Source organism: Dipodomys merriami, unplaced genomic scaffold (assembly GCF_024711535.1).
Source record: "Dipodomys merriami isolate MVZ:Mamm:240054 unplaced genomic scaffold, mDipMer1.0.p SCAF_139, whole genome shotgun sequence".
In the NCBI taxonomy this organism is placed as follows: Eukaryota; Metazoa; Chordata; class Mammalia; order Rodentia; family Heteromyidae; genus Dipodomys; species Dipodomys merriami.
The window spans coordinates 1,284,366-1,356,454 of NW_027202704.1; the positions used below are offsets into that span (position 1 = coordinate 1,284,366).

The 72,089-nt window shown below is 38.8% G+C and overlaps 1 pseudogene; it reads right to left on the reverse strand.

The window, feature by feature from the left end:
* Positions 1-11,082: 11,082 nt before the first annotated feature.
* Positions 11,083-16,820, reverse strand: LOC138825640 (tubulin beta-2 chain-like; annotated as a pseudogene).
* Positions 16,821-72,089: the final 55,269 nt, after the last annotated feature.

Here is a 72,089-nt window from a genome sequence, read left to right on the forward strand (position 1 = left end):
GTAAGAGATCATGATGGACCTCAAGAGGAAAATGTGTACAACTTTGTTAAGTATATATAGGGTTTTGTTTGCTATCCATGGGTCTTGAACATAGGGACTGGCCACTGTCTCTGAGCTTCTTTTTTATTGTGAAAATACCATACAGAGGGGTTACAATTACATGGGCAAGATAATGAGTACATTTCTTATCAAGCATTGTTGCCTCCTCCTTTGTTTCCCCATACTATCCCTTCCCCTCTCTACCCCCCACACCCTCCTACCACCACCACCCCACCCACCCCAGTCCCTCACCCGACCAAAGTTGTAAAGTTTGTTTTTCAACATAACGTCTTGTACATCTCATTGTTGTAATGAGTCCAACTCTAACCCAATTTAAACGATTTGTTTTTTTCCCTTCCCCTCCACAAATTATATCAACATCAAATACAGTGAAAGCAGGGCTTATACCATGGTGGAGGTACATACAAAGCAATAAAGAAATCATCTTTTAAGTATGTTGGAAACAATCACAAGAAAGAAAAAAAGACATTTGAATCCTTATCTTGGAGTTCATTTCAACTAACATCAACTTGTCTGACAGTTTCTGTTTGTCTTAGACATATAATAGTTATTGCAAGTAAGGGAAACTATGGGACCTATATTTCTTTGGGCTTGCCTTACTTCACTTAATATAATTTTTTCCAAGTCTTTCCATTTCCTAACACATGGGACAATGTCATTCTTTCTGATGGAGAAATAGAATTCCAAGGCTAGTCTTCTACCGAGTTCTAACAACACTTCCAGTTTTTCTGAGTAGTTTATTGGAGATAAGAGTCTTATAGACTTTTTTTTTCTGGGCTGGCTTCAAACTGCAATCCTCAGATTTCAGCCCCCTGAGTAGCTATGATTACAGGCATGAACTAACAGGCTCCTGGTATATATATATATATATATATATATATATATATATATATATATATATATATATATATATATATATATATATATCTTTAAAAACTTACAATTAAAACCCACAAAGATTAAAAGGTGCACAATGCAGCATACTCAATTTTTATTTTTTCCCACTGGATCTTTGGTGAACTGAGTGAAAGATTTGCCGCAAAATTAGTTTATGAAGACAGAATTCCTTCTGCAAAGACCCTTGACATGGTCAGATAATAAGTCAGACCCTCATAGAAGGGAGTAGGAATTGTCTCGGAAAACCAGGCAACAAGATCTGAATTAGGAAGTAGTGTGCTGCCTTCCTCAGCTTACTCAGCTTTATTATCTGAAGAAGGAAGGATTGAGTGGGAAGAGGTCAAGTTCTAGGGGCAGTTTTGGGGTTTATTTTGCTCTCTCTCCAAATCCTCTAGTATCGGACTGCTGAGTAATAGCCTCTTCCTTTGAAAACTCCCCACGTTATCTCACTCTATCATGAGAGGAGATCTCACTTCTGTGGAGAGGAGCTTGCTTTTGCATCCTTCAGACACATAGTCTGCAGACATCAAAAGACCAATGCTACAAATGGAACCCAAGCTACTCAGTTTTATAAATGATGTAAGGGCCATTTTATGACAATGAATCTGCAAACTGACCATCATCAATCCAATAGTTGAAATAGCAGCCCTAGACAGTGGATGATGTAAGATGTTATTTGATCTGCATTCTCACTTCCCTTCCTTTCCATTTTGGATATTTGCCACAATTTGGATCTTAGCATCAAAAAGTTTAAGAAAGTGAGACATGACCCCAGAGAAATAAGCAAAAAAAAAATATACAGAAAGATTGTTTTGTGTAATGTCCTCTTAGGCAAATAAAGTTTTTTTTAAATAAAATGAGTAAGAAAGAAAAAGGTTAAGTGAAATTGCTTTAAATAAGTATTTTTTCTGATTCTCCCATATTCCATTAAGAAAAATTCTCGTGACAAAAATAGATTCACTCAAAGCAGCAATAACGCAGGTTTTGCAGAAGCACAATGTTTCTGTTTCCTATAATATCAGCTGAACCTTCTGTGGGAGCCAGGAGAAGAACATGGCAGTGTGATGCTGGTAGAAAAAGTAGTAGTGAGGATCTGATGAAAACATGCATCGAAACTCACCTAAAAGTGCAGGAGATGTGGTTTCTGCTTAACTATCTGTATCTATCATTTTTCTTTTTCTAATCCCAGTTCTACAAGCCTCAGCCACTGTCAAGATCAGATGTACAAAGTCACCACAGAAGACAATGGTGTGTGTGTGTGTGTTTGTGTGTGTGTGTGTGTGTGTGTGTGCGTGTGTGTGTGTAAAAAGTGAGGCTTAAAGTCATGCAACATATCCTAAACTATGGTTTAACAATAAGCAGTGTCCACACATTGATATGAGGTTTTGAAAGTCTAGAGCAGAATTATATCCACTGATTAAGGTTTATAATTTCAAGTCAAGTAATAAGGCAGTGCCTTCTAGTACTACATCACAAAACTCCAACTAAAGAACCCAGAATAATAATGGGATTATAGCATTTCAAACCACAGGCATGTTATTCTGGGGAATAATAGAGATGAGGAAGACTGAGGTCCCAGGCTAGTCTAGGCAAAGTGTTAACAAAAAGACCTTATCTCAAGAAATACTTCTGGCTAGGTGGTTCATGCCTGCAATCCCAGCTCTGAGGGAGGTGTATGGACTCAATGCCCCAAAATTACTTTAAATACTGAAAACAAGAAGGGGGCTGGTGGTTTGGTAGAGTGCATGCCTAGCATGTATAAGGCTTTGAGTCCAATCAAACAACAATACTATAAAAAAAGCAAACAAATGTAAGATGTGCTCATTAGATGGATTCAAATACCTATGCAAGAAGCCATAAAAGTACGGCTTCTTTCCACTCTATAAGAAATATTTAGAATTTGGTGAAGTTATGAGAAGTGTGCAGCACAAGTACTATGCAGCTGTACATTATCTATACAGCACTCTTAATCACCATGCCTGAGCACTTGCTGGATTTCACTTAGACTTAAAATCAGTTATTGGCCTCTGGTAAGCAGACATTTATGTCAGACCCATAGAAAGAGCAGATAAGTTAATTGAGTCAATTGAGTTAAATGATAGACATCTGGAAACAACCTGCTTAAACTGTATACAAAGGAAAACCACCAACACTAGAACTTAATATTTGGTTATTCCCAGTGCAAATTGAGATGTTTGCAGTTGTAGAGCTTTCCTGGCCTTTGCATGCTGGCTTTTCAGATACTAGTCAATGTGTATGCATAGAAAGCTCCATTGCTGTGTGCTCTGCCACAACACTAAGACCATTAGTGTTGTAGGATGATAGGGAAACTCCTCACAGAACACAACATAGCCATTGTTATCTTGCACGAATAAGAAAGCTGTCAAGCTGGGCACCAGTGGCCCATGACTGTGAACCTAGCTACTCAGGAGGCAGAGATCTAAGTATGGCAGTTAAAAACCAGCCTGGACAGGAAAGCCCTTGAGATACTTATCTCCAATAAACCACCAGAAAACTAGCAGTGGCACTATGGCTCAAGCGATAGAGAACTAGCCTTGAGCCGAAGAGCTAAGAGACAGTTCCTAGGCCTAGAGTTCAAGACCAATGACCAACAAAACAACAAAAAAAGAAAGAAAGGAACAAAGAATAAAGAAAGAAAGAGAAAGAGAGAGGAAAGAAAGAAAAGAGAGAGAGAGAAAGAGAAAGAAAGAAAGAAAGAAAGAAAGAAAGAAAGAAAGAAAGAAAGAAAGAAAGAAAGAAAGAAAGAAAGAAAGGAAGGAAGGAAGGAAGGAAGAAAGAAAGGAAGGAAGGAAGGAAGGAAGGAAGGAAGGAAGGAAGGAAGGAAGGAAGGAAGGAAGGAAGGAAGGGAAAATTGAAAAACAGAAAGACACCTGTCAAGATGAGAGCTATGGCAAAGCTTCAGCCTCTGCAGATAAAGATATCCTGACCTGGGAGATGGCTCAAGGACAGAGGAATTGCTCTTAGTAAGAGAAAAATTTTCCACTGAGCACATACCACTAGAATGCAGCAGATGCCCAGCACTTGCCTACTGCCCCAAGTCCGTGTGGCCAGAGTCATTAGCAGCCTAGCTGCCAAGTCCCCTCTGCTTCCCACCTCCTGGGAACATTGTGGACCAGCTCAGAAGGAGGTTTCAGAAGAGCATAAAGAGCCATGCAGCAAAGCAGTGGTGCAAAAGCACAAAGCACATGTCTCTCACCTCTGGGTTTACAGTTATTCTCAGATGATTTGTGGATAACAAGACTTGGGGGAAGCTTCCTGAAATTACTCTGTATCCATAGGCACTCTTTGTCTGCCTCACACTGAAAGGCAACAACTTGTCTAAAGGCTGGTCTCCTCTATCGCCAATAAATTCCTTTTCCCAGTCATCACTCCTGTAACAGACATATGTATGTTGGCTGATAGCACATCCTTGAATAGAGATGTACCTGCCAAGGTTTTGAAATCACAGTGGTCTGTGAAGTCCTATCACCAGTTGTCTTCCACTATCATCTCAGAATTAGACCCAAAGCGGGTCGCAATTCTAGGACTAATCAACAAAACACTGTCCATATGAGAACCTTGTCAAAGTCTACCTAAAGATACCTTTTAGTTTAATTCTATGTCTGACAGAATAACCACCCCCTACTTTTTTGGTCTAGGATATGTACAGCTCTAAACTGGGAGACTTTTAGAGAATGAGATTAGAGAGAATGGGTCTTCTGGACAGGATCTGCTATAGGTATGACAAGGTGGAAGGAAAAAGGAAACAGCGTAAGGAAATATGATTAACAAGGCCGAAGTGGTCAAAAGAAATCTCTCCAATGCAAGAAGGTCCTTCTGACAAACCTGTTCTTGTTGGGCCACGGCCTGGTATGGTGGTGCCACTTTAGACTCTGGTCCCATTAGAGCAACATACATGTCAGGGCTTCTTCCTTCCATGGCCTAGGATGACTACGAGAAGTTCATTCCCTGTTCCTATCTCTGCTTTCTAAAAGGGTACATACATCAAGCGGCTCTCTTCTTTCCCGCTACAAACATTCTACCAGTGTTCCCTCATGACACAACTCTTCAGTGCCAATCTGGGTGTTTTTCCATGAGTCCTAATATTTTGTCTTCTGAGCCTAACATTTGTTTTTTGTTTTTGTTTTTTGTTGATATTTTACTTTTTTACATTTTATTTTTATTTTATGTTTTTTCTTGCTGAAAAAATTAATTTTATTTAATGTGCAAATACTATACAGAGTTGTTACAATTACATAGGCAAGATAGTGAGTACATTTCTTATCAAGCATTGTAGCCTCCTCCTTTGTTTACCCTTCCCATCCTCCCTGCCCCCGACCCAATCCCCCTCCCGCAAGTTGTAAAGTTCGTTTTTGACATGACAAATTGTACTTCCTCATTGTTACAATAGGTCAACCTGTATCCTTATTTGAATGACTTCTTTTTCCCCTTCCCCTCCACAAATTATACCGACATCAAATATAGTGAAAGCAGGGGTTATACTGTGGGGGAGGGACATACAAAGCAACAAAGAAATAATCTTATAATTGGGTAAGAAACAAATGCATGAAAGAAAAAAAAACATATAAAATACATATCTTAGGGTTCATTTTCCAAACATCTCCTTATCTGACCTTTTCTGCTTGACGCATATATATATATATACTAGATATTGCAAATAAGGGAAATCATGGGACCTATGTTTCTTTGGCCTTGGCTTACTTCACTTAATATAATTTTTTTGAGTCTTTCCATTTCCTAACAGATGAGGTAATGTCATTCTTTCTGATGGAGGCATAGAATTCCATTGTGTATATATACCACATTTTCTTGATCCATTCATCTACTGAGGGGCATCTGGGTTGGTTCTAGATCTTAGCTATGGTAAATAATGCTGAAATAAACATAGTTATGCTGGTAGCTATAGTGTGGTCTTGTTTGTAAACATTTGGGTAAATGCCCAAAAGTGGGATTGCTGGGTCATAGGGGAGTTCTATGTGGTGTCTTTTGAGGAACCTCCATACTACTTTCCAAAGTGGTTGAACAACTTTACACTCCCACAAACAATGAAGTAAGGTTCCCTTCTGTCCACATCCCCTCTAGCAACTATTGTTATTAGAGTTCTTGATTTTTGCCATTCTAACTGGTGTGAGTTGGTATCTAAATGTTGTTTTGATTTGCATTTCTTTTTATGGCTAGGGAGGTTGAGCATTTCTTCCTGTGTCTATTGGCCATCCTTCTTTCTTCTTCAAAGAAGTTTCTCTTTAAATCTTTAGTCCACTTATTTATTGGGCAGTTGTTTCTTTGAGGATTTGTTGTTGGGGGATTTAATTTGTTGAGTTCGAAGTATATTTTAGATATGAGACCCTTGTCCGTTGTATGACTAGTGAAGATCTTCTCCCAATCCGTGGGCTTTCTATTGATCTTGCTAGCTATGTCCTTTGTCATGCAGAAGCTCTGCAACTTTATGCAATCCCATTTTTCCAACATTTCTTTGATTTGTTGTGTTTCTGGGTCTCTATTAAGAAAATTTCGGGCAGCGCCAAGGAGACCTAGGGTTTCTCTTATTCCATCCTGTAATGTTTTCAGTGTCTGCTTTGACTCCGAGGTCTTTGATCCATTTGGAATTGATTCTGTTACATGGTGATATATAAGTATCTAGCTTTAGTTTTCTACAAGTAGTTAACCAGTTTTGCCAGCACCATTTACTGAAGAGGCTGTCTTTCTTTCATTCTATTTTTTTATCTCCCTTATCGAAGATTAGATGGCTATAGGTCTGTAGGTTCATTTCTGGGATTTCAATTCAATTCCATTGGTCCTGAGGTCTGTTCTTGTGCCAGTAACTAGCTGTTTTGATTACTATGGCTTTATAGTAGAGTTTGAAATTTGGTATTGATATTCCTCCAGCAGTGTTCTTTCCGTTGAGGAGCGTTTTTCCTATTCGGGGTCTTTTATTGTTTCAGATGAATTTTTGGATTGCCTCTTCTATTTCCTTGAAGAATGAGGTTGGAATGTTGATAAGTATCACATTGAATTTGTAGATATCCTTGGGAAGTATTGCCATTTTCACGATGTTAATCTTTCCAATCCAGGAGCATGGGAGTTTTTCCCATTTTCTAAGTACCGTTTTTATTTCATTTTTCGTTTTTGAAGTTTTCATCATAGAGGTCCTTCACTTCTTTGGTTAAGTTAATTCCTAGGTATTTTATTTTTTGTGGGGCTACTACAAATGGAGTTGCTTTCCTAATTTCAGCCCCACTTTTCTAACATTTGTTACCTTTTCCTCCTTTTGGTGCTGGGGACTGAACAGAGAGTCTTGTGCATGCCAGGGATGTACTCTACCATTGAGTTGCATCTTCACCCAGAGCTTTGCTTATCATACTAGTCAAGGACTCTATTAAGTATTTGATACAATTACCAAGGTACATGAAAATAAGGGAGATGCTGCACTTAGCATTTGGACAAAATAATCACCCTGTCTATAGGAGTCACCTCAATGTTGGCTTGTGTGGCAATGAGTGCAGACCTCTGGCTAGGAGGAAACAAAAGCCATGCCTGAGAAATATATGGTGATCTACTGATATAATTATCAAGAAGAGTTTTCTGAGGGGTGAGGCAAGAGTTATTAATTGTGAAACAAGAACTACTTCGTCAAGAGTGTAAAGTAATAATCCAAAGCCACCAGAAAAGGCTCATAAATGAGTATTTAAGAGAAAACAAAAAAATATTCTTAGTCATTTGTTGTTGGGGGATTTAATTTTTTGAGTTCCAAGTATATTTTAGATATGAGACCCTTGTCCGTTGTATGGCTAGTAAAGATCTTCTCCCAATCTGTGGGCTTTCTATTGATCTTGGTAGCTATGCCGTTTGCCATGCAGAAGCTCTGCAACTTTATGCAATCCCATTTGTCCAATCTTTCTTTGATTTGTTGTGTTTCCTGGTCTCTATTCAGAAAATTTCGGCCTGAGCCAAGGAGACCTAGGGTTTCTCCTATTCCATCCTGTAATGTTTTCAGAGTGTCTGCTTTGACTTCGAGGTCTTTGATCCATTTGGAGTTGATTCTGGTGCAGGGTGATATATAAGGATATAGCTTTAGTTTTCTACATGTAGTTAAAAAATTTTGCCAGCACCATTTACTGAAGAGGCTGTCTTTCTTCCATTCTATTGTATCAAATCCTCAAAGAAACAACTGCCCAATAAATAAGTGGGCTAAAGACTTAAAGAAAAACTTCTCTGAAGTAGAAAGAAGGATGGCCAATAGACACATCCCTAGCCATAAAAGAAATGCAAATCAAAGCAACATTGAGATACCACCTCACAACAGTTAGAATGGCAAAAATCAAGAACTCTAACAACAACAGATGCTGGAGGGGATGTGGACAGAAGGGAACCTTACTTCATTGTTGGTGGGAATGTAAACTTGTTCAACCACTTTGGAAAGAAGTATGGAGGTTCCTCAAAAGACTTCACATAGACCTCCCCTATGACCCAGCAATCCCACTTTTGGGCATTTACCCAAATGTTTACAAACAAGATCACACTAAAGCTTCCAGCACAACTATGATTATTTCAGCATTATTTACCATAGCTAAGATATGGAACCAACCCAGATGCCCTTCAGTAGATGAATGGATCAAGAAAATGTGGTATATATACACAATGGAATTCTATGCCTCCATCAAAAAGAATGACATTGCCCCCTTTGTTAGGAAATGGAATAACTTGGAAAAAAATATATTAAGTGAAGTAAGCCAGGCACAAAGAAACACAGGTCCCATGGTTTCCCTTATTTGTAATATCTAGTATATGTATGAGTCAAGTGGAAAAAGTAAGATAATGTTATGTTAGGAAAATGAATCCTTAGATAGGTATCTTAATGTTTTTTTTTCTTTCATGCATGTGTTTCTAATGCATTTATAAGATTATTTCTTTGTTGCTTTGTATGTCCCTCCCCCACAGTATAACCCCCGCTTTCAATATATTTGATGTCAGTATAACTTGTGGAGGAGATGGGGAAAAACAAGTCGTTTAAGGATTCAGATGGACCTGTTGCAACAATGAAAAGTACAAATTGTCATGTCAAAAACGAGCTTTACAATGTCGGTGGGGGGGAGATGGGGAAGGATTGGGTGGGCGGGGAGGGGGGAGGCTGGGAAGGGAGGTGAAGGGTAAACAAAGGAGGAGGCTGCAATGCTTGGTAAGAAATGTATTCATTATCTTGCCCATGTAATTGTAACCCCTCTGTACAGTATGTTCACAAATAAAATAAAATTTAAAAAATATTCTTAGTCAAATACTGGTAGATACGCTAGGTGGGACCTCCATCACAGCTTGGCCTCAATCCTTAACCCACTGAGGAGTGAGAGTGCTTTGGCCAGACCTGCCTTCAGTTCTGACCCAGCAGCCTTATTGGGTTTGGGGATCATCCAACCTGATCAGTTCCAGTACTAGAGACCCAGGAATGTCAATTTGCTGGCCAACACCTACTCCCTAGGACTCCCACATTAGAAGCTAATTGCACTTTGATATACCTTGGGGCAAGGACAGAAAACATCTTGCTTCTAGTCACAGATCACCCCCTGGGGAAGTTTACTTTCTAATGAGTGAGATCAGCTTGGCTTAAAGATCTATACCTCACTCATCTCCACCCTACTCCAACCTCAGGCCTGGTAGAGGAAAGCTTAGGGAAATTACTATTTCCCAACTTTACTAGCAGCAAGGAACTTGCACCTCACCCAGTTGTATCTTTTCCTTAGAGCTTTCTAAAAGTTGCTAAATTCCCATAGGTCCTGTTTCTGAATAAAAAGGGGCTTACAGGTTATTGGTGGCCATGGAGGAATGCCTGGCACAGACAACCTACCTGAAGCCTCACTGCAAGAAGAGTGAAAGATTCTGGCAAAAAGAACCCTTGACTGATGTGGCCTCCTGTGAAAACAGAAGTGTTCGACCTCTTCCTGGCCATTGTAGGTTCTAAGCAATTGAGATTTCCATCTTACTCATGTAAAGTAACCATACCCAACAGGCTAGCTCCATGCATCCCTTTTGTCCTTACAACTCCCCCTGGGCCTCAGATAGCTTTGAATGCTGGAAAAGTGAGTATGAGAATGGGTCATTGGGCCATGTCTCCCCTTCTCTCCTTCACTTGGAAGGAATCAAGCAGTTCTTGATACACTATGGGGCTGGTCAGCTTTTCACTCCCTCAAAGAGCTAGACTCACTTCTGTCCTTAATGTTGCCAGATGCCTTGAGAAACTACCCTGGCAACCAAGATCTTGCACTCATCCTGTGAGTTCTGCTTCACTGTAAACTGAACTGTAAGCACAGGGATCGGGGTTCCTGCTACAGTTTCTGGAGAATGTGTCTGCAATCCCTCTGATGGGGCATGAGACAAGAACCTATCATTCTGTGAAGGAGAAGTAGATCTGTAATGGCCAGTATTCATAACTGCCTTTTGTGGTTCCATTCCCAAAGAGGAATGTGTAATGGGTGGCAGGTATAGCCAGTCCTGTGTCAGAATAAAGGAGGAAGAGGCCCTGCTACCTCAGTGCCCAGACAAGCCTTGAATGTCAATCCTGTCAGTACTCCAAACATCAAATTGGTACTAGGAAAATTGTAACATCTAGTTTTAGTTTTCTTTCTCTTCAAACTGCATTTTTGCTACTGGCATGCTATTGAGAGATTGCTAACTTTAAAACTGGGCCAGGGAAAATAAAAAATATTGGCATTTGCCATACTCCTCTTCAAAATAGCGGGAATACCATGAATTTGAAACTCCTCTTGAGCACCAGTCCTACATTGCTAAGATTAAATCCTGCTGGCCACCTTTATATTTCAAATACGTTGAAAGAATAAAAGGGATTCTTAAGAAGAATAAGGGCTAAGAGTATAAAATGTATACTTCTTTATTTATATAAATAAGGCTTTCATACAATTATATTTAAAAGAAATCTGTATTTTTACATTCACCACCAGTGAGTTTCTGACAGGAAAGGCTGTGCATAATGATACACAGCAAGGATCCCACTCCAGGACAACAGGAGCTCAGGAAAGCACCATTAATTTGAGAAGTAGGCAGGCTCTGACACTCCTGTTGCACTGCTAGCAATGGGAAGTCTTAAACTAGTTCCTACACCAAGTCTTCTTCAAATTCCCCCTGTTCATCAGCAGTGTCATCTTGGCACTGCTGGTACTTGGACACCAGGTCATTGATATTGCTCTCAGCTTCAGTGAACTCCATCTCATCTATGCCCTCACCTATGTACCAGTGCAAGAATGCATTGCACTGGAACATGGCACTGAACTGCTCTGAGATGCACTTGAAGGGATCCTAGATGGCTATGTTGTTGCAGATGAAGGTGGCCGACATCGTGAGTCTATGTGGGGGTGGGGTGGGGGGGAAGGGAAGGGGGGATGTCACACACAGCCGTCTTCACATTGTTGGGGATCCAGTCTCCAACGTAGCTGCTGTTCTTGTTCTGCATGTTGAGCATCTGTTCATTCACCTCTTCATGGACATGCAGCCTTGGAAGATGGCAGCCGCTGTCAGGTAGCAGCCATGGCGGAGATCACAGGTGACCATCAAGTTCTTAGGGTCAAATATCTGCTGGGTGAAGCTCGCGCACTGAGAGAGCATGGTACTGCTGACTGGCACGGCTGGCCAGGGGCACAAAGCCAGGCATAAAGAAGTGCAGGCGGGAAAGAGCACCATATTCAAGGCCAGCTTGTGCAGGTCTGCATTCAGCTGGCCAGGGAAGCACAGGCAGATGGTAACCCCGCTGTTGGTGCCTGACACCAAGTGGTTCAGGTCGCCATAGTTGGGCGTGGGCAGCTTCAAGTTACAGAAGCAGATGTTGTACAGGGCCTTGTTGTCGATACAAAAAGTTTTATCTGCATTTTCCACCAGCTGGTGGACAGAGAAGATCGCGTTGTAGGGTTCCAGCACTGTGTTTGACACCTTTGGGGAGGGCATGACACTGAAGGTGTTCATGGTGTGGTTTGGGTACCCCTGTTGAATATTGTTGAGAATCAGGGTGCCCATGCTTGACCCGGTGCCACCTCCCAAAGAGTGGGCCAGCTAGAAACCCTGTAGACAGTCACACCTTTCTGACTTCCGCCTCACCACATCCAGTACCGGCTCCACCAGCTCAGCTTCCTCTGTGTAGTAGCCCTTGGTCCAGTTATTGGTTGCCCCGCTCTGGCCTATCAGACACAAGCCATGATGGGACACACACTCCAAGAATATTTACTGTGCCATTTGCATTGTGAAGACAATAGGACTCTTCTGAGCCAACCTTTGCTTTTAATTTAGATAACTTTGGTGAAATAAAGGAAATGTTTTCATTGTATCTGGGACCCTACAAATCACCCAGGTTCTAAAGAAATAAAGACAATGTGGAGGAAGATACATTTTAACCCAAATCAACTACTTGTAGAAATGAAGAACAGAGCCTGCCTCAATACTGGAAATGTAATTAGTTTCACAGGAGGGACAGGAGCACATTGTGATCATAGGAAAGCTAAGCTGCAAGCACTTGTCTGCACCTTGCTCACACATAGCTATGCTTTGATTTCTGGTGTCCTGAAGTAGTTCTCTGTTATTGCCGGGCCTTTGAAATGACCAGCAGTGCTGAAACCTTGTTGGAGGCTTTCCCTGATTGCTGATCTTTCCCTTCAGAGGCTTCTTTGTCATGGAGGGCTTGCAGAGTTGCACTGATCTGAGCTGTCTGAGTGGCCAGGGGCATGACTCCAGTGGACTGGAATAGGTGGGTTAGGTGAGGACAATATCTAGGTGTATAAAGGCTCAGCCCAGCACTGGAGTGCCTGGATGTTAGGACCCATAGACCATGATGACATACCAAATATGAAGTTGTCTGGCCTGAAGCTCTGGCCAAATGGTCCTGATCTCACTGAGTCTAAGGTTCCCGGCTCTAGGTCCACCATGATGGCCCGAGGAACATATTTTTTGCCTGTGGAGACAAGAGTTGACTTAGGCCTATAATTGACAAGAAACTTAGGGGCAGAGCTTATGATTCTGAGTGACTCTCAGCATTCATTACAGAAATTACAGCATTTGAGACATGGAAACAGAAAAGATTGGTTCAGCCATTGAGGGATTTTTTGAAGAGGAGATTAGCAGTGGTTCTCTCACTTCAGCCCTCCCTTCTTTTCAGGCCTCCTGGTCACTTCCGCCTTTTGCACACCATCCCATCCCTGCCAATCCTCCAGGGCTAGTCAGTCTTTACTGATGCAGTCAATATAAGCTAGCTTATGTGGATTCAGAACAGGCAGAAGAAAGTAGAAATGCATTTGGAAGGTGGATGGAAAATGCCTCTCAACTGTGACTACCCTTTTTGCCCCTTGGCCAATGAGACAGTCATGAGACAATCAAATTGCTTCAGCTTTCTTGTCATCAAGAGGTGATTCAAACTTATGCATTCTCTTTCTTGACACTGTCTCTCAAATTACAGAGGAACAATATGGTAATCTTGCTTCACAAAAAAAAATGGAAAAGACAACATTGAAGGAAAAGCTCATTGCTTCATGATGAGTGTTGGGCTGTTAAGAGCCAGTTGTCATTGTTGGAGTTTTTTAAAGTTACTCACCCATAAATCCTTACAGGTGTCTTCCTTGCCAAGGTAATTCAAGTCATTGATTGATATTACCCTTTAAAACTTCCATGGAGATGTTGAATATTTTTGTGATTACCATCTTGTTGTGAGATGAAATCCATTTCTGACTTAGTAATGAATGGACTTGAGAATTCTGATAATTCTCTTAGAACTTCAATTCTGAAGGAAGCTAAATAAATCTTGATAGGATAAGAACAAATATATGTGAACTAATCCTTCCTCTTCATCCCTTTTCCTTCCCCAGTACTGTTAATTGGGCCACTGGCTCTTCTTCTCCAGTTCCAAATGCCTCAGGCCTTAACCCATTCTTTCTCCACCTCCTCGCATTTTTCTCGTCTCCATTCCTGCCAGTTTTCATCTTCAGGTTCACCTTTAATTCACCTGCTATTGTCTCTGCACATTCCAACACTGTAGATTCCACCAAATGTGGCTTGTCAAGGGAAATAATTATACACTATTTTCTTCTCATATACTTGTACTGTACTCTATAGTAAATCCACTGGCTACATAGCATGTACCTGTTATTAAGTATGATGTCATGTAGAGACACTTGAATGTGTGTGGCAGATTATTTGTAGGTTCTATACAAATACTATTTTATATAAAGAACTTGAGTGTGTGAAGATGTTGTTATTGGTGGGGGTCCTCGAGCCCATTCCATGAGGATACTGAGGGGTGATTGAATTTTAAGTAATGGTGCTGTTTTCATACTTCTTTAAATGAACTTATGAACTTATTAAAAGACTATTTTTTCAGCCCTTTGTTTATGGATCAAATCTATAATCCTAGCTAATCAGGAGGCTGAGATCTGAGGATCATGCTTCAGTGTTGGCTCAGAAGGGAAGGAATGTACTTGGAACTCTTATTTCCAATTAACCACACACACGCACACACACACACACACAAACACACACACACACACACACACGCACGCACCACAACACAACACAAAGCTAGAAGAGAAGCTCTATCAATTGAGCCACTAGTAGACTTCCATGTGAACAGTGACCTGATTGAGCCTCACAGGTGTCTGCTGGACCAGACATCCATTAAAAGGGCTAAAGGATGCAGATATCTCATACAAGCTGTGTGACATCTCTGATTGGGTCTGGGATGGATATGGCCACAGACTGTCCTATGACCTTGAGAGTCATATAGCTCTCTCCTACAGACAATTAAACCCTGTACAAAGCATCCCAGTAAGTACCTTCCCTTAGGACCCCTCCTGTCTAGCAAGACATTTGATATTCTCTTCTTCAATAAATCATTGCTGTTTTATTCTTCCCTCTGCATCCATGAACTCATTCTTTGAGATCATAGAGACAAAAGATGTGATTCAGTTATTAGGTTTTCAGTATCAACATGATGGCCTGCTTCAAAACAGAACTTTTTTCTGCTTCCTGGGCACCAAAGCTGGTGGATCCTGAATGCTTTTATCTTGAGCCCTTTTTGTGTTGCCACCAAACCTGTGCTAGAGTATCATCAGTGCCCAAGGGACACACCGGGAATGCGTTTGTTCCAATCATACATGGTATACCTAGGTGTTGAGTCTGCAAACATGATGGGTACTCACAGATGTGTGACTTAGTGATGTCAGCCACTCAGCACAAGGTTTCCCTGGACCAGAGTCTCATCTCCATGCATTGAGTGGATGATAGGTGAAACCTTTGTTTCTCATACACAGATTATATCCTGATTGTTCCTAGCAAATGAATTCCATAGACCACAGGGGAAACAAGCTGAATCCTTCTTTTAGTCATTTCTTCCCTAACACTGACACATCTGCTCCTTGAAGACACCATGGCCACATACCTCTCAGTAGAGGCTTTCCAAGACCCTACTCCATCATGTCACCCACCCACTTCAGATCTTTTAGCAGCCACTTTCCTCTAATAAACACTTCCCTCACGTCCAGCCTCCCCTATGAAAGTCTTCACTGTTGGGTTTTTATCCTAATGTAGGGGTCACATGCTTAACTATCAAGGTCATGGTTATTTGATATCTTTGGGGTCTACACACAGGACTGCTCAGGGCCATATTGATCCAATGTCTATGGCTCTGTTCACAAGACTGCTCAGTGCCATGGTGATGGGATGTATAGTGTCTGCATATGGGACTGCTCAGTACTATAGTGAATGATGCAGAATATCCATAGAAGGGCACCATTTTCCCATTGAGATTTTCAGCTTTCATTACTTGTGTATAGCTGGTATTCCACACAGCACTCTAAAATCTATGGGAATTTAGGAGAGAGCCTCTTTATCATGAGTTAGCAGAGAATGGAATAAAATAGAATATTCAGCTGTAGTGATGGTGGCTCTAGCTGGTATTTCTTGATACTCAGCAGACTAAGATCTGAGGATCTAAGTTCAAGGCCAGTCCAGGCAAGAAAATTCAGTGAGATTCTTATCCCTAATTAACCACCAAAAATCCCGAAGTAGAACTATGACTGAAGTGGTAGAGCACTAATCTTCAGCAAAAAAAAAATCCAAATCAATGTTTATGCATTAATTTAAGCCTTACGACCAACACACACACACACACACACACACACACACACACACACACACACACACACACACACACACACACACACACACACACACACACACAACCATTTGTCCAGCACTGGTGGCTCACACACCTGTAATCCTAGCTATTTAGGACGCTGAGGTCTGAACTTCAGAGTTTCAATCCAGCCTAGGCAGAAAAGTTTGAGACTTATCTCCAATTAACCACCAGAAAACCAGAAGTGGTCCTGTGGCTCAAAGTGCAAAAGCACTAGCCTTGAGGGACAGTGTCTAGGTCCTGAGTTCAAGCCTTTCGACTGACAAGAAAAATAAAATGTAACACCTGGATCAGGTCCTTTGTCTCCTTTGTTTGAGGAAAGAGTCTACAGACAAAAAGGAAGAGGTAAGACAGCATAACTTTATTGAAGGAAAAGACCATCAGAACCCTTGCTAGACAGGAAAGGCCCATGGGAGGGAAGGCACTAGTTGGTGTGGGTTATGTAGGTATTAATGAGGTGTCTTTAGGAATGAACTATATGTCTCTCAAGACCATTGGACAGTCTGCAGGTCATATCACTCCCCAGGCCTAGTCAGAAGCTCCACAAAGCCAACCCAAGATCTTTATGCATTCTTTAGTCCTTCTGAGTAAGTTATAATTTTGGTACCTACCTCTGGGGTATAGTCACCTCATCACAGTGTTCATTGTTCCAGGGGCGATGGGCCATGATATGATGTCAAGGAGCCTGCACACAGGACTGCTCAAGGCCAAAGTAAAAGAGAACTTCTATGGGAGAGAGACTTTGCCTCCATTGCACAGACATGCTCTTTTTATGCTCTGATAACTCTGGGCGGTTTTTCCATGTTTTCTCATTTTTTTCTCCAATGCTTTAGATGGAAACCAGGACATCATGCATGTAAGGCACGCACTTTCCCATTGCACTTATATTTCTTTCCTTGGATTTGTTTTTAAATGAGCAGTAGATTTCATCTTTGTGTATAGGAAAATAGTTATCAAATATCTCCATTTTAAAGGTTTCAGCTAATGAAGTAGCACAGTATTTTTTATAATCTAAAATAGAGATATTCTGCCTTGGATATGTCCAGAGGCCTCAGACATAAAAAGGCTTGGGATAACTGCTGTGCAATTGGAAAGGCCAGGCTGAAGCCTTTTCCTTTTGCCCCAGCTTGCTGTTGCACCAGTGCTCCTTTCACCAGAAATGCTCATTTTCTCCATTTCTGCTCTTTGACACTTAGCTAGAGGAGTCAGCTCCAGCCCTCTGAGAACTCTCTATGGGGGTGCAGAGTGGGGATTCCAGTATGGGAGAGGGCTTCTCTTCCCCCTCCATCTTTTGTGCTGGTCTTGGGCTTGATCTCAGGGACTGGCTCAGTCAGTTTTTCTGTTTGTTTATTTTTTCTTGTTTGTTTGATTTTTAGTCAAGAGCAGACCTTAGGCAACAGTTTCACTTCCAGATATTTGGGCTCCTAATTAGTGATGAGCCTCATGAACTTCCCTACACAGGCTGGCTTTGAACCTCATTCCTCAGATGTTTGCCTCATGAATAACGTGGATTATAAGCATGAGTCACAATCACCTGGCAGAGAGAGGGGTCTTCTTTCAGACATACCGACTACACAGTGACAAAGATCAAGAGGGGTAGCCTCTTTGTTTCAGCTGACCCCATCTTTTTCCATCACATCCAGCGTCAGTCCTGTACCAGCTATGGAGAAGAGCTTGGTGCTTCTTCAGGCCTGATCTGAATTAATTCATTGATCATACTAATAATAAATAAAATATTTCATGAGTATGTTTGTCTTCTCACCAACAGGAACGGATCTAGAAATCAAGAATCATTTATACCTTAGCTTTCCAACTCCAGAATGTAGAAAATTACTCACGTTGCATATGCCTTTCTTTACTAAGTGAATTAGATCAGAGCAGCCTTCACATGTGCTTCTCACCCAGTGGAGATGATAAGAAGGTAGCAAGATGTTGGGCAGTCTTGTATAGAAATTGGGCAAGGACCATAAAAACAAACACATTTTGACTTTGAAAGGCTGGAACAAAATCTACAAAGCAACGGTCCCCATAAACAGGCAGGAGTAGCAATACTAATATCAGATAAAATAGACTTCAAATTAAAATTAGTTAGAAGAGATAAAGAAGGTCGCTACATACTAATGAAGGGATCTCTCCTTCAGGAGGATAGTAAAATTGTAAATAGTTATTCGCCAAACAACGGAACACCCAAATTTATCCGAGAAACACTCCTTTCTCTCAAATCTCATATAGATCTAAAAACATTAATTGTTGGGGACTTTAACACACCACTATCGCCACTAGATAGATCAACTCAGCAAAAACTCAACATAGAAACCGCAGACCTAAACAGCTGCATAGATCAACTAGATTTAACAGACATCTACTGAATATTTCACCTAGCAGCATCAGAATACATGTTTTTCTCAGCAGCACATGGAACATTTTCCAAAATAGACCACATTTTAGGTCACAAAGCAAATTTGTCCAAATTCAGAAACATTGAAGTTATACCTTGCATTCTCTGAGACCACAAGGGAATAAAATTAGAACTCAACACCAAAAGCCACCGAAGAAAGTCCTGTAACATATGGAGGCTGAACAACACACTGTTGAACCACCAGTGGGTCATGGAAGAGATTAGAAACAAAATTCAATTGTTCATGATATTCAAAAAAAATGAGCACACAAACTACCAGCTTCTCTGGGACACAGCAAAGACAGTACTCAGAGGCAAGTTTATAGATCTGAGTTCCTACATCAACAAATTGGAGAGAGCTGAAACCAACAATTTAATGAGACAGCTGAGCTTCCTTGAAAAAGAGCAGCAAGATAAACCCAATCCAGTAGATGGAAAGAAATAAAGAAAGTTAAATCAGAAATAAATGAATTAGAATCCAAAAAATCATAGAAATAATCAACAAAACAAAGAGTTGGTTCTTTGAAAAACTTAACAAAATTGAGAGACCCTTAGCAAATCTTATCAGAAAAAGAAGAGAACACACCTAAATAAATAAACTCAGAGATGAGAATGGTAACATCACCACCGAAACGACCAAGATTCAGAATATTATAAGGGAATATTTCTCAAAACTTTATGCTTATAAGTTTGAGAACTTGCCAAAAATGGACCTTTTCCTAGCAAATATCGATATGCAGAGACTAAACCAAGATGAGTTAAACCATCTTAACAGGCCCATATCAAGAATTGAAATAGTAATAGCAATCAGAGACCTCCTTTCTGCTGTTTTACAGCGGAATTCTACAAGGCCTTCAAAGCAGAAATCACACGAGTACTCATTCAACACTTCAATGAAATTAAAGAGAAAGTTCACTACCGAATTCATTCTATGAAGCTATAATAACCATCTTCCCAAATCCAGGCAGGGACTCATCAAAGAAAGAACTATAGACCCATATCTTTGATGAACACTGATGCCAAACTTCTCAACAAAATTTTGGCAAATCAGCTTCAACAATTCATCCAAAAACATCATACAGCACAATCAAACAGGATTCATTTCAGGGATGCAGTGCTGGTTCAATATACGCAAATCAATAAACATAATTCATCACATCAACAAGGGTAAGGACAAGAACCACATGATTATCTCAATAGATGCAGAAAAACATTTGACAAGATCCACCACCCCTTTTGAAGGTTCTGGAAAAATTAGGAATCCATGGAACATTCCTCAATACAATAAAGGCTGTATAAGACAAACCTACAGCCAGTATTATACTCAATTGTGAAAAACTAAAGCCATTTACTCTAAACTCAGGAAAGAAACAAGGATGCTCACTCTCTCCTCTACTCTTCAATCTAGTATTAGAATGCTTAGTTACAGCAATAAGACAAGACCCAAACATAAAGTGGATCCAAATAGGGAAAATGAAGTAAAACTCTCCCTCTTTGAAGATGAGGTGATCTTGTATTTTAAGAATTCCATGGACTCTGCTCCCAAATTACTCATGGTGATTAAAAACTTTGGCAAAGTAGCAAGGTATAAAATTAATCTCCCAATATCAATGGCTTTTCTATATGCCAACAAGGGGAAAAGTGTGGCTAAAATCAGGAAAACAACTCCATTCAGAATAGCCCTACAAAAAATAAAATAACTAGGAATTAACTTAACCAAACAAGTGAAGGACCTCTATGATGAAAACTTTAAAAACCTGAAAATGGAAATCGAAACAGAACTTAGAAAGTGACAAAAAACTCCCATGCTCCTGGATTGGAAAGATCAACATCGTCAAAATGGCAATACTTCCCAAGGCTATCTACAAATTCAATGCGATATCTATCAACATTCCAACCTCATTCTTCAAGGAAATAGAAGAGGCAATCTAAAAATTCATATGGAACAATAAAAGACCCAGAATAGCAAAAACGATCCTTAACAGAAAGAACACTGCTGGAGGAATATCAATACCAAATTTCAAACTCTACTATAAAGCCATAGTAATCAAAACAGCTTGGTATTGGCACAAGAACAGACCTCAGGACCAATGGAATAGAATTGAAAACCCAGAAATGAACCTACAGACCTATAGCCATCTAATCTTTGATAAGGGAGCTAAAAAAAAAATAGAATGAAAGAAAGACAGCCTCTTCAGTAAATGGTGCTGGCAAAAATGGTTAACTAGTTGTAGAAAATTAAGCTAGATTGTTATCTATCTCCCTGCACCAGAATCAACTCCAAATGGATCAAATATCTCAGAGTCAAAGCAGACACTCTGAAAACTTTACAGGATGGAGTAGGAGAAACCGTAGGTCTGCTTGGCACAGGCCAAAATTTTCTTAATAGATACCCAGAAACACAAGAAATCAAAGAAAAGTTGGACAAATAGGATTGCATGAAAGTGCATAGCTTCTGTATGGCAAAGGACATAGTTCGCAAGATTAATAGAAAGCCCACGGATTGGGAGAAGATCTTCACTATCCTTACAACAGACAAGGGTCTTATATCTGAAATATACCTGGAACTCAATAAATTAAATCCCCCAACAACAAATCTTCAAAGAAACAACTCCCCAATAAATAAGTGGGCTAAAGACGTAAAGGAAAAATTCTCTGAATAGGAAAGAAGAATGGCCAATAGACACATGCTCCCCCAAGTATAAACAAAAGGGGTTGTGGACATAACTCAAATACTATAGCACCTACGTAGCATGCACAGGCTTTGATTCAATCTTCAGGGGAAACAAAAGTGAAAAGGAAGAGAAAAAATCCTGAATTATCAAAGTTGATACTGTGCAGATATTTCTAGATAACCATTTAGCCATCAAAACTATACAGGAATTTTTAGAAAGAGATAAGAATTTCAACAAATTGCAATTGCAGCAAACATGGCTTATTTATCTTATTTATATTATGGTGGGAATAATAGGCAATTAGAATGAATATGAGAGCTTCAGAAGAAATTGGCAATTTATCGAGGAAGAATGTCAAGCATTGCTTTGAGACACTAAAAATGGAAGCAGCAGGTCAGATTTCAGACATATTTGCAGCTGAACTGGGATGTAGACCAGCCCTGCCCTTACTACAGTCCCCTGAAAAAATTTTTGCCAACCTCTGCTATCCTTCTGGGCTGTAAAGCCATTCTCCTAACCTGCTCAGAGACAGGGGCTTCACCCCAACCAACGTCTTACAAAACAGTTCACCTTTTGCCAGCCCCAATCAAAAGTCCTGACAAATAAGCAATGGAATTCCCATCTCTCCTTCGTGTTTTTGAGCTAAAATTCTGCAGCCATATTTTAAGAATGTATTTTCAAGATTGTTTGAATTCGTGTTTCCTGGATGGGAAACTGGAATAGCCCCAAATGCATCTATTTTTATTTGTTTCCCACTCTGCTGATGTTGTACTCACTTGACACCATGGAAATCATTGTGGGTAACCCTTGAAGTTGAGCTAATTTTTCAAGGCCCCTGGGCAGTGGGATAGATCACCCTCTCAGATTAGCTATTACAACCAGTGATTAAAGTGTAACCTGGTCTTTCAGAAATAACAGAAATTCTGCCACGTTTTTCAGTTCTGTTAAATGTGGTGGACAGAGCTAACCCTGAATGCTGGCTGCATGTTGGGTTGCCATAGAAGCAAGCAGCATCCTTGGCCACTTGTTCCACAGAGAAGCTCCTCCCTGTGCCAGCTTAATAAAGCAGAAAGTACCTTTCTTTGTTGCTGGCATAGCTATCTCTGCCCTCCCCAAGATAGCTGAACAATAGAAGGGGTATCTCACTAATATGTGGCATGGAAAATACAGGCAACAAAGTGATGGACTTAGCTGTGTCCATCGCTGGCCTTAATGACCCTAGGGGATAGGTGAGATTTTACATTAGACAAGATCATCAGTAATGCCAGTGGGAGATTCTTGTCTAAGCATTGGGAATAGCTCTCAGTGTTTCTTTTGCCTACATTAAAGGCTGCTTAATGCACTAGAGCTTGTCTTGGAAAAGACACTGAAAGGAAAAACATAGGGGATCGAAAGGGCCACAGAGACACAGAGTTGTCCTAGCCCCTTGTTAGGGATCTTAGAAGAGGAGGTGCACACATGTGGAAGCCCTCAATTTAAGCCTCACTTGATTTGTGAAATAAAATCATTCACTGAGTTGATGTGCCTCCTGAATTCTGCCTACCTGCATGTTTCCCTTTACAATTCACCCAAATGCCAAGGATGATACAGTACACTGTACTCAACACTCTTTAAATAAACTGAGGCTCAGGGATATGAGCCTGAGTTCCTTGGTAAGCAGCAATGCTGGCACTTGGATCTATGACTCCAGCTGTGAACCTACACTTCATTTGTCTTTTCTGACCTTGAAATAAGAAAATTCTCTTTTCCTGCCTGCCAGCTAACTAGCTCCATGCTCAGTGCCCACTTCCCTATACTCCAGTTCTATCTAGAGAATAAAATACTCGAAGTCAACTATCTTCCACACTGATGTGTCTCTGCTTACCAGGAATCAATGCCTGGGGTGCTGGTAGGGCAGCAGAGGACAGCCTCCTTCTGACTTCCTTATTTCATGCAAGTTTCTTTGTATATACTATCTCTCTTGTAACGCAAGGCTCTGGTGGAGCAGTGTTGCTAATGGGGCAAGATAGAAATCCTAGGAGGTGGAGTTCTCTTTTAATTTTAAATTCCTTAATTCTCAGTTGTCTTACTTTCTGAGGTATAACATATAAGCAAGGGGACAAAGAAATATGCTTTTAGCAAATATCAGAAGAGTTCTCTGTGTCTATTAGAATTGTTGTTTTTGTTGATCATAGAGTTTGAACTTAGGGTCCAGGCACTGTCCCTGGGCTTTTTTGCTCAAGACTAGAGCCCTACCACATTGAGCCAAATTTCCACTTCCAGTTTTCTGGTGGTTAATTGGAGATAAGAGTCTCACAGACTTTCCTGCCAGGGCTGGATTTGAACCACAATTCTCAGATTTCAGCCTCCTGAGTAACAAGTATTACAGTCGTGGGCCACCAGCACCTGGCAGAAATTTTTTCTTTTTTCTTTTTTTAAATACTGTGAGATTTGCAGAGAAAGCAAGAAATTAGAATCTATTGTTGGGAGAGCAAATTAATTAAATGTTTTGTGGACAGCTTGACAAAGTACATTAAGTAATGAAATATGCCTCATCTTTGACCCAGCTAAATACATCTGAATATTCCTCAAAATAAGTCACAGAGAGAGGAAGATATTCTGGGCAAGCATGCCTCAGCACCATATGTCCGTCCTAGGCAAGGTCTGGAAAAATAACCTAGGTGATAAAATTATTACTGCATGTATTCAACTAACTGGAAAGCAATTCTTAAAATACTACATGCCTATTGAAAGGAAAAGGTATTCTTGACACAGGAAGCAAAACAAAAGCAAAGTGTTAAAAATAATAGAGTTATCTTGGGGTTCATTTCGCCTAGCATCATCTTTTCTGACCATCTCTGCTTGTCTCATATGTCTATAGTTCTAGCTATTCTGGAACCTAAAGCCAGAAGCTCACTTGAACTCTAGTTCAGGGCTCACCTAAGCAACATATTGAGATACTGTCTAAACACAAATAGCTGTCTTCATCTAACCAGACCATGCTCAAGAAATTATGTAGTCCCAAATGTTTGTATAAAGTACACTTAGGAAGAAGAGGTTCAGGTGTACCTTCACATACAAGGGTGACAGATAGGTAATGACAAATATTTAAGGCTTGAAGACAGAATTTTTATTGTGTTCACTATAAATGATGTATTTGAACAGATCAGACAGACAGATAGAATTGTGTCCATTCATTGAGCCTAAATCAGAATAAAACATACTTAATCGAATCCATTACATGTTACCACAAATTATAAGGCAGCTATCCAACCTGGGTCCTTGCATCCAGCATAAGGAGAATTCAGGTAAGAAGAAAACATATGTAAAGATGATCGAAGGGTTTAGTAGAAGAGAAAAATAACAAAGAGCACATATTATAGACACACCACAGAGAAAAGGGCAATTCGGCCCAGGTCAGCCATCTTGGCCATCTTCCTCATTACAGAGATTGGTCTTGGGTTAAATAGGGAGAATTGTAGACCTTGAAGATGGCTTTCCGATTGGTGGCTATCCTTTCTGTTTCTTGTAATGTTATGACTTCAAAGATTTATTGCCCCATCCTTATGTACTCAACATTTTGAGCATACTCTTTATTCTTCTGTAGCCCTCTTCGCCCATATCCATGTCAGCTAGCTTTGGTTTAGCAGCTGATCATGCCATCTGCCAGTTCTATAGACCACATGTTCTGATTGACTACTTTGCACTAACTCACACTAGAATTACTCTGATTTAAAAAATATGCCATGTTATACATGTATCTGAACAACATGTGGTAGCACATAGTACATTATGTATCAGGTAAAAATAGGGAATAAACATTTTCAGAACAAATACTGTAGTATATTCCCTAAAGTATTAAGTACTACAATTGTTTTATTGAAATGTATAATCATACATACCTGGTATTTTTGTCAATAAACCTGCTTTTATTTAGGAGGTAGTATGTACAGAAATAGCTCTTAGACATAATATTAAGTTATCGTAAAAAGAACTCCACTTCCATTTCTATTCAAGATGGGTAATTTAGGTATCAATTCCCTCACTTTCTAGAGCAATGAGTTCTCTTCTTCATAGGCAGAACACAGATTCTGATAGCCTTCTTGCTTTAGAGCTGGCCCTGACATCACCCTGACACACTGGCATGGCTTTTTCTTCCCACCAGGTTTCTATCAGATAGGGAAGCTTTATGGTTGCACACTGAAGACTGACCACCCCAATCTCCAGTCCATGTCTCCCAACTTGAGATAGGGTATTCCTTACAGTACCTGAAGTCCATTAGTCCATTAGTCCATTATCTATCTATCTATCTATCTATCTATCTATCTATCTATCTATCTATCTATCTATCTATCTATCTATCTATCTATCTATCTATCTATCTATCTATCTATCTATCTATCTATCTATCTATCTATCTATCTATCTATCTATCTATCTATCTATCTATCTATCTATCTATCTATCTGTCTGTCTGTCTGTCTGTCTATCTACCTACCTATCTATCTATCTATCTATCTATCTATCTATCTATCTATCTATCTATCTATCTATCTATCTATCTATCTATCTATCTATCTATCTATCTATCTATCTATCTATCTATCTATCTATCTATCTTTCTGTCTGTCTGTCTGTCTATCTATGCTCTATTTTGTGTGCCAGTACTGGAGTTTGAACAGAAAGCCTCATGCTCTTCCTTAGCTGTTTTTGTTCAAGGTTGTCAGCCTCCCATTTTAGCCACACTTCTGCTTCCAATTTTTTGCTGGTTAATTAAATATAAGAGGCTATAGACTTTCCTGCCCAGGGTGGCTTTGAAACACAATCCTCAGATCTCATCCTTCCAAGTAGCTAGGATTACAAATGTGAGCCACCCCTGGGTGACTTCTTATCTTCATACACCTCCTATGGTTTGTGTCATCACCCAAAGGGCTTCTAGCCATAGAAAGCTTACCCATTCTGTCCATGGTTTCAAGATGGAGGCAGCCAAAACTGACAGTCTCAAAGCCTGTGATTTCATCCCACTAGACCCTACCGAAGCCTTCACCACATGAGGCATCTCCCTGCCATGTTCTAGCTCCAATCTTTTTATATCCTTTCTCCCTTTTCTCACCTTCTACCCAGACATGCATAATCTCATCATTACCTTGGAACTAGTCATCTATCCATCCCATTCCTGGCATTTAAAGAACCCCTGGATTCCAATAGCTCAAGCCTGTATTCCTAGCAACTCAGGAGTCTGAGATCTGAGGATTGTGGGTCAAAGTCAGCTTAGTAAGAGTGAAGCCCACGAGAACCTTACCTTCACTTAACTACTAGAAGTTGAGCTGTGGTTCAAGTGACAGAACACGCTAGCATTAAGTAATAAAGTTCAGGGACCATGTACAGGCCCAGGTCTCTTGTGCATGTACACAAATACGCATGAAAACACATAATGTAATCTGGTTTTATTGTTTGGTGTTTGAATAAGGCTACTTGTTTACAACCTTAGGAAAGAGCACATTTCAGTTGCTTTTTCTACAGTGAACTTGGATGTAAGTCCTGTGTTGTCCTCAAACCCCTGAGTTTCAACAACTGAATATTACAAGTACTGGGATGTTATGCCTGAATGAAATCAACTGATGGTTGAGTCTGCCTTTGCCAGCTGACACTGTCCACAGGGTACTTCTAGTCTTTAGACACTTCCTATGGAAGTGACTGTCCCTTGTAATGTAAAGACTTTTCAGCGGGGGGGGGGGGGGGGAGGGTGTTGGGCTGGTAGGGATGGTAAGGGGAAAAAAAGGAGGCAACAATGCTTAATAAGAAATGTACTCATTACCTTGTTCATGTAATTGTAACCCCTCTGTACAATGTTTTCACAATAAAACTTACTAATAATAAAACAAACAAACAAAAAAGACTTTTCTGCCCCCTGGCTCCTGAAACCTCCTCTGAAGTTTTCTTCCTCCTGTTGTCAGGATTCAGCTCATGTGTGCTCCTCTCCAAAAGGCTGAGCAAGCTTTCTTGGAAGATGCATTCTGTCTCCAGGGAGAATGAGACATAATACCTCTTTGGGCAGTAACTCAGGTTTCTGCCCAATCCCATCTGCCAGGATTTTGACTCTGCACTCAGAGCTGCAGCTAATATGGAATGAATGAAAAAGACAACAGTGAAAAAGAAGACCTCCCAAAAGAGCTTAGAGAAAGAGTCATAGATTGGAAATTGCTTGGAATATGGTCTTCCGTCCATGAGGCCTCTCCATTTACTAGCTAGCATTCCTGGGCTGGAGTGCCTCTTTGTGGCTCCACCCTTGGTCATGTATACAATTCCTATATTGCCAATGTAACATCAAAAGCTGATGTTCCCAGGGACATTGGAGGGGACAGCAAGAGGTAGCTACCTATTACTTACACACAAACTACTTAGGCTGTCTAAAGAAATGAAGTCTGGTCATTTGTAGCATTGTGTTGGCAAATTCACCATCTATGGATGGGAGTGCACCTTAATCCTAGTGGAGCTAGAAGAGTCATACAAACGGATTACCCTGAAGCTTTGAGCAGAGCTAGCTGTTGCTGCTGGCTTCTCGACTATTTTGTCTTTGAAGTACCAAGAAACTGATGAAAACATCAGCACATCAAAGCAATTCTCAGTGTTCTTTTGTCACAAGAGTTCCAAAATAAGTTTCCAGCAATAGTTTTGCAAAAGCTTTGGCTGCTCTGTCCCCAGGAGAGACGTCACCTGCCCAAAGTGCCTATTGGACCTGGACATCATCTTAGAAACCAGCTCATCTGGGCTTGTTTGAGGGCTCTCGAGGTAGAGGCGGGGGTGGGAAGTTGATATCCCCAGACCTTATGTCTTTTATCGAGGCATTATCTCTTATTATAATGGTCTCTTTTCTTTTCAGTGAATATCAAGTGTTGTCCTGAATACTGGGTACAAAGCTGTGAACAGAATGAGGTACTTTCATCATGGGGCTTATTTATTGCTGCAAAGCCTAATGCATCATAAATAAGTGGAGATTATGCAGAATATTATGAGAAAAAGGCATGGTAAGGAAAGCCAAACTGTATGATTTCACAATTGAGGGATGTGTAGCTTATACACAAAGCCCAAAAAACAAACAGCTTTAATGTTGTTTCTCTTTTTTTTTTTTTTTTGGTGGTAGTAGGGCTTGAACTTTGGGATTGGGCGTTGTCCTTGTGCTCTTCAGCTGAGGTTGAGAACTCTATTTGGTTTTCTGGTGATTATTTGGAGATAAGAATCACAGGGAGGGCTGGGAAGGTGGCTCAGTGGTAGAGAGCTCTCCTTGCATGCTTGAGGCCCTGTGTTCGATTCTTCAGCACCACATAAGCAGAAAAAAAAAAGCCAGAAGTGGCGCTGTGGCTCAAGTGGTAGAGTGCTAGCCTTGAGCTGAAGAGCTGAGGGACAGCACCCAGGCCCAGAGTTCAGGCCCCACCACCCGACCCCCACGCCAAAATAAAAAAGAATTGCAGGGAGTTTCCTGCCCATGTTGGTTTTGAATCGTGATCCTCAGATCAGCCTCCTCAGTAGCTAGGTTTACAGGTGTGAACCACTGGTGCCTGGCTAATGTTGCTTCTTACTTGCTCACCTTTGGTGCCAACGACCTCCATGAGTCAAATCTCGAAGTGTCAAATTGAGAACTATCTTGTACTTTGAGAAGTTATAGGGAAATAAAAAATTCAGAGATATATGCCACAGGTTAGGGAGTCAAAGTTGGATTTGAATGTTTTGTCTCCCTTTGGGTGAATGCTTCCTCTTTAAAGATTTAACACTTTTCTCAAAAACAAAACCAAAAAATATGGGATGGATATACTTAAGCCATATCTTGTCTTGAAAGCCTTCTTGTTTTGAAATTATTTTAAACTCAAAGAAGAGTTGCAAAGAGTAGTGAGAGTTCCCACATACTTCTTCACTGCTTTTTTATTATGAACATACTATTAACATCTTATATAACCACTCTCATTTACTGATTCTAAGACATTCACATTTGCACAATATTTTCAAGCTCCAGATGTTATTTGAATTGTATCATATCCCTCTCTAATGTCTTTGTGTATGTGTTCTTGTATTAAAGTACTGATGGCCACAAAAAGGGGTCAGAAATCATTTTTTCCTTACCTGAAAAGGAAGAGGCATGGGACATAGTTCTAACAGTGTGTAAGTGTGGAGACTGCACATTTTGGAAATGGTTACAAGCCTTATTAAAAGAACTATCTAGTTAATAAAAGTTGTCACCCTGGTCAATTGTCCTGGGCCACTGCCTCAAATGTTGCCTTAAAAACCAGCTGGACACCCGCCTATCAAGCCTATGCCACATATCCTTAACCAGTCTTAGTAGAAATTTGCAGCCCAGAAAAATGTGTGATAACCCTTTTGAGTCAGTGTGGGACCCTGCTGCTGCTTCTACCCTCCCTTCTGGATAAAGTTCAAGGACGGCCTTATAGTCATCTGGAAGGAAATCTATGTTGTCATCCTGACCATGTTGACCATAGTGACAGTGGACTGGACTCCTGCCTGACTCCATCACCTCTGACTGCTTCCCAGTGGAAAGCTGCTTTGGATCTGCTGAAACTGAGTCTGTGGTATATTATTTCAGTGATATCCAGTAACTCTCTCTATTCCCACAGTAGATATTGAGGGCAAGGATGATATCACTGGCTTGCCTCAGGCACTTCAAGGATTAGGAAACTAGAAATCCACTCTACAATCAAATCCTTGCTTGGTTTGGGTGTGGTAAAAGGCCGCTTCCAACAATAGCTATAAAGGAGAGATCTTTATCAATGGAGGTAGTAGGAGGAATGAAACTCACCCCTGCTATTAGAATTAAAAATTTAACAAAATTCTCCACCCAAGGGATGCCTTGAGGCAGTTCTGATAACCTGGTTCCTCAAGCCAAAGAAGCAAAATGGGCCCAAAAGCCACAAAGAAACTCAGGGAAAGAAAGAGTGTAGTAAAGAAAGCCTTAGAAAGGAATTGAAAAAAAAATCTCATCTGGATTAAAAAAAAATATATATATAAAAATAAGGATTGTCTTAAAATGTTTGTCACAGTGAAAAGGGGAGGAAGACAAACCCCAGAAAGTTTAAGTATGTAACAAATGGTAGGAGTATGTCTTAAAAATGAAGCTTATGAGTAAGTTGGTATGAAATTAAACTAGCTTTCATATACATAGAGTCAGGATGGGTGAATTGATGTGGAACTATTCTTTATGTTTATCTGTATGGTAGGGAGGAAGGATATGCCCACTTCAATCTAGATGCTGGTTTAGCTAATTAGAGCAGCCAGGTAGACTCGTTGTGAGAGGGGATTCTCTTAAATTTACCATGACTGAATGACTCCTTCCCTTTGCCCTTTTGCGCTCCCATTGCATTGTCTATTCCAAAGGGTTTATGCCCTGTGAAATGATGTTTGGCAGACCATCCTTCTTGTATCCTCGCTTAAAAACTGCAATGTTGACATAGATGACTGCTCCAGTCTTTACAGGCACTGCAGACTGTTCAACAGGAACTCCATTCCCAATTTCAGGCACTCCTGCAGGCAGCCCCTGTAGTTGGCCCTAATTACTGATCATGAGACACTGTGTAGGTCATATGACATAAAAAAAACTAACTATCCTCAGTGGAAAGGACCTTATACTGCTATCCTAACAGCTCCAACCACTGTCAAGGTGAATGGGATCTGGTCCTGGATCCACGCTTCACCACTTAAGGTGGCCCTGCTACCAGAAGAGACAAATGGATGGACCCTGAAAAGCCTCTCAAGCTAAGACTCATCTCATCATAATTTTTCATTTATGATTCTGTGCTCTAAATGATGTTAACTACCACTGGCAGTTTAAAATCAGAGACAAGGGGACAGTTTTCTTACTTCTGCTATTGTAATGTCCCTGATTGTAGCAATTTAATTTTACCAACCAACTCAACTTGTGGAATATGACAAACTGCTTCAGGTATCTTGATGTCACACCCCTTCTCCTACTATGTTCTGGTGCAATGGAAGCCTATGGTCATACATTAATCCAACCTTGGCCTCTTGGATTTTGATAACAGCAGTTCCCCAATTAAATCTTTATACCAAAAGTGAAAATTTTCAGAGATTGTTATGCCACCTCTTAACCAAGAGGACAGATTTTATTCCTATAATGTTAGGGATGAGTCTGGTTACCTCTGTTGGAGGAGCAGCTTTTGCTGGAGGTGCTGTAAGACATAGTTTAAAACTTGCTCAAGAATTTGAGGAGAGGGTAGATGAGGATACTCATGCCTCTTCAGTGTCTCTGGCATGCATACAAAGACAACTGAACTCTCTAGCGGGGGTGGCCTTGCAGAATCATACGGCACTAGACCTTCTCACAGCTTCCAAAGAGGGAACCTATGTTTTTCTAAGGGAAGAGTGCTGATACTGTGTAAATGAATCACGGCTGGAGAAGAAAACATAAAGGTTGTAGGTAAACTGTGTGAAGGACTCCACCAGCATCCATCTGCTAAACTAGATCTAGTATGGGTTCAAAGCCTTTTGGCCTGGTGGCTAGTATCCCTAGCCACCAGCAATTATACTATTTCTTCTACTTGTTATTACTGGTTCCTGTGTGGTTAAGTCTTTGATATCACTTATAGAAAAAATAATTGGGACTGTCAAGCTGATGGCCCTTCAGGCCCAGTACAGCCTCCTGAGTCAGGAAAAAGAGTCAAGAATTTGACTCAGTTACAAAAAGAAAGGGGAATGTAAGGATCTCTTAGGATTAAAGACCCCAAGACCAAGCAAGGACACTGAGTCAGAATATTAACCTCTTATGGGGAACTGAGGAATGCAATAATCTCTTGCTTGAAACTGAGGAATGAAATAACAGGAAATTGCCATTGTAAAAGTCCCTTGTTTGGAAAAAAAAGTTGATGTTATCATACTAATAGAACTTTGCAGCTTGTACCTGCTTGTGTTTTTTGCCTTCATTAGCCTAGGCTGTGTTCATGTTTAGGGTCATAGTGTTAGCTCCCAAGTCTACACTGTGTCCCTGGCAGGACAACTTCTGTAACACCTAACAAACTTCTTTAATCTCTAAGCCCGCTTTGATGGACTCATTCTCAGACCCTGTAAGAATTGAAATAACAGTGATTAAGTTGTCTTAGATACTAATGAGGGGAATTTGTTTTAAGGATATCTCAGGTAACCTCAAAGTAAGAATAGAGTAGGATCAGACCTAAAATCTAGAAGTAGCCATGAACATCCATTGGCAACCTGGGAATGATTGTCTCCTGAACCCACATACCTGTTTCAGCATTCTCACTGTTAAGAAAATGGAGGAAAACAGAAAAGGAATAGGCCAGACTCAATGATCAACAGGTGGGGACTGTTTATTGCCAGCAAGGTGCATAGACCTTTCAGGTTTGGAGGTTGTTTGAGGGACTATATTTTGGATGGACTTATATAGGGCTTGTTTTCACAAAGAAGCAGAAAATAAAAAGTGGCTTATGCTCTCTTAGGCCACAAGGAGACTTCCTTGACCAGGCCCACAAGTTGAATGTTCTACACTGGATGAAGGGCTATTGTCCCCTGGGGACCAAGTGTTATATCCTTGGCCAGGCACTGATTGGAACCTGCCTGCTGACAGGCATGTGGCCACGCTTGTTTTCTTGTACCTGGTGTCTTGCTTGAGCTGGAGGAATTAGGCAGGAATCAATCTTTCACTCACTGTAACAAATTTTTCAAGCCAAATTGCACAGATTCCAGCCTGTTACCTTTCCTGCAGCAGAATGTGGGGACATCAGGTTATACAGTGCTGTGGCGTTTTAGTGAGAGCAATGAAAAGAGTCCCCAGTATGTGACTTCTGTTAGAGTCATAGGAACTCTTGAACAGAAAAGTGTTGGTAGCTAGTTGTGATTCAGCTAGCTGCAGAAGGTCTCTGGCATCTCTAAAGGAGAACTGGGTCTCTCTGTTGACTGCCACTGGCAGGTAAGAATGTTACTGTAACAGAATAGAGTTCTAATGCCTGCTCCCAGAGCTAGGGCTGGCTCTGATTAGTAGAACCAAAGGACGAGGCTTGGGAGTGGTAGAGGCTGGTGGTCAAATGAATCTAGCTGCTCAGCAGAAAATGGAATATGAATTTTACTAAGAAATACTGGAGCATCTCTTACTCATGAGATACCCTCAAATCAGGCTTTCACTGAGCTGGATGCAGAGCAAAACAAGCACAAAGCCACTGGTAACAACCAAAAACCAGCCCTGCTTCTATTCCCTGCAAACATTCTCCAGGAAATATTGCCACACCATGCAGAACAATTCCTACCAGATCTGCTGAGTTTCTGCTAGGCCCAAAAGTCGGGTTCCCTTTCCATTTTACTTTTCATTTTCAGTCTTTTTCTCTTGTTTGTTTTTCTATGAGATCTTCTTTTATTTGTATTTATACACACACACACACACACACACACACACACACACACACACACACACACACACACACACGCATTTGTGAAAATACCTTACAGAGAAGTTACAATTACATGAGTACATGAGCAAGGTAATGAGTACATTTCTTATTAGGGATGGTAAGAGGAAACAAAGTGGGAGGCAACAATGCTTGATAAGAAATGTACCCATTACCTTTTATTTGTATTCTGTGACAAGTGATCTGAATTTTCCCTGTTACTGCTTCCAGCACATGCTGCCCTAGGTCCAATTGAACACTCTACCACAATGCCTGGACCTCTGCTGTAACAGCTTCACCTAGTCCTATAATTGAATCCCAGGAGGCTGGGAATATGGCTCAGTGATAGAATGCTTCCCTAGCATGCATGAATTCATGGGTTCGATTCCTCAGCAACACATAAGCAGAAAACACCAGAAGTGGTGCTGTGGCTCAAGTGGTACAGTGCTAGCCTTGAGTAAAAGAAGTTCAGGGGCAGTGCAAAGGCCCTGAGTTCAAGCCCCAGGACTGGCACAAAAAAGGAAAAAGAATTGAACCCCAGGGCTTCCGATGTCACATTTAGAAGGCATGTTTTCTTCCTACATTGTCTGTCATGTGTATCTACAGCTTTCTCTAACAAAGGTTTTTCATTGAAACTACAGTTGCTTACATCTTAGCCTTAGGATCTGATATAGGGATTGATCTCTGGGCAACAGGGCTGGTTGAAATGCAAGACATTTCCTTAGCACAATTCAAGGGCCTACTCTACTTGTTTTAATGTTCTGGGAAAGTTTTCTCATTTTTTTTTTTTTGGGTCCAGTCGTGGGGCCTGAACTCTGGGCCTGGGCACTGTCCCTCAGCTCTTCAGCTCAAGGCTAGCACTCTACCACTTAAGCCACAGCGCCCCTTCCGGGGTTTTCTTTTTGTTTATGTGGTGCTGAGGAATCAAACCCAGGCCCTCGAGCATGCAAGGCAAGCGCTCTACCACTGAGCCACCTTCCCAGCCCCTGGGAAAGTTTTGTAAAGCAGTTTTGAAAGTTTGAAACAAGAAAGCACCAAGCTCATGGCTGGTCTCATTAACTATTGGGTGAAAACTCCAGAAAAGTGGTGGGAGGTGGGGATGTCTTCCTGCTTGGCCCATAGTAGCATGGCATGCAGCTCTTCTGCAATCAAGCATATTTCTACTGATCATATGTGGACATGGCCAGCTCATCCTGGTACTCTCCAGGTAGTATTTCTTAGGCACCAGGAACTCCATGTAATGAAGTTCAGGGAGTTTACACAGTGCAGAGAAGAGGCGCTTGAGGGTGCAGGCTCACAGCAGGTTAGCAAGGAACTTGAGCTCCTAGAGATAGAGGCAGGAACACAGGCCCAGGATCATCATGACCACATAGCTATGGGTAATAGCACACTCCACTGGGGTCCACACCCGCACTATCTGGGCAACCTGTTGCCGGAGCTTGAGGAAAGTAGAGGGATATAAATGAAGCAGATTGTGTCTACTGAGGTGCAACACATCCAGCTGGGCAGCATGGATACAGTCTGCCAAGAAGTTCATGTCCACATGGTTCAGAGCACAATTGGCCAGGTCCAGCATTCTCAATCATGTCCTGAACGGGCTGTAGAACATGGAATAATCAGCACTAATCAGGGGAGTTCCATGTGAGCAACAATGGATGTGAGCAATCCATCTGCTTGTCTGTCACAGAGAACAAAGACTACACCTTGCAGGGCAAGTCTTGTTCTTACCTGACTGCATGCAGTCTATGAAAATAGTTTGTGACACATGATGCTACATGAAATGCAAATGTCTGTGTCCATAAATATGGTTCACTGGGATGCAGGCTGGCTCCCTTGCTTTCAGACAGTCTACAGCTGCTGGGCTTGCTGTGTGGTTCAGAATTAACCTGAACCAACGAAACCTTTGTCTTCATCTCACCTAAATGGCAGATTTTATCAACAACCATTTTCATATGAAAGGAGTTATGTACATGATCCTGGAGAGAACATCCACTCTGAGAGCTTGCTACAGAGGAAATGAGGCATTAGTAAGAAAAAAGAGCCATTACTCTAACAATAGAAGAATCCATTACTATAGAGCCAGGAAGGGAAAGCCAGACATCCCCAACTGAGGCACCATATCCACAATCCAATAATTCTGATTTAGATAGTGTTGGCAGCAAGCATCAGCAAAGGGGCAGCTGGGCCCTGTCTCTGACTGAGTCCCTCACTGTCTGTGCATGCCCCTCTTGATATCATAACTGCAAATGGGTGAAACTATTAGCTAAGACCTTATGATAATCCTGCTTATGGAGGAGGCCAGGCATTCCCCCAATTCCCATGAATGATCTTGGGTTAATATCTGCTCAGAAAGGCCAGGGTGACACTGCAGTCCCACAGTCAGCTGACAACAACCTCATGTCACCCAGCTGAGCCAGATTTCTATACCTGACCTGAGATAATGCCAGTCACACAGTGTTGGGAACTTTTTTGCACCACAATAGACAGCTACAGGAGTCACTATAGTTAGCTTTGCCTTATAAAGCAACATTCTAGACCCATTAGTTAGCATGTTCTTTTCACAGAGACCTCTCCCTCTCCCTTCCCCCTCCCCCTTTCCCTCTCTGTCCTGCTCTTCTTGCTTTCCCCCACTCTTCCTCCTATCTATGCTAGGGATTACAGCCAGGGTTTTTCATGTGCTAGTCAAACACTGTAGCATCAAGGCACATTTTAGCCCTCATTTTTCTTTCTTTCTTTTTTCTTTCTTTTTTTTCTATCTTTCTTTCTTTCTTTCTTTCTTTCTTTCTTTCTTTCTTTCTTTCTTTCTTTCTTTCTTTCTTTCTTTCTTTCTTTCTTTCTTTCTTTCTTCCTCTCTCTCTCTCTCTCTCTCTCTCTCTCTCTCTCTCTCTCTCTCTCTCTCTCTCTCTTTGTCTGTCTCTTTCTCTCTTTCTTTTCTTATTTTGAAGACCAAGACACCATTCAAACTCAGTATCTGATGCTTTTGCTCACTGGCTGGTACTCTAATATTTGAGCTACACCTCCAGACCTTGTTTTTTGAGGCAGTCTCCCCATGTTATCCATGCTGGACTTGAACTCACTTTCCTTCTTCCTCAGGCTTCTGAGTGTTGGGATTGCAAGCCTGGTTTTGATGCCTACCTTACACATTGTCTCTTTCTAACTAGAAGCAGTCCCCTGAGGTCCCTCACTATTCTGGATCACTCCTGGTCCTCCAACTTCTTTATTTCTCTTTTGTGCTCTCTTATGTGCAGCTCCAGAGAGCATTGAGCTTGGGGCTTTGTGAATAAGCTGTTCTTCTACCTATCACTCAGTGCCCCTACAGCCTGTGAAGCCAATGACCAGAGTGCTTGACCCATCCCTCCTCCTTTCAGTATCTGAGATTCACCCTAGGAGAATCTGGATCTTCCCTGTCAGCATGGAGAGGGCCACACTCAGCTCTGTCAGGTAAGTCATGTGACTGAGCTCTCAGGAGATGGAGCCAAGGAGGCAGTCTTCATGCTTAGAAGTTGGGACAGAAGTGAAGGGTGTGTCAAAGGCCTTAATGGGGAGGATGAGTGAAGTCAGACGAGGGAATCCCACCTGGGCTAACAACTGCTGCACATGCCAGCATGTAGCCGCACATTGTGGGCAACTTCCAGCTTGCACAGCTAACCTGTCCTGGCTAGGCCTAACACCTGCAGAAGCTACCCAGGGCTCAAGCTGTCTTCCCTGAATGAGGGGCAGTGCATTTGCAGAGCAGCCATACCTGCTGATTCCAGGGCCTGCACCACTATCTCAAAGTTGCCTTCAATGGGCTGGGAAGGTGGCTCGGTGGTAGAGCGCTTGCCTTGCATGCCTGAGGCCCTGAGTTCGATTCCTCAGCACCACATAAGCAAAAGGAAAAAAGCCGAAAGTGGCGCTGTGGCTCAAGTGGTAGAGCGCTAGCCTTGAGCTGAAGAGCTGAGGGACAGTGCCCAGGCCCAGAAGGGCCCCACGACCGGACGCCCCCCCCCCCAAAAAAAAAGTTGCCTTCAATGACAAAAAAATAAATGAGGACTTCAATAGGTCACCTAACTGCACAGGGCTCTGCCTGTAGTTGGCAGCATATTCTAGCCAGGAGCTCAGTGTGGCTCCATATTCCCAGAGCCCTTCCACAAAGGCATTGCTGTACCTGCACATCCCGGATACCCATAAGGTCAGATCTCTGCAGCTGATGAATCCTTTTAAAGAATTATTTAAGAAAGATTTTTCCTTTGTTTTATTTAGAAAAGAATATTTTAAAGGTTCATTCCCTGGAAAACACTTCCCCAGTTTTAAATGCCAAGACAAATAGTTGGGTTCCACATGAGAGTGCCATTAAGATACTAGAACTCTATGTACTTTTCAGGGATACAATGAATTTTGGGATGACTCAATGTTTTAGGTATCCATGATTCTAACACTAGATACATTTCTACTTTCTCAATACACTGAGAAGAGATTTTGATTCCAAGAGACTTTGAAAAATAGTATGAAGTCTTTCATAACTCCGCATCAACTCTTCATTTTATGAACTTATTTTCCTAATATAATTTATGAAGCTTTATAGTTAATTATTTTCTCCAAAGTCACAAAATCATTTTTTGAAGATTTTCTAATAGGGATAAAGCTTTGAGACTGAAAGGTCAATATAATCCTTTTTGTCTACTATAATCAAGAATCTCTTAAAATTATTGTTGAATGTTAAATTCCTCCAAAGCCTATACTTGAATGGAATCGCTTCTATCTTGAGGGTATGAATTGTGTGTGCTTGGGAAAAATTCCATTTATCCCATTAATATGTGGAGGATATTTCACAGTAAGGAGATCCAGGTAGTACTTACCCACTTTGGTCTCATCTCTGTACTCTGTGCGTTTGGGCAAACTTCAACTTTGTTCACGACTCATTTAACTTCTGTAGATTCTATGATGAAGATACTCTTTTTTTGTGGGGGGGGGGTCTGGTTGTGGGGCCTGAACTCGGCCTGGGCACTGTCCCTCAGCTCTTCAGCTCAAGGCTAGCGTTCTACTACTTGAGCCACAATGCCACTTCTGGCTTTTTTCTTTTTGCTTATGTGATGCTGAGGAATTGAACCTAGGGCCTCAGGCATGCCAGGCAAGCACTCTACCCCTGAGCCAACTTCCCAGCCTGATGAAGATTCTCTTAAATTTAATTTTTTTCTAAAATATATCAGAAGCCTGTAAGTATTCCTCAATACATCATGTATTCCCACAACTTATGCAATCCCTTCCTTTGATAAAAAGTCCTTCCTCTAATTAATATTAGCTAACTCCAATAGTATAGTATAAATAATTACTCAGGTTGAGGAGAGAAAGTTGTTCTATAAGTGAAATAAATACTTAGTTTTATCAAATTTTATCATTTTTAACCTCTGAAAAACTCTAGAGGTCCTAACTAAAAGCAGCTTTCATTTACACACACAAGAAAAGAGGTTAATTAATCTATTATACACTAAGAACAATGAACCTCTGAGAGAAAAACCCATGGCATTTTTAATTATGGCTGTTATTATTATTTTAAGAACTTTTGTATCCCTTTTTATCCAAAGAAAAAAATTAGATACTATTCTTAAACAGACCAAGTTTCATTACCAAGAAAGTTAAAAAAAAACCTAAATAATGTGAGAAAATAACTATATATTATAGATTTTAACCTCAGAGAATATATGAAGAACTCCTCAATCAAGTAACACAAAAGGAAATTCACTTTAAAATAGTTGTGGAACTTCAACAAACATTTCTTCAAAGCAGAGAGATAAAGCACCACTAAGCAACCCCAAAGTTGCTAGGAAAATGCCATCAAATCACAGGAAGATACTGCTTCATGCCTTCTACAATGACTGTGACTTAAAAAAAATACAGAAAATGGTCTGGGAATGTGGCTTAGTTGTAGAGTGCTTGCCTAGCATGCATGAAGCCCTGGGTTCAATTCCTCAGTACCACATAAACTGAGAGAGCTGGAACTGATGGTGTTGCTCAAGTGGTAGAGAAAAAGAAGCTCAGGAAGAGTGCCCAGACCCTGAGTTCAAGCCCTAGGACTAGGAAAAAAAGAGGAGGAGTTGAACTCTTTTGGCACAGCTAAGGTAATGAGAATGTAGAATGTTACAACCACATAGAAAAAAAGTTGGTGAATCTTCAAAGAGTCTAACATAGAATTACAATATGACTCAACAATTCTATTTGTAAAGATACAAACAAACAATGGACAATAGAACTTACATGGATGCCAGTGTTCATTGTAGCCTTATTTATAAATACTGGAGAGAAACCTTCCGAATGTTCATTTATAGATGAATGAATAAACAAAATATGGCATCTCATAGTATGGAAATTAATGTGCCACAAGAAATAAATGACACTCTGTCCATGCTGTAACATGGACTGCACCAACCTTGAAAAACATTATAAAACTAAGTATTTCAAACCAGACACAAAAGCATAGCTCATGTATGATTGTACTTATAAGAAATATCTAGAATAGACAACAGAAACTGATAGCAGATTAGAGATTGTCCACAGTTAGATGGAGGAAGAGATGAGTGACAATTTATTGATTAATGATGATACAGTTTCTGTCGGGTCTTTGTCCGTCCCACGAAAGACGGACGGGGTCTGAGGAAAGGTAAGTGCGGCGCTCGCCCGTTCCCCAGCCTCCCTCAGCCCGGGAGACAATCAGACACAGGAGGGAGCCAAATCCAGCAGGTAGAAAACTCATTTATTAAAAGAGAGCAGCCCTTTTTAAAGACAAAAAGGCAAGGGAGGAAGAGGAACCAATCACTGTCAAGGTCATACCCTATCATGCACCTAAGCCTTCACGGACTGGTTAGGAACTGATCAGAAGGTCAATTGGGCTCTGCCCACTCTACTCCCTCCCAGCGCCATCTTTGCTGCCCATGTGCTCTACAGTTTCTGTTTGAAGCAATAAAAAATTTAAATACTGGTGATGGTTGCACAACACTATGAATATGAGCAATGTAACTTAAACACTTATATATTGGAAATTTGGTTATTTATAATTCACCACAGTTTAAAATGTCAAAACATGAAAATTAGTATTAAAGATGTGTTTCATGGGCTGATAAAAACCAAAATGACAGCTCAACATGAGTGGCTCATGCTTGTAATCCTAGCTACTCAGGAGGCTGTGACCTGAGGATTACAGTTTGCAGCTAATCCAGTCAGGACTTTTATCTCCAATTATATACAAAATAAACTAGAATTGTGGCTGTGACTCACATGGTAGAGAGCCAGCCTTGTGTGAAAAGGGCTAAGGGACTTGGGCTCAAGCCCCAGTAGTAGCACAAAAGAACAAAAAAAAAACCCAAATGATAATGGTTGTTCTCAGCACTCAAGAAACCTACTAATATTTGTTCTTTCTCAATGTTTCCCTAATGTTAGGATATGAAAACCACATCCAGGAACTTTTAAAAATTCATCTTTCCTCAGCGTTTCCATAAATGCATGGCAAATCCCAGAATTGCTATACTGATTTCTATTACAGGCTTGTGACATCATGATTTCAAAACCACACACAAGGGGCTAGGGATGCAGCTCAGTGGTAGTGTTCTTGCGAAGTGTGCACAAGACCCTGTGCTCCATCCCCACGACTTCTATGAAAAAACTCCAAATCACAACACACATACTCATAAACAAAAGTATTGTTTTAACTGATCATTTCCTATAAGAATGGCTTCTATTATTTCTTTGACTAATGTTTAGCAAATCTGTGGCTCCTAAGAGAGACACAATTTACACTAACAGAGTTAAATGAAGTGATAATTTATGCGGAAGGTAGAAATTTCTCATAAACTCTAACGGAGAGCATTATATTTCAAGTGGTACTAGGGAATTTCTTTTATCTTGCAGAAACCAGTAACATTTAGAGGCACATCAAAGACCTTTTAGAAGAAAATATGGGAAAGAATAACACGACCATTTAGGAATGCCTCAATTTCTTTTTGAGACAACAAAATAATAATAATAATCAGAATGAATATTTTCTGGATTTTGAAGATTCTGTGTATTAGCACAATGAAAATATGAAGTTTTTATAAAATTTAAAACTCTTCATTCTAACAGATCACATACAGTTGGATTTAAAAGTTTCTCTTTCTTATTTGGTAAAAGAAAATGTTGTATTTTGTCTGGCTTGCCCCACAGGATCAAAAAAAGCAAGAAAATCCAAGTATTCCAGCTGGTTGCTGGTGGCTCATACATGTTATCTTAGCTGAGGATGAGATCTGAGGATTGCAGTTGAAAGGCCAGGAAGAAAACTTCCTGAGAAATTTATCTCCAATTAACCACCAAAGAAAGCCAGAAATAGGGCTGTGGCTTAAGTGGTAAATTACTAGCCTTGAGCAGAAATGTTCAAGTACAGGACCCTAGTCCTGAGTTCATGCCCCAGGATTAGCAAAAACCAAACGAAACCAAACAAAAAATACCAAATATCCCCTTTATTCCAATCTTGCTTTCTCAGATATTAGTGAGCACATGCCTGATAAATCCTGCCCCATATTGGTGAGCATTGTCCCCCGAGGAAAACTTGATCATTCTCCATCATGTAAACTCTGAAGTGGATGAGAAAGAGAGGTGTTTGAGACTTAAGCACTAATATTTCGTTTAGTATCTTTTTTCCAGTAGCAGGAAAAATTGATGAAAGTCTGTTATTGCAAAATCTCAATGCTGGGATTCAGCCGAGATGCATTCCTGAGTTCATAGAAGAATTTACGTTAGGAAGTGGCGCTGTAGCTCAAGTGGTAGAGCGCTCGACTTGAGCTGAAGAGCTAAGGGACAACGCCCAGGCCCAGAGTTCAAGCCCCACGACCGACAAAAAAAAAAAGAATTTACGTTATGCTCCTCAGTTCAACAAGAAGAGGTCCATGTTTTTATTTTCCATCCTACTTCAACACTTCAACCCTTGACATTCAGATAGAACACACACACACATATGCCTTAAAGGGCTTCTCTTCCACATTTTGCAAAATATAACGTTGAGCATGTAGGTTTAGGTATCCATTTCTGTTGTTGCCAGGGACCAGCCTCGGATCACAATCCTCTACATACTCATCCTTCATAGCTCAAATTATAATGTGTACCATTATCCCTGCTTGTTGGTTGATCTGGAAACTCACATTTTACCCAAGCTGGCTTCAAAATGCAATCTTCTATACTACTTTCCAAAGTGGTTGAGCAAGTTTATACTCCGACCAACAATGCAGTAAGGTTCCCTTCTGTCCACATCCCATTCAGCATCTGTTGTTAATAGAGTTCTTAATTATAGCCAATCTAACTGGGGTGAGGTGGAATCTCAATGTTGTTTTGATTTGTATTTCTTTTATGGCTAGGGAGGTTGAGCATTTATTTCTTCATTGGCCATCCTTCTTTCCTCTTCAGAGAAATTTCTCTTTCATTCTTTAGCCCACTTATTTATTGGGCAGTTGTTTCTTTGAGGATTTGTTGTTGGGGGATTTAATTGAGTTCCAGGTATATTGTAGATATGAGACACTTGTCCATTGTATGGCTAGTGAAGATCTTCTCCCAATCAGTGGACTTCCTATTGATCTTGCCAGCTATGACCTTTGTCTTGCAGAAATTCTGCAATTTCATGCACTCCCAATTGTCCAACCTTTCTTTGATTTGCTGTGTTTCTGGATCTCTTTTACAAAAATTTCTGCCTGTGCCAAGGAGACCTAGGGTTTCTCCTATTTTATCTTGTAATGTTTTCAGGGTGTCTGCTTTGACACCCAGGTCTTTGATCCATTTGGAGTTGATTCTGGTACAGGGTGATATATAAGGATCTAGCTTTAGTTTTCTACAAGTGATTAACGAATTTTGCCAGCACCATTTACTGAAGAGGCTGTCTTTCTTCCATTCTATTTTTTTTAGCTCCCTTATCGAAGATTAGATGGCTATAGGTCTGTGTGTTCATTTCTGGGTTCTCAATTCTATCCCATTAGTACTGAAGTCTGTTCTTGTGCCAGTACCAAGCTGGTATCATTACTATGGCTTTGTAGTAAAGTTTGAAATTTGGTATTGATATTCCTCCAGCACTATTTTTTCTGTTAAGGATCGTGTTTGCTATTCGGGGTATTTTATTATTCCATATCAGCTACTTTGAAAAGTAGTATGGAGGTTCCTCAGAAGACTCCATATAGAGCTCCCCTATGACCCAGCAATACCACTTTTGGGCGTTTACCCAAATGATCACAAACAAGGCCACACTAAAGCTACCAGCACGACTACGTTTATTGCAGCATTATTTACCATAGCTAAGATATGGAACCAACCCAAATACCCCTTCATAGATGAATGGATCAAGAAAATGTGGTATATATACACAATGAAATTCTCTGCTTCCATCAGAAAGAATGGCATTGCCCCATTTGTTAGGAAATGGAAAGATTGGTACAAATTATATTAAGTGAAGTAAGTCAGGCCCAAAGAAACATAGGTCCCATGGTTTCCCTTATTTGCAATAACTAGTATATGTCTGAGACAAGCAGAAACGGTCAGATAAGTTGATGTTAGGCAAAATGAACCCTAAGATAAGGACTCATGTTTTTTTTCTTTCTTGTGATTTTTTCTTTTTTTGAGGGGGGGTCTGGTTGTGGGGCCTGAACTCTGGGTCTTGGTACTGTCCCTCAGCTCTTCAGCTCAAGGTTAGCGCTCTATCACTTGAACCACAGCACCATTTCTGGCTTTTTTTCTTTTTGTTTATGTGGTGCTGGGGAATTGAACCTAGGGCCTCATGCATGCAAGCAAGTGATCTACCACTGAGCCACTTTCCCTGCCCCTTTCTTGTGATTATTTCTAACATATTTATAAGATGATTTCTTTCTTGCTATGTATGTCCCTCCCCCACAGTATAACCACTGTTTTCACTGTAGTTGATGTTGGTATAATTTGTGGAGGGGAAGGGAATAAACAAATTGTTTAAATAAGGATACAGGTGGATCCATTGCAACAATGAGATGTGCAAGACGTTATGTCAAAAAACGAACTTTACAACTTTGGTGGGGGGGCGCATATGGGGGAAGGGATGGGAACAAAGAAGGAAGCAACAATGCTTGATAAGAAATGTACATTACCTTGCTCATGTAATTGTAACCTCTCTATATGGTACTTTCACAATTAAAAAATGCAATCTTCCCTATCTCCACCTCCAGAATAGCTAGGATTATATATATGCCACCGTGTTCAATGTAAAATTAACTCATTTTTTTGTTTGACTGAGGTTTGAACTCAGGGTGGCATTCTACCACTTTGTCCATACACCAGCTCTTATCAAGTTTTTTATCTTTAGTTTATGGATCACTTAATTCACTCCAAGTATCAATTTCATTTTAATTTTAAGAATTATAGTTTATTTTTGTTTTCCTTAAAATATTTGTGCAAAGGAAGGAATGTTCTGTTTGAAAATAAAGATAGTTACCCTTTAAAATATTTACTCTGTATTGAAACTCTTAGAAGGCAAGGTATGGCTCAAGTGGCAGAGCACCATTCTTGAGTAAAAACCAAGCAAGCATGTGAACAAGCCCAATTTTACCGCACCCACACACACCCACCCACCCACCCCCCCCCCCCCACACACACACACTACAACACTTGGCATGAAATTTTAAGCTTTACAGGTATTAATAATTTTACTTCTCACAAAAATGATTGTGTTAACTAATACCTATAGTTAACACACGAAAAGTCACTAGAATTATATATACTATTTTATTTTCCAGATGAGGAAACTGAGTCATGGGAAAGATCAGAGGATATTTTAGAAGAGGAAGCCAGGAATTCTGTTTTAGAACCCACAGGACTTAACACACTATTGACACTATAATACTGCTTGATTTAGTGTATTAAAAATCCCCTCTGTACATTATTTTTACCACACCTCTGATGGACTTCCTGCTCATTGTGTTGATTAAAATTTGACCACTTTCATTAATTCACTAAACATTTTCCCAGAGCTGCCCAGGCTTCTGAAAACACTAAGCTAATAGATATTTTTGAGGGTCAAGTAAAAATCTGCAGAGATAGGTTTGTATGAAGCTAATGAAGTTTAAGCTTATCCTCTTGGGAGCCCTTCAAGGTCATGGAAGAGGAACAAGCTGTGGTCACCCAGTCAAAAATTTTGATAAATTTTGAGACATATAAATTCAAATGGATAGAACTAGTATATCTTTCTAACCCAATATCTCCTGTGTCATTTGGCATGCTTTCTTCCCTTCTTAATTATTTTTAGATAGTTGTAGGAGTTTCAACTAAATGTGTCCCTTTACATGTACAGTGCATTTTGATCAGTTAATGCTTGCATCATTCTCCCCTCCACCTATCCATTTCCTTGCCTATTTTCTAATATGTCTGAGTTCCATTTCCACATGTGCAAATTGAATATTTGCCCACCATTCATCCCTCTATTTGTCTACTCACTTCTCCTTATTTCCCATCCCTCTCACTCATATTTGAGCTCCTTAGTATTCTTTTGTTAAACTGTTGTTCAAAGTTGTACTAATTTATATTTCCACCAATTAAGGTTCCTTCTCCCCTCCTACTCCATTCTTGTCAGCATTTGTTGCTGTTTGTATTCTTGATGATGGCCATTATGTCTAGAATGAGATGGAATCTTGATTCTGTTTTGATTTGCATTTCTTTTTTGGCTAGAGGTCTTCTACAGGTTGTATTTTTAGGTAAATAACCATGTCCTTTGCTGTGCAGAAGCTTTTTAGCTTGATACAATCCTATTTGCCAAGTCTCTTTTTTATTTTCTAAGTTCCTGGAGTTATATTTAGGGAGTTTCTGCCTATGTCAATACATTCTAATGTTTACTCTTTCCTGTAGTAAAGTTTTAAATCTTATATTGAGGTTTTTGATCCACTCTGAATTGATATTAATTTAAGGTGTGAGAGAGGTCATATATATGGACATTTGGTTTTCCCAGCACCATTTGTTGAAGAGGCTGTCTTTTTCCACCATACATTTTATCAGATAGCTGTGGGTTCTTGTATTCATTTCTTCGCCTTCTAGTCTGTTCCACTTCAGGTCTGTCATACTTTCTAGAGTGGCTAGGACTATTTTGAGATTAACTAAGGAGAATGTGAGTTGGAATTCATTTAGTTTGACTTTACAGAAGTCTCTGATAATCACATATTGAATAATTTATTTACTGATAGTGATTGTACTGTAGCAATAATTTTTATGGCACATTTTTAATAGAAACATTGAGCAAAGCTGTTTAATTGTTTAATCATTTGTTAATGAAGAGGAATTCATCACATAGATTGAGAGAATATTTTGGTTCTCTTGCTGATTGATACATATACACCTAAAATTGATGAAAGCAACATAATTGTTAGACACACAGGTTAATGAGTGTCTAAGTAAGTTGAAAATGATTTAAGGTTAGTCTCTGGACAGGAAAAAAATAAAAGGATCTGAGAATATAGAACTCACCTAGAAAAAACTTCAGAGAGAGGATTTCACAAACAAGACAATTCAAAACTGAAAATATGGAAGAATGAAAATATAGTCAATTATATTGTATGAAAATATGAATTATTTTTTATAAAATATATTAATAAACAATTATCATTTTACAAAATATTTATAGTATAACCTAAAATAGTAAAATACCTTTTCATTTCAAAGAATGAAAAAAAAGATACCAAAGGAATATGGGATAACTGCAAAAGACGTTACATATGGATGATGGGAATATCATAAGGAGTAAAGGAAAAGAAATAGAAAAAGTATTTGAAATAATAATGACAGAACTTTCCCCAAATTAATGTCAGGTATGAGCTACACTTTCAGGAGAAACTCTGGTAACAGCAAGTTACCAGAATGAATTCTGCAAACAACAATAAAGGCCCCTAAAAGAAGAAAAAAATCCTCACAAAACAGGTATATGTGGCATGCTGTAATAGTTCATGGTTATAAATTAAAAATAGCCAAAAGGTCTAAGCATCTTTCAGAACTGTAGTACAGGTGATGACAAGTCCCTGGACACTTTCCTAATGTCTATGACAATCAGAGGGAAACCTTCCTTGACCGCATGAGAGCAGAACTTTCTAGAGGATTACGAGGTTCCTATGACAATGAGTCTGAAATACCTTATTTTCCCTGGGGACAAAGTCATTACACTACTTATAAGCTATATGAATCTTAAAATGAAGCTTACTCCTGCAAAATCTGCTTAAAGTGCATTTATGAAAGTAAGAACTGATAGCTCAATATAAGAATAAGAAAATGGGAAGCATTCCTAAACTCTGAAAATGGAATTCTCAAAGTTAGTCAGCTGACTACTGACTACTGCCCTGGACCTGCTTCTATTTTCTACATTGTAACACTGCTAGTGGTTCATACCTGTAATTATAGCTACTCAAGAGGCTGAGATCCTAGGATGGCAGGTCAAAGAAGTCAGACTGGGCAGAAAAATACCAGAAAATCTTATCTCCAATTAACCAGCAAATAGCCAGAGGTATGACTCAAATGGTAGCATGCTAGCCTCAAATCTCAAATAAATAGAGAGAGAATCCAAGGCCCCGAGTTCAAGTCTCAATTCCGGCACACAGAAAAACAAACTAAAAGAATACTGTTATGGGGTGAGGGGAGCATCAAAAATATAAAAAATAAAAAAGAATACTGCTAAAGGAAAGTTTTTGAGTATTAGAAGGGGCTCAAGGTTTATAACTTTATATTATATACGCATATAATACGTACAGCTATAATTTAAAATATATAATCAATTTATACATGTAAGAGAGTCCAATCATGATATAGATTATATAATATGTTTTTCCTTTTTTTACTTTTTTATTGTGAAAATACTGTACAGAGAGATTATAATATATTTTTCTATGGACGAACAAAGACAAGAATTTCATTTTTAGAAGCCAAACAAGTAAGAATATGAAGTGAAATACTTAAACTCTACTAAAAACAAAAATCACCAACCTGGAATTCTGAACCCATGAAATTATCCTTCATCAGTCAGATAAATATAATTGACATCTACATTAGAAGGGATTGTATTCAAGTTCACACATGAAAAAAAAAAAAAAGGTCACACATGAGCTTTCATTGAGACAGAGAAAATTCCAGGTAAGAAGATAAATGAAAACAATAGAAATAATATAATACCTGCTCTTGCACCAAATAAAATTAAACTTGAAATCCATAATATAAATTAATAATAGAAAGATACTTAAAGATTAAACACTGCTAGGTGTCCAGGGTACATATCTGTTGTCTTAGCTATGTGAAATGCTGAGACTAGGCAGATTGATGTTCCAGGCCAGCCAGGGTGGAAAACAAAAGTCTTCAAAACTTCATTTAATGGAATGAAGATGGTATACACCAGTCATCTCAGCAATGATGAAAATCCATATGGGAAGGAGGTGAGACACATCTCAGAAGTATATAACCAATGCTAAAAAGACTGGAGATATGGATCAGCAGTATGACACCTGACTAGCAAATGTGAGGGCCTGAGTCAAACTCCAGTGTCACCTAAACAAAGAAACGAACAAATATATCTCAAACTTTGAAATGCATCAGAAGCAGTGCTTTGAAAGAAACTTCTAGCACTGAATGCATACAGTAGGAGGTAGACCTCAAGTTATTAAACCAAGTTTCTATTTTAGTTAACTAGAAAAATTCCTGAGTTCAATCTCTAATACCACTACCACCACCCAGAAAAAATAAATGAAACTTGTAGAAAATCCATACACCGAAACCTGCAATGATAAATTCAAAAGTAATTCTTTGAAAAGATCAAGAAAATCAGTAAGATACTACTTAAGATGAGGATTAGATAAATTAACAATATGAGAAATAAAAGAGATATCTGATAATTTCAATGATGTTAAAGTATAATAAAGATAACAAAGGAATATTGTGAACAAACCTATGCCACAAATTTGATAATCTAAATGTAATAGACCAATTTCTTCCAAAATATCTGTCAAAACTTACACAAGAAGAAATCAAGCAGGATAAGTCTGAATCAATTGAAAAAAATTGAATAGCTAGGAATACAGGTGTGAGAACCAGAACCTGTCCATCTTAATGTATTTTTAATGACTTCAAGTCTATCAAGTTATCACAAAGACTTTGAAATCTTATTACTTATTTATCCCTTTTTATACTAGCTGCTATTCTAGTTCTTTTTCCATGTATTATTAACCTGTGTGATAGTTACATTATGCTTTGAGGTTGGTGTAACTACAAATTTTCCAGAAAGAAATTGATGCAAAATAAATTGTTCAATTCTATGAGGCGGTTTAAATGGCAGACCGGGGGCTCAAACCAGAATTTGGTGTTTGTGCCTTAGTGCAGTGTACTCCTCTCTGTGCCACTTCTGTGAGATAGGATGCATTTATAATTCCATACCTGGATTTCTATTTCACTTTGAATTCTATAGCATTTGCTATGGGTTCCATAGCTTTGTTTTTATTTCCTCTGTTGTAATTTTAGGTCTTAGAAAGGGCAGTGATTATTTTTTTACTCTGTCCTATTGTTTCAGACTTTTAGACTATATATGGACCCAGCATTATAAAGCAATTTTCCACTGGTCTAGATAATTTAGCACACACTGCAAACTCTGAAAGCTTCAATTGGGAGATACGTCCAATTACTTTCCAATCTATTTTTATGTAATAATCAATTTTGAAAGTATAAACCATATTCCGTTTGTAGGATTTGCATTTTGCTTAAAATAAAGTCCAATTTCTGAGATTCTCTAATAAGCATTGTAGATTATCCAAAACCTTAGCAAGTCAAATACTTGTCTCACTTCGTCTACCAAGAAGAAACCTGGAGTTCCCCAATCTTAATATTTTGTGCCATTTTGAGCATAATATTGTAACAGGTTCGAAGGCCCTTTGACTGAGGGGCACTATCATTTGGTCTCAGAGATTAACCAAAAGCAGTATAAAAGCTTGGCATCTCAGCTTCCACTTTATATCCACCTACCAGACCAATGACTTACTGTATCCAGGTTCCAGCTGAGAAATCCTGAGATGATGAACTGCCTGGCTCTCTATGAGTACTGCCTTCCAACTCTCACCACATGAACACGTGTGTGACTGGGATTTTAAAATTATGCATTTGTTATTGGATGCTGGTGTCTCACACCTGTAATCCTAGCTACTCAGCAGGCTGAGATCTGAAGATCCTGATTCAAAGCCAGCCAAGGCAGGAAAGTCAGTGATATGTATCTCCAATTAGGTAGCCCTGAAAAGCCTAAAGTGGAGCTGTGGCACAAATGGTAGAGTGCTAGCTTGACTATAAAAGCTAAAGGAGTACATCCAGGCCCTGAGTTCAAGACCTAAGAGTAGAACAAAAAACCAAACTACAAAAACATAAAAAATATGCATTTCTCTCCTGCCACTGCCTTTTCCTCCTATATAAAGCTAAAGAAAATGTGTACTCAACTTGGGAGGGGGAAGGAAGGAGCTGGGGAGGTGGGGAGGGAAGGTATGGTAGAGGAAAAACAAAGGAGGAGGAAACAATGTTCGATAGGAAATGTATTCATTACCTTACTCATGTAACTGTCCCTCTGTATTCTATTTTTATAATAAAACAACATAAAAAAGAAGAAAATATATGCTTAGACTGGACCTATGGAACCAGGAGTATATTCCTGGACCCTGTAACAATGGGTTTCATCTATCAAAGTTAATGGACGTATCTTTGATGCTTATATTCATAAGCCATCTATTTGGCATTTTGAATTTATGACAACATTTTTTGCTAGCTTTCAGACTTGAACTCAGAGCCTTGCACTCTTGCTTGGATTCTTCTCTCAAATCTGGTGATCTCCCACTTGAACCACAGCTCCACTTCTGACTTCTTGTGGGTTAATTGGAGATAAGAGTCTCTTGGATTTGCCTACCTAGGCTCACTTTGAACTGTGATCCTCAGATCGCAGCTTCCTGAGCAGCTTAGAATACAGGCCTGAGCCGCTGGCACCCTCCTATAACAAATATTTTTAACTTTTCAAAACCTCTGTGATCACCTACCCTTGGAACAGGTAGCAGTACTCTGTTCTATACCAATTTTCCTCCACAGCACCTAAGCAATCGTCCCAGAGAAATCTTCCCTTACCTCCTACTACCCTGTCCCTAGACACTTCTCTAACCCCAATTTCTGTCTCTCTGCTCACACTGTCTTCATTTTCTCCACACTACTTACTCTCTTCTAAAATAACAAGTTGAACTATAAGAAATTGTGATTCACTTAGGGTAGAAGCTCTTGTTTGGTTTCTATGTTTACTTCCACATGGTCCACGTTAAAAACAAGACATTTTATCTGCTTCATCAGTCACCTATCCTTACTTCCCTAAATCCAGTACCTGGCAGATATAATAAGATATAAACCATCTTTTCAATCTCAATCATTTCCTTCAATACTGAGTTAAGATAAAAAAAATCAGGATGATAATTGACAGCACTTCCACAGAGAAGGCCTTTGGGTGTGATTTCTCTACATGTCTAATGATACACCTTTCAATACAGACACACATCAACCCTGATCCCAGCACACGTTGTGAACATGCCACAGCCATTGCTCTGTCATGGGATTGTAATATAAATTCCATTTAATAGAGTCATTACATAATGGAGATTTTTGTGTTTCCCTGTGAGCATGGTACTTGTTAACTTTGTAGCAAATTTAACAAGCATCTCAGTGACAACCAAACCTCTACATCTTTTTCCTGTGAAAGGTGCAATGGGGAATGATACCAGGCAGGCCTGTATCCTTATATTGATTCAGTTAATCAATTTTATGATAGAATCATTATTTTGAACTTATTCTGCTAAACTGTAGTTAGTTTGCCAGATATGCATTTTTTGAAAATGGAAGAGCTTTGTGGTGCTAGGTCCTCTCCAGGAGCAAACCCACACAAAGGGATAGATTTTTCTATATCTCTTGCTCAACAATCTATTTTGTAAATATTTCTAATTGTGGATTGTTTTTTGCAACTCCTAACTCTTGAACTCAAGTCCTGTGCAATGTCCCTGAGCTTCTATTTCTCAAGGATAACACTCTACCACTTGAGCCACAGCAACACTTCTGGCCTTCAATGAGGAATTGAACCCAGAACTTCATGCAAGCACTCTACCACTAAGCCACATTCCCAGACTATGGGTTTTGTGTGTGTGTGTGTGTGTGTGTGTGTGTGTGTGTGTGTGTGTGTGTGTGTGTGTGTGTGTGTGTGTGTGTGTGTGTGTATGTATGTATTGGTTCTGGGCTTGAACTCAGGGCCTGAACACTATCCCTGAACTTTTGTACTCAAGGCTACTGCTCTATCACTTGATAGCTCCACTCCAGGGTTTTGGTGACTAATTGGAAATAACAATCACACCAACTTTCTTGTTCAGGCTGGCTTCAAACCATGATCCTCAGATCTCATCCTCCTGAGTAGCTAGAATTACAGGCGTTGGAAATCTAATTCTGTTTGTTTTATTTTTGCTTGCAAATAAACCTATGCACATTGAATTTCAAACTTTACACTGGAATATTGTTTATATGTTTGATGAATAGTGATATTTCTATTGCAATGTTCATCAGAAAAGTATGAATAATTTCTGAAATTGGGTCATTATTTCTGTAGTCAATAACATTGTGATAACAAGTCCAGTCTCTGGCAAATGATTTAAAAATTTATTCTCTGAGATCAATTCATCTTTTTAAATTTGTACCTATCTTCAGTGATCTTAAGGATCACTTAAGGAATAATAATAGGAAGTACTAGTTTGGGGACTATAATAACTGCTCTTGCATTTTACATTAATGAAATGTATGTGAGAAAAATTAAGTTTTTAATTACCTTTTCTCTGAAATTTCCAAACTACCAACAGATTATTTGATAACCTGAAGTTAGTGGTGACTCTGGGGAGGAAGGACCTTGATTTGCAGCATTTGCCAAATTTTGTGCTGTAAGTAGTCCCATAATGGGCTATTTTAAGCTAATCAAAAGTTAAGCCCTTTTATATTTCTAAGTACTTTGTCACGGATTTTTGTAAAGTCAAAGATGCATTCGCCTTCCAGCTGACTATTATACTATGAAACTCCTCTTCAAAAACATTGGCCAAGATAGAAAAATAACAGTTACTCTGTCATTTCAGAACTAAAATATGTGGCTTAGATGGTAAGACTTCCTTCAGTGCAGTTTACTCTATGGTTAACAGGTGGCTTATTGGCTTCAACTGTTGATAATCCAGCACTGATCCTAGATTCAGAATCAAAGTAAAACTTCACAGTTACAGCCAGAGTTTATTCAGTACTTGCTTTTAAATTACAAAATAAGCTTAAATAGTTAAAACACAAATAGGACACAGATTTACTTTAATCTGTCAAAAAGATAAATAAATATTTAATGGTTTAAATTGTGACCTTCAAAAATAGGTACAAAGTCTGACCCTTCTATTACCTTTGCGTACCTGGGAGTATGATCTCATTTAAACATAGGCTCTTTGCAAATGTAGTCAATAAAGGATCTTAGTGAGACAACATGTGAATTTAGAGTAGACCCTAAACCCAATGATAAGGTAATTTCAGGGATTGGATTTGTTTGGGTTGTTGTGCAGTACGGCACAGATCATAATTTACCCGAAAGACTCAGCTACTCAATCCCAAGCTGCTTGTTGCCCATGGAAATATGACCTGCCAGATCTTCTGGGTGTTGTTCTTTTGTTTCGTTTGGTTTTGTTTTCCTGAGGAGAAGCCAGAAGCAAGATTTTCATTTGATAGCACTGTAGATTTAAATGTCTCAAGCAAAGGAAAAGGAAGAAAAGAGAAAAAAATGATTGGTTCTTTTCAGGTTTTGAACAAATGTATGACCTTTGCTTTATAAAGTAACATCTAGATCTAAAAGAGTTATGCTAATTTGTTGCTTGGTAATTGTCATTGTTTCTCAGTGCCTTCAATTAACAATGCTTCCAAATAAAATAGGCTTAAAATTTGTCATCCTTTATCATCCTAGTTAGAGTGGCCGATGTGTATACAGGAATATCTTAAATTTACAGGCAACTGGTTTTCTAGAACCATTTTGAAGTAAAGAATTTCAAATGATGAAAGTGTGGTATTACAAAACAATAATTTATTTTGAAGGTTCAGCTTTTTCATATACTGCAAGGTAAGCTATTGGGCTGTTGGGTGCTCATAATAAAATGATTGTATAAAGAATTTCAATCTCCCATTTTAGGTTTTAAGCCTACAACTTTTAGAACTAGTTATGTCTTTAAAAAGTCAACTATCCAAGTGAAAAAGGAAATCCATTCTCTCAATTTTCAATCTAATTTGAAGAACATATTTTTAGCTATGGGAACAATAGTTAGCTCTGCCTGATGACATGTTGTCTTTAAATTTTATGAAAAGAAAGAATTAGAAACAATTTCGCGGCTATATATTGCAGAACATAGAGGAGGAGGTTATATTGTAATTTGATTCTTTATTATTATATGCTGTGAGGTTACAAAAGATGGTGACAATTTACATTATTCAGAGGTACAGCTCATGAAGCACTGCCATGGTAGCTGGAAGTCTGACTACAGAATTGGTCCAGACAAGACCCGCCTGCCAAGAAAGCAAACTAAAATGACGTGATATGATAAAAACAAATGAGTGAAAAAGTGGCTACAGCCATTTCCTATCAAATAAAATGATGAAAGAAAGACAGATGGGCCTCGTGGAGCAAGATGGTCGGGTTAACAGTGAGGATAAAATATTTAACTAAAGGCAGCCACTATTGTTGCAAATATATTTAATAAGTTGAAATAAACAAGTGTATATAGCCATAAAGACGAACTGTAGTTCATTGTAGTTCTCTGAAGAGGAATATGGGATATATGGAAAACAAATTATCATAGGAATAGGAATGGGCAACAAATATTTGCATAAATGAAATAGAAATAAAAGCTGTTTTCTGGAAAACTAATTGTTTTTTATAGGTGGATGATTCATAGATGATGTGTGTGTGTGTGTGTGTGTGTGTGTGTGTGTGTGTGTGTGTGTGTGTGTACGTGCGTGTGCGCTGTTGTCACTGGGCACTGGGACTTGAACTCAAGGCCAGGGTACTACCCCATAGGCTTATTGCTCAAGACTGGTGCTCTAGAAGTTCCAAATATAACTTCTCCTAGTTAGCTGGAGATAAAGTCTTCTCTGTCCTGGCTGTCTTCAAATTGTGATCCTCAGATCTCAGCCTCTTGAATAGTTACAATTACAAGCATGAGACATGAGTCAGTGGCTACCTGATAAGTCTATGCATGTTTTTGTGTTTTGTATGTTTTTAAATATTCTCTTTTAAGAAAAACCATAAAACATATGAAAATAAAACTTAGTTGAATTAAAAATTTAGCCAGACTTTGTGAAATATTAAATGCCTTAAGATGTGTATTGCCTGGGATTTCACTTCTAAAATAAATAATTTAAGCCTTTTTATTTGAGAGATGAGAAATAATTTTCTTCTCAAATGCACATTTGCAAAAGATTTTGGAATGTTGTCTCTAGTGATTTTGACTTTTTTAGGAGATGAATAATGATGAAATTATATTTTATTCAGGGTTCAGAAATCTATCAAACATTTTTGGTTTGCATAAATAAACAAATGGTTAACATTCTATTTTAAAATAAAACAAAATATTCTCTTTTGGTAAAGTTTCCCATAGAAACCTAAGAAAAATAAAATAAATAAATGAGAACATCACTGAGGCTTTGCTCCGAATGATTTACAGTATCCAAAAGTTTTCACTTGCTTTGTGCTAATATTGTCCATGACCATTACATGGGTTTTCAGGAAAAGCTATTATCCATTATGTATACCATTCATAATTGACTCATAGCTCTTACCAACATGCTGTTGAAATTCTTTTCACTTACTATTTTGGGAACAAAGAAAAACTCAAGGGATTTTTATGCAAAATTGGTAGTATTTCCCCCATTTCAGAGTCCAGGAAGGCAATGTAAACTTTTATGACTCTCCTGAGTCTCAAATTATTCTGCTTTAAATATTCCCTGTATGAGAAATAAAAAGAAGCAATCTATATGTGTGAACTATTTTTAATGTCAGTTTAAACAGATGTTTATCCAAAGAAGTCATACAAATCATCATCATTAGTCTTTGAGAGTATGTTCGCCATCATTATCAGGGAAGGCAAGTAAAATTATCTTAAGATATTATTGCTGTTAAGATGGCTATTATAAAAAAAGATAAGAAAACAGATAAGAGGAGTAAAAACAACTATTGTCAATCAGATAGAGAATTCAGAACCTAGATCTCAGAACCTTTGTGCTCTCTTGAGGGTAATTCAAAATAGTGCAATAACTATGGAAACCAGTATGAAGATGCCTCATAAAACTAAAAATAAAACTTCTATATGATTAGTAATTCTACATTTGGATATATATCTAATATATTAAAATCAGGATCCCATCAAAGACCTTGGAGTCAAAGCAGACACTCTGAAAACATTACTGGATGGAGTAGAAATAAACCCTAGGTCTCCGTTGCACAGGCCGAAATTTTTTTAATAGAGATCCAGAAACACAACAAATCAAAGAAACGTTGGACAAATGGGATTGCATGAAATTGCAGAGCTTCTCCATGGCAAAGGACATAGCTAGCAAGATCAATAGAATACCGACGTATTGGGAGAATCTTCACTAGCCATACATTGGTCAAGGGTCTCATATCTAAAACATACCTTGAACTCAAAAAAATTAAATCCCCCAACAACAAATCTTCAAAGAAACAAGTGGGCTAAAGACTTAAAGAGAAACTTCTCTGAAGAGGAAAGAAGGATGGCCAATAGACACATGAAGAAATGCTTAACCTCCCTAGCCATAAAGAAATGCAGGAGCTGGGAAGGTTGCTCAGTGGTAGAGCGCTTGCCTTGCATGTATGAGGCCCGGAGTTCGATTCCTCAGCACCACATAAGCAAAAAGAAAAAAAAAAGCCGGAGGTAGTGCTGTGGCTCAAGTGGTAGAACACAAGCCTTGAGCTGAAGAGCTGAGGGACAGCGCCCAGGCTCAGAGTTCAGGCCCCACGACCAGACCCCCCCCCCCCAAAAAAAGGAATGCAAATCAAAACAACATTGAGATACCACCACACTACAGTTAGAATGGCTAAAATCAAGAAGTCTAATAATAACAGATGCTGGAGGGGATGTAGACAGAAGGGAACCTTAAGTCATTGTTAGTGGGAGTGTAAACTTGTTCAACCACTTTGTAAAGCAGTATGGAGATTCCTCAAAAGACTCCACAGAGAACTCCCCTATGACCCAGCAATCCCACTTTTGGGCATTTACCCAAATGTTTATGAAAAACACCACACTAAAGCTACCAGCACGACTATGTGTATTGCAGCATTATTTACTATAGCTAAGATATGGAACCAACCCAGATGCCCCTCAGTAGATGAATGGTTCAAGAAAATGTGGTATATATACACAATGGAATTCTCTGCCTCCATCAGAAAGAATGGCATTGTCCCATTTGTTAGGAAATGGAAAGATTGGAACAAATTATATTAAGAGAAGTAAGGCCGGCCCAAAGAAACATAGGTCCCCTGGTTTCCCTTATTGGCAATATCTAGTATATGTCTGAGTCAAGCAGAAAAGGTCAGATAAGGTGATGTTAGGGAAATGAACACTAAGATATGTATTCAAATGTTTTTTTTTTTCTTTCATGCGATTTTTTCTAACACATTTATAAGATTATTTCTTTGTTGCTATGTATGTCCCTCCACTACAGTATAACCCTGCTTTCACTGTACTTGATGTCGGTATAATTTGTGTAGGGGAAGGGGAAAACAAATTGTTTAAATAGGGATACAGGTGGACCCATTGCAACAATGAGATGTACAAATTGTTATGTCTAAAATGAACTTTACAAACTTGGTGCGGGGGGGGATTGGGAGGAGGATTGGGTGCGAGGGAAGGGGTAGGATGTGAAGGGATGGGAAGGGGAAACAAAGGAGGAGGCTACAAGAGGCTACAATGCTTGATAAGAAATATACTCATGGGCTGGGAAGGTGGCTCAGTGGTAGAGCGCTTACCTTCCAAGCATGAGGCCCTGGGTTCGATTCCTCAGCACCACATAAGCAAAAAGAAAAAAAAATGGAAGTGGTGCTCTGGTTCAAGTGGTAGAGTGCTAGCCTTGAGCTTGACTGGACTCCCCCCCAAAAGAAAAGAAAAGAAAAGAAAAGAAATGTACTCATTATCTTTCCCATGTAATTGTAACCCTCTGTACAGTATTTTCACAATAAAAATAAATAAATAAATAAATACATAAATAAATAAAATAAAATCAGGATCCCAAATAGACATAAATATTTCATATTTTTTGCAAAATTATTCACAATAGCCAATATAATGAACCAAACCAAGCATTCCCCAATAGATGAATGCAGAAAGTACAGTATGTACATACAAAGGGATATAAATGAGCCTTAAAAAATTCTGCTACAGAAAAGGTCAAAAGCTATGCACATGTGGCCATAGAAGATGACCCTAAGTGAAATTAACCCCAAGATGGGGACAAAAGTGGTTTTTTCTTTCTCACTGTTGTTTTTAATTTACTAGGTGATTTTTTGTATGTTCTTCCCATCATGGTATAACCCCTGTTGAAACTCTATTTGATTTCAGTGCTCTTCATCTTCTAATGTGGGGAGTGGAAGGGAAATAACAAAGTGCTGAAACAAGGATACAGTTTGACCCATTGTAACAATGAGATGTACAAGACACTTTGTTGAAAATGAACTTTACAACTCTGTACAACTTCGGTGTCTGGGAGAGGGAGGAGTTTGGGAGATGGGGAAGGAAGGAATAGTAGGGGAAAAACAAAGAATAAGTAACAATGCTCCATAGGAAATGTATTCATTACCTTATTCATGTAACCATAGCCCCTCTGTAGAGTATCTTTACAATAAAAAAATAAGTTCTGCTACGTTCCCCAAAAGGTGTGAACTGGAGGACTTTATGTTAAGTGAAATAAGCCAGTCACAGAAGAATGCCTACGAGATTTGGCTTCTTTGAGGTATCTATAATGATCAAACCTACAAAGATAGGGAACATAGTGGTGGTTTCTAACAACTGAGGGGAAGGGGAAAGTGGAATGTTGCTTGATGAGAATAATGATTGGGATTTTTTTTCTTGTGACTATCCTGGGACTTTAACTCAAGGCCTGGATGCTATTTTGCTCAAGTTTAATGCTCTACCATTTGAGCCACATCTCCAATTCCAAATTTCTTAGTACGTAATTAGAGATGAGTTCTATGGGCTTTCTTGCCAGGGCTCACTTCGTACGAAGATCTTTAGATCTCAGCCTCCTGAGTAGCAAATATTACAGGCATGAGCCACTGGTGCCCAGTAAGAAAAAAACTTTATGTTGGATAAGTATGTTCTGGAGATTGGTTTACAATATGGTGCTTGTAGTTAACAATTCAATATTGCATATGCCAAAATTTAAGATGTTTAGATTTCATAGCAAGAGTTTTTGCTACAAAAAAAAACAAGGGAATATGAAGAAATTTTGGGTTGCATATGTCTATTACCAGGAGGGAAAAAGGAGCAAATTATTCTGTAATCTGTTTATATTATCTCCAAAGGATCATGACCTAAAAGCCCAAAAGCTTTGTCTGCATTTAGCAGGTGACAGTGGTAATCATTTCTACTAGACATTGAATCAGCAATGTTGAGTAGAAATCTAGAGTGGGAAAGTGAATGTTTATGGCTTTTCAAGTTCTCAGTTCCTGGAAATTTCCATACTGATTACAAACAAGTGAGGAGAAATAGGTGAAATTAATCCACACAAATATACTCTAAAACATATAGTGGTCCTGCAAATTACACACTCTCAAACATATTTCTCATCTATTTCTGAAAACCACTCACAAAATTCTCAAGTAAAGAGAAAACTTTTGAAAGAATTTTATATTTAAAATGCTAATTGGAGTCATATACTGCTTTTTTGATTGGAAATTTAGTTTGTCAGGTAGCATTATATTTCTTCTAGAGTAAATGAGGTTTATAAAAAGATGAGGCAAAGTAAGAATGTTCCTTAACATTGCAAAGATACATTCATTTCCCTGTCCTGAATAAGAATCAATTTTCAATACCCAAGATACCTTCTTTTATGACCTTTATAGAATTTTAAATATCAGAACATGCCCTTTTTAATTGTCCAAATTTCTGACAGGAAAATATCTAAATTATTTACCGTCAGCTTTCTTACTTTTGTACTCTTAGCTCTAAGCCCAGTGCTTGACATGTAAGTGTCTAATAATTGTTAGATGAGAGGAAAGGTATTCTTAGAAAAATTCAGTCGTTTTGATCAAAGATATAGCCTCTGTCAGTATTGTTACCTTGTCACCATAAGGTATTCATTAACAACTTTTGTCAATGTAGGAGAAAATCTTGTCAAAGTAACGATGTTTTATAACAAAGGCAAGGCTTGCCATGAAAAATTTTAACTTGGGAAATGAAATCAGTATTAATCAGTGAAAAACATTATATTCTCATCTCTGTCACTATAGTAGCAACTGAATTTCTGCTTGTTTTGATCTCTATCCTTTATCTTCTATCTTTCATCTTCGATCCTTTATCTCTGCTCTTTCAAAACTAGGATTGAGAAGGAGTTCATGTCTAAGGAGGGGGATAGAAGAGTAAGATAGAGTAGAAAGAAGGAAAAAATTACTGTAGAATATTAATTGATTTCAGTATAATGCTGCCCATTTAGGAAGTATATATGGTTACTTATTTTTATCCGAACATATGAAAATACTAAGATGGTCTCAGTAAAAATAGCACTTAAACCAAAATTACACCAAAGCCTAGTGTTTACACCAGGTGGTCACAACATTTCAGGAGAATTGAGCATCAGCAATTGCACATCATAACGAAGGATGACAGGTTGTGTTCAGGATGAAAAAGGACTCAAATGACCCAGGAAGGGATTAATGATGATAACTCAGTTTTTCTCTACCACCTTGGAGACAACTCTAGAAGATCTTAATAATATTAAAAAATAATAATAAACATATAGAAGTGTAACAATATTAACAATACAGGTCGATATCTTAAGATGAACAATGGATTATGGTTAACCTTGTCATCATTTAAAAGTACAACTTACAACATAACTATGCAGATAAAATGATTAGTGTAACTGACTGTGGAATGCATCATTTTAGTTGTAGACCCTGAAGCACGAAGATATTTTGAATTGTGGTCACTTTTGTAGCATGTTTGTAATATTTGTGATGTTATTCTGGATACATAAAAGGCAAATAAATGTTTTAATACTATTAGTAAGAAATATTTTCAGAGACAGAGATGAAAGAAGAGGAGAAAGCTGAGGAGAGAAATTCAAAGATGTTGAAGTAAAAACCTTGTGTATTTAAACTTAAGTTAGAAATATTAGACAGAATTCATGATTGCTATTTTCCCCTCTAAGGAAAAATGCAGCTGTTTTTAAGGCATGGGAGTATGACAAATCAGATGCAATGAACATGAAGAATTCCAAATTGTCATATAAAAATGTGCTCCTAAATGGAACCAGAGCTCCTTGGGAAAATGGTTGGTTCTTTGTGTAGGACAGGAAGTATTCTTTCAGTATGAACATCTGATGTATTTTTGTATCAGAAAGCAAGAAACAAAAACTAATGAGGTTATGTCAAAAATAGGATGCAAAAATCTAGGTGCCAGTGGCTCATGCCTATAATCCTAGCTATTCAGGAGGTTGAGATCTCAGGTTTGAAGTCAGCCAGGGTAGGACTCTGATCTCTGGCCAACCACCAGAAAATCAGAAGGTAATGATATTGTTCAAAACATGTTTAGCTGACTTAACTGTAACATCTCCATACATCACTTTATAATAATAATAAAAGTGCACAAAAGGAAAATAAAGTAAAACTAAAAAGAATAAAATTGCAATGTAATATAAGTTGCTTCTGTTGGTACTTAAAAGGAGGCAGAGGAACAAAAATGAAAATCACATACCAAACTCATTGAAATATGTATGTCATTGTTAAAACATCAACTCATTATTTTAACTATTAGTAACTTTAAAAAAAGTTAAGCAATTATCCTATATTTACTTACAAATGTTATTTCAGATAACTATAAAGAAAGAAATTATAAAGGAATACAGAAAGATTCCAGTTAGTTAATTGTGAAGGATAAAAAAAAGTCATATTTAAACACTAAGTAATGATGATCAATATATGCCAGAACTTTTAGCTAAAATCTTGATGTAGAGCTTTACAATAAAAGGAATCAAATTGGCAAATCCTTGAATTCACTGATGGTCTTAGCACCAGTAACTTCTGGCATAATATATTACTAAAGCAATAGCACCTCCTATTATTTATCCTTAAGAGCACTTTCTCCTTCAAATAATGAATCTGATTCACTTCAGTATTTAGTGCTCATTTCCAATCAATGGGAAATACTTTAGTACACGTCAATTGCCATAGGAGGAAATAACCACGTGCATTTGCAGATATTCAAGAAAATAATTGACTAATTTCTATAATAAGCTAAAAACATAAAGGAAGAGAGTGAAAGAAAGAGCATGAGATTTTAAGACAACTTAAAAGACCAACAAATAGGAGCAATACAAGATAAACTCAGATATACAAGAAGCATAGATACGAAAATGATGGTCCAAGGCAGGCCCCGAGAGAAAATGGAAATGGGTGACTCTCTCCAAAAAATAACGAAGGCAAAAGAAGGGCTTGGGACATGTCTCAAGTAGGAGATCACCTGCCGAGCAACTAAAAAACCCTGGATTCAAATCCCAGTATAAGCAAACAAACAAAAAAGTAAGACCAATAAATATCAGCAGATTGATTTTTATGCTTATTTCCCAAAACAAAATGAAATAAAACAATGGTAATGATAATTTGGAAATGGGCTCCTAATTGAAATATAACAAAGACTCACTAATTTGGGTAGCTGTGATAATACTCCTTTGTCAGAGACATCTTGAAATGTTAAAACATGGAATAACATGATTTTGCTATTGCTTTAAAATATTCAAGGAGAAAGAGAGTAGGAAGAAATAAAATAATTTTGGAAACATGTTGATGGGGGTTTCAGGTAGTGAATGGGTGTTAGAAATGTTATACTTCGCTATACTTTTGTCTGGAAAATGTTATAATAATTCTTAAAAGTTTCACTTTTTGGTAAGTTGCGCCATCAAGTTACATAGAAGAGAAACATTTAAAAATATGGATTGCTAAAGTTTAGAGTTGAATCCAAGTTTAAAGAAGAAATTAAGTCATTTAGTTTAAACAATAAACAATCTGCCACAAACTGGTATCCTTTACTGATGTGGTGAGACTATCACAAACCTTGGAAGATGTCAAAATAAGTCCAAACATGATGAAGAGTGTAAGTCTTATAGTGTAGCTCTGGTCTTAGTCTGGTGTAAAATCATAAAATGTTAACACATGGTGCTGATATGTTTTAATAAATTTAATTGTATACTTCGTAACACATTTTGTAAGTCATTGAATTTGTGGGACCTTTGCTGTGCAAAGATTTGATGTATTAAAGGAATCAGTTATGTTAAATTATAATTGCAATGTTGTATAGAAATACTCAAATCTGCTGGGCGCCAGTGGCTCACGCCTGTAATCCTAGCAAATGAGCTGGCTGCCATATGAGGATCACAGTTCAAAGCCAGCCCGGGCAGGAAAGTCTATGAGACTCATCTCCAATTAACCACTAGAAAACTGGAAGTGGCGTTGTGGCTCATGTGGTAGAGCACTCTCCTTGAGCTGAAGAGCTGAGGGACAGCATCCCAAGCCCAGAATTCAAGCCCCATGACTGACAAAAATTAAAATTAAAAAATTAACTAAATAAATAACGAAATACTCACATCTGTAATCAATGGTTAGATGCTCAGAAAAATATTTGTTTCCAAACTTTCAAAAGATTCATAAGATTTTCATTAGATGCACAAAAAGACCTTAGTGAATTTTTGAATTATTTAGCACATACTTGGCATTTAAAAATCCTGTCAAAATTAGTATTCAGAAATTTAAAGCTTTATGTTATTTTTTTTACTAAAGAAGAAAAAAATCCATCCTATGAAAATTGAAACACACTATGTTTATTTTAAGATGCTTTCTTTGTTCAGGATTTTATGAAATTTTTAGAATTCTAGTATCTTTCATTTGCATATTGAAAAGGAATCATGACACTTCACATTTGTCATGACTGATATAAGTTGATTTGATTATTTGCTGTTTAAAATAGAGGAGGTTGTGTGTTTGTGTACTGTACATTCACATAATCATTTTCGTAATGAAACAATTGTATTTGCAATACATACCTCTTGGTGAATAAATCTGATCAGGACACTACTTAAGACAGACGTCATTGAGATATGCCCTAGAGCAATGTATCTCCTGAGACAATAAAGATAATGATTACAGGACTAAATGTTCATATTTTAATTAATTAATTTTAATTTTAAAATTATTTTTACATAGCTAGTCACATCTTTTTTTTTTGAAAGAATTCTGTTATATAACTGCAGTCTGAAGTTCTGTGCATTTGAAATTTCAGGTATTCTACAAATTGAATATGAAGATTTCATTTATTTTTCCCAATAATATATCAACCAGCAGATATCTGTTCAGAAAGAGATAATTGTCTTCAGTGGTTCTGGGTAGATGGCAGAGGAGAAGCTGGAGGCTAAACAAGCTCTCGCATGTAAAGCAGGTTTAGTGTTCCAGTGAACAGTCTTAAGCCAAGGAATCACACCAAGTGTGCCACTACAGTACAGAGACTTTGGCCAGAGAGGGAAAATCCAAGGAAGGAAACAGACCTGAGCAAATGCCAGAAGCCGCAGCTGCAGTGACAGCAGAGGTGGCAGCGTCCGTAGCCACCATACTTGCAACACAGCGAGTCTGGGACCTAGGTGCCAGACGAAGTGGGCATGCAGATTCTACTCAACACCAGCAAGAACTGACAAGGAGAAGACATCTTCATCCTGCAGATCTCAGAAGAGAGACAACCCAGGAACCAAGACTCTGGCGTGAGTAGAAGCATGACATCCTCACTCCTTCTCAGGGAGCAGAGGAGGGAAGGCCACCCCTCCCCATCCCCACTACCAGAGATCTCCATCTTTGATACTGACAAAGGGCTGGCTGGGGAGCTAGCTCCAACTCAGGACTTGGAAGAAAACAAAAGATTGATTTAGCAGGTCACAGGAACCTAACCTGACTTGGCAGGCTCAGCAACACCCAGGGAAAAGTCACCCAGCCCAGGCAGAAAAAGCTCCACCCATACAGGAGTGGTTTTGTTCACTGGGTAAATAGAGCCAGAGGCAGCCCCTTCCTACAGCAGCCTTGACAATCAATGGAAATTCAGTAAACATAAAGCATGAGAATGGCTCCAGGATGGGCTCTGTGAGTGTCTCAGAAGCTAGCCCCTCAGGGAAAAGCTACAGTTTGCTGAAAGGCCTCAACTCTACCCAGAACCTAGCCTCATCAAAGCATCTCCAAAATAGAGGAAACAGCCATCTCCCTCTTTTGTGATACTCAAAGCTGATCTCCTCCCAGAGAACTACCCTAGGAGGAGGATCACAAAATCTTGGATAAAGCAGAGCAATTTTCTGCTTACGCAAACAAACTGACTTAAGAAACCAATCAACCCACAGGAAAATCAAACACCATAATCATACCAGAGACTCCAACAAGAGACTGGTTATGGACACAAGGGACATACAGGATCTTCCCATGCCCCTCAAAAATATCAAAGAACTCTTTTATTGTACCTTTTTTTTAAAAAAAAAACTTTTTTAACTTTTCTTAATTTTTAATTTTTAACTTTAAAAAATTGTTTTCTATTAAACTTTTTTTCTTCCTCATAATTTTTATTTTAGGGGTATATGTGTGTGGGTGTTTTTGTTCATATAGGTTTACTAATGTTTTGATCCTTTATTTTCTTTCTTTCTCATTCTTTTCACATTCTCTTCTCTTTTGTTCATTTTTGCGTGACTTAATTGCTGTTCTGCTCACCCTCAAATATACCCGTGGTTGATTAGATTTAAATTCCTTAATAGCAGTACTACCTCTTTATACCTATATACTATTTTAAGCATTTTTATTTTTTAGGTTTTCAGGTCTTCTTCCTATCCCTCCACCTTTCTCATCCTATCCCCGTTCTTCTCGGTATATTACATTTCTAATTTTGCAGAATTTTAAAGTGTTTCACTTTTTAATTATAATTCTTGTTTTTCTTCTCTCTTTTTTCTTTTTCTTCTTCTTTTCTCTCTCTCTACTATCATTCTATCCAATCTATTTCCCTCTTTGAGAGTAGGACTTAGTTAATTCAACACTCCCTTTATCTTTCCACAGCCCTCTATTCCTATTTTTACCCACATCTTACCCTAAACCTAATAATTTCTGGTTTGCCAAATTCTTCTTTGCTGTTTGTAGTCCATTAATACACAGTTGTTTGATGTTGAATAAATATATCTGTTGAACTAGATTGTATCTGCAGACTTTTGACTGTTCAACTACACACTTTGGTTGATGCTTGCATTAAGATAGTATTCTAGCACAAAACTGGTGTTACTTTCATCCCAAATGGGCAGAAGAAGACGGAAAAACAAAAGAAAAATGTCAAGTCCTGGTATCTCAAGTCCCACTCATGAAAATCAGGGGACAGAAGAGACAATGAATAATCCAGAGGAGAGCTCCCATAAAGCTCTACATACACTACTGGTAAACATGGTAAATGAAAAGATTAAAACCTGCAAAAGACTCAGTGTGAGCGTGATAAGGAGAGAGGAGGCAAACCAAAGATAAATACTGGAATATCATGAGCTTGAGGAAGCTACTCAAAGATTGATACAGGAATTGCATGAGCAGCTTGAGAACACTCAAAGAGAAATAAAGGAATGGCGTGAACAGGCTGAGATCAGTCAAAGAGACAGGAATTGCATCAGCTTGCTGAGGACAGACAAAGAGAAAGTCAGGAATGCTGTGAAAATGCTCAGAACACTGAAAGAGAACTACAGGAATTGCATGAACTGAGGAAGCTAATCAAAGAGTAATAAAGGAATAGAGAGAGCAGGATGAGAATACACAAAGATCACTAAAGACATTCATGGAATCCATGAATGTCTGAAAGAAGCTGAAAGAAGTCAGGGAGTCCACAAAGAGAATGCTGAATGGAAAACAACAGAAGGAATGGGAGTCAAGGAAACCATAACCAATCAATTAAGTGATTTGAGAATAAACACTGAACACCAAATTAAGGAAGTAAAGTTCATACAAGATGTAAAACAAAGCCCCAACAAAGAATTTGAAGCCATCAAAGCAGACCAAATAGAAGGAAAAAAAATATAAAAACAAAGTTGAAAGTCTTGATAGTAGGCTAGACCATGCAGAAGATCGAATATCAGGGATTGAAGACAGCCTAGATATTATAGAGAAAGAACATACAACCGTACAAGACAAATCCATGAAATATGATAGATCTATCCAAAACTTGGCAGACACCATCAGAAGGCCTAATCTGAGAATAATGGGTGTAGAGGAGCACTTAGAGACAGAAGTTAATGGTCTAGGAATTTTTTTAACAAAATCTTAGCAGAGAACTTCCCAAACATGCAAAAAATAGGCCTATTCAGATACAATTAGCTTTTATAACTCCAAATAGACAAGACCAGAATAGGACATCCCCACATCACAGTATAATCCACACAGGATCAATTCAGACCAAGGAAAAGATCCTTAAAGCTGTCAAGGAGAAAATATTAATCATATATAAAGAGAAATTAGTCAGAATCACCTGAGATTTCTCAGCAGACACAATTAAAGCAAGAAGAGCCTGGAATGATGTATGCCATGGCCTAAAGACAAACAATTATCAACCAAGAATACTGTATCCAGCTAAACTCTCCTTCATAACCAAAGGTCAAACAAAAAACTTCCATAGCAAAGAAAAATTGAAACAATATATATCCAACAAACCAGTCCTACAAAAATTCTTAATGATGTCCTACACATAGAAAACCAGCAACTCCACAATAAAGGTCAAGAAATCGCCCCTAAACTGAGAATCCAAGAATCATAGGAAGAACCCAGTTGCTGCAGCACACAAGAAGGTGGATAACATGGCACAAACTCCCAAATACCTCTCATTCCTATTTCTCAACGTTGAAGGACTTAACTCTCCAATTAAGTGACCTAGACTGTCTAGTTGGATTAAAAATCAAGATCCTTCTATCAGCTGCCTTCAGGAGTCACACTTTGCCCATAAAAACAAACACATTTTCAAGGTGAAAGGCTGGAACAAATTTTACCAAGCAAACGGCCCCCATAAACAGGCGGGAGTTGCAATCCTAATATCAGATAAAATAGACTTCAAATTAAAATTATTGAGAAGGGATAAAATATGTCACTACATACAAATTAATGGATCTCTCTTTCAGGAGGATATTACAATTCTAAATCTCTATTCACTGAACAACGGAGCACCAATAGTTAGCCACTACTTTCCCTCAAATCCCACATAGATCCAAAGATATTAATTGGGGATTTTAACACACCACGCTCCCCACTAGATAGATTAACTCGGCAAAAACTCAACAGAGAAACCACAAATCTAAACAACTGCATATGTCAACTAGATTTAACAGACATCTACCTTATATTTCATTCAGGCAGCATCCAAATACACATTTGTCTCAGCAACATATGGAATATTTTCTAAAATAGACCACTTTTTGGGTCAGAAAGAAAACTTGTCCAAATTCAGAAACCTTGAAATTATACCTTGGATTCTCTCAGACCACAAGGGTATAAAATTAGAACTCAACACCAAAAACCACCAAAATCCTGTAACACATGGAGGCAGAACAACACACTGCTGAATCACGAGTGGGTCATGGAAGAGATTAGAAACGAAATTCAAAGGTTCAAGATATTCAACAAAAATGAACACAAAAATTAACAGCACCTATGGGACACAGCAAAGGCAGTACTCAGAGGCAAGTTTATAGCTCTTAGTTCCTACATCAACAAATTGGAGAGATCTGAAACTAACAGTTTAATGACACATCTGAACCTCCTTGAAAAAGAGCAGCAAGATAAACCCCAGTAGATGGAAAGAAATAATTAAAATTAAATCAGAATTAAATGAATTAGGATTAGAAAAAAACATATATAGGATCAACATAACAAAGACGTGGTTCTTCGAAAAAATTAACAAAATTTACAGATCCTTATCAAATCTTATCAGAAAAAGAAGAGAACACACCCAGAAACATGACCACAGAAACAACCAAGATTCAGAATATTATAAGGGAATACTTCTCAAAACTTTATGCTAATAAGTGTGACAAATGGACAGAAATGGACCTTTTTCTAGCGAATATTGACATGCCAAAAGAAAGCCAAGAAGAGTTAAACCATCTTAACAGGCCCATATCAAGCACTGAAAAGAAACAGCAATAAGAAACTTCCCAGCTAAGAAAAACCCATAACCAGATGGTTTTCAGCAGAATTCACACCAAGCAGAGCTCACACCAATACTGCCCCAACACTTCAATAAAATTGAAAAAGAAAGTTCACTACCAAACTCATTCTATGATGCCATCATACCCTCATCCCCATACCAGGCAGGGACTCATCAAAAAAAGAGAACTATAGGCAGTTTTCTTTGATGAACATTGATGCAAAACTTCTCAACAATATTTTGGCCAATCGACTTCAACAATTCATCCAAAAAATCATACTATGAAACAAGATTAATTTCAGGGATGCAAAGCTGGTTCAATATAGGCACATCAATTAATATAATTCATCACATAAACAAGAGAAAGCATAACAACCACAACGTTATCTCAATAGATGCAGAAAAACCATTTGACAAGAGCCAACACCCCTTTATGATGAAGGTTCTGGAAAAATTAGGAATCCATGGAACATTCCTCAATACAGTAAAGGCTGTATATGACAAACCTACAGCCAGCATTATACTTAATGGTGAGAAACTAAAGCAATTTCGTCTTAACTCTGGAACAAAACAAGGAATTCCACTCGCTCCACGTCTCTTCAAACTACTATTAGAATGCCTAGATACAGCAATAAGACAAGATGCAAATATAAATGGGATCTAAATAGAGAAAGAATAAGTTAAACTCTCCATTTTTGCAGGTGACATGATCTTGTATTTAAAGAATCACACAGGTTCCACTACCAAATCACTCAAACTTATTCAAAAGTTTGGCAAAATAGCAGGGTATAAAACTAACCCTCAAAAATCAATGGCTTTTCTGTATGCCAACAATGAGAAAAGTGTGGCTGAAATTAGGAATGCAACTCCATTAGTAATAGCCCCACAAAAAATAAATTACCTAGGAATTAACTTAACCAAAGAAATTAAGGACCTCTATGATGAGAACTTTAAAAACCTGAAAAAGGAAATCAAAACAGAACCTAGAAAGTGGTAAAAACTCCCATGCCCCTGGATTGGAAAGATCAACATCATGAAAATGGCAATACTTCCCAAGGCTATCTACAAATTCAATGCAATACCTATCAAAATTCCAACCTCACTCTTCAAGGAAATAGAAGAGGCAATCCAAAAATTCATACGGAACAATAAAAGACCCCGAATAGCAAAAACGCTCCTCAACAGAAAGAACACTGTTGGAGGAATATCAATACCAAATTTCAAACTCTACTACAAAGCCATAGTAGTAAAAACAGCTTGGTATTGGCACAAGAACAGACCTCAGGACCAATGGAATAGAATTGAAAACCCAGAAATGAACCTACAGACCTATAGCCATCTAATCTTCGATAAGGGAGCTAAAAAAATAGAATGGAAGAAAGACAGCCACTTCAGTAAATGGTGCTGGAAAAAAAATGGTTAACTACTTGTAGAAAACTAAAGCTAGATACTTATATATCACCCGGCCCAAGAATCAATTCCAAATGGATCAAAGACCTCAGAGTTAAAGCAGACACTCTGAAAACATTTCTGGATGGAATAGAGGACAAACCCTAGGTCTCCTTGGCACAGGCAGAAATTTTCTTAATAGAGACCCAGAAACTCAACAAATAAAAGAAAGATTAGACAAATGGGGTTGTAGGAAATTGCAGAGCTTCTGTATGGCAAAGGACATAGCTAGCAAGATCAATAGAAACCCCCTGTTTGGGAGAAGACCTTCACTAGCCACACAATGGACAAGGGTCTCATATCTAAAATATAGCTTGAAATCAAAAAATTAAATCCCCCAACAACAAATCTTCAAAGAAACAACTGCCTAATAAATAAGTGGGCTGAAGACTTAAAGAGAAACTGCTCTGAAGAGGAAAGAGGATTTCCAATATACACAGGAAGAAAAGCTCAACCTCCCTAGCCATAAAAGAAATGCAAATCAAAACATCATTGAGATATCACCGCGCCCCAGTTAGA